We start from the raw sequence: 62,382 nt of genomic DNA on the forward strand, positions 1-62,382 counted from the left end.
ATGACTCCACAGAGATTGCAGCAATGTGAGCTCAACTTTGACTAGACAACAGAAAACATACTCATTTCAAAGAGGTTCCAACCACCCTGTTCACACTGAAGCTTCAGGTAGGACTTGCACCTTCCAGAACACCAGAGGATCGGTCCCAGTAGAGCAGGTTGCCTTAGGTCTGCTGCTCTCAGAGACTTCCTGCCTCTGGTATTGCATTGAGGCTACTACCATCAAGAAACATAGAGGTTAACACTGAGAAACAGAATGACCAAATCATCAATACCTGGTGGAGGGAAGATGCCTCCCATCTTGGAGGACTAGCACCCAATAAAGCCAGGTAGAATCTACCAAGCCTATGTCTCAGAAAAGCAAAAAGGACCATGGTTGTCTCATCCTTTTGGGCAGTTTTCAAAGATAACACTGTCTTTTTTTCTAAGCTTCATTAAATGCTCAGAATAAAATCCAGGGGAAACAATTGATGTCAGTCACTGATGTCTATGCCACAGTACTTAAGTTGTACATAAGAAGAAGCACAAAAATAATACAAGCTCACTGTTTATCTAACTCTGGCCAAGTCAGAAAACAGCTTTGGGATCTCTCAGAAGGCACAGAGCCGACAACCCCAGCCTGCCATAAATGGACACTGAACACATTGACTTTGGCAGCGCTGATTGCTTCATGCTGTCATGTCAATAAACATCCCAATATATGTCAATAAATATCAAAGTGGTGAATGGTCACGTGATGTCAAAGAGAACAGTATTTGCTATAAAGAGACAAGTGAGAAAGTAAAAATAGTCTTGTAAATAGAACACTTCACCCTATGATATGCCCATGAATAAGGAGAATTAGGAAGACTGATAGGGAAGGCTATCCCAGATACTGCCCAGAAGACACTGTACTGTGGCAATGTACAGTTAATGAGAAGGTAATGCTGATGATGTGCTCCCATTACCCTTACTGCTGCTTCGCTGTATACTTCCAAAAACACTCTCACCTTGCCATATGATGTGGAGATTCCTGGCCACTTCTATCCCAAAACACAGTCCTCCTTGGGGATGGAGAGAGATGTGTCTTTGTGCCAGTCTGTGGCTAAAGAGTTAACCTGGGACAGAGCTCCTCTGAGCTCATATCTCCTCTCAGATCCAGCCTCTTTCCCACCTCATGGTCCACAGGCCAACATAGATCAATAAACTTACATTAGGCTGATACAGTAGCTAACACATGGCTCCTGGCATGATGCTGTTACCACAAGAAATTGAGGCCTACCTATACACAGGTATGAAACCGGGGCTCACAGTGCCAATCTCCTTACTCTGGTTGAGATGTGACTAGTCTAACACCCTCCATTCAGTTCCTTGCTTTGAGGAGGAAAGTTTGTTAACAATACCTTCAGGGTAAGAGGGCTGCCTGATATACAGCCAAGAAGGAAACTCCCAGAATGTAGCTGTGGACAGCAACACAACGTCCTCCCAATTTTCTCTTCCTAAGGCTGAACAAACTGTGGTCCTCAACCTCTGCTCAAACATCATGTTTTTCAGTCCCGTGAACATTATGGTAGCCTTGGACTCATTTCAGTATGACAACGTCTTTCTCATACTAGGGAGCCCAAAAATGGATGCAGTACTCCCAATGGACTCACAAGTGTTGTAGAGAGGGAAGAATCCCTCCCTTTGCCCTGCTGGCTGCACTGCTGCCCATACAGCCTTGGATGGAGTTCATATTTGCTGCCAGGACACCTTGCTGACTTCTGTTCATAGGACCACCAGGTTGGAAGCAACCTTGGGAGATCATCTAGTCCAGCCCCCCTGCTATGGCAGAGTCACCTACAGCACACCACCTAGGATTGTGTCCAGATAGCTTTTGAATAGCTCCAGGAAAGGACATTCCACAACCTCTCAGGGCAACCTGTTTCAGTGCTCTTTCACCCTCACAGTAAAGAAGTTTTTCCTCATGTTCAGACAGAACTTCCTGTTTGTGCTCGTAGTCTCTCAGTCTGTCACTGGGCACCACTGAAAAGAGTCTGCTCTTTACACTCTCCCTTCAGATACTTTAACATTGATAAGATCCCCTCTCAGGCTTCTTTTCTCCAGACTGAACAGTCCCAGCTCTCTCAACCTTTCCTCATATGAAAGACGCTTCAGTCCCTTAATCATCTTAGTAGCCCTTTGCTGGACTTGCTCCAGTAGCTCCATGTCTCTCTTGTATTGGGGAGCCCAGAACTGGACACAGTACTCCAGGTGTGGCTCACCAGGGCTGACTAGAGCTGGAGGATTACTTCCCTCAACTTGCTGGCAATGCTCTTCCTAATGCAACTCAGGATACTATTGGCCTTCCTGGCCACAAGGGCACATTGCTGGCTCCTGTCCCACTTGTTATCTGTTACGACCCCCAGGTTCTCTTCTGCAGAGCTGCTTTCTGGTTGATTGGCCTCCAGCCTGTCCTGGTGCCTGAGGTTATTCCTCCCTAGGGGCAGGACTCTGCACTTGCCTTTGCTGAGGTTCCTCTCTGCCCATCTCTCCGGCCCATCAAGGTCCTCCTCAATGCAGCACAGCCCTCTGGTGTATCAGCCCCACTCCTCCTAGTTTTGTAGCATCAGCAAATTTGCTGAGGGTGCACTCTGTCCCTTCATGCAGGTCATTGATGAATAAGTTGAACAATACTGGACCCAGTTTCTCCTCAATATACTGCTCTTACAACAAGGAAGTTGGTCTCTGTCCATTATGTTGTTATTTCAGTGAATTCAGGATGAAAAGGAAGGCAACGCTGTAGTCCAATCTAGCTAGGGGGAATCACGAGTGAAATTCCACCCTTCTCAAAATATCGAAACTGCACATTTGGTAGTAAAACATTTTAAGAGCAACAATGCCCCCTGCCTGTCTCCATCTTGAGGCTGTCTTTGTATTCCTTTGATTTTTCCTGCCTCAAAACAGATTATTTAGGTCTCTCTCTGCTCTCTGACCACATCCAAGACACCGAGCTCCAGGTTTAGATGAGATGGGACTTTCAGGCATAGATTCTGCTTCAACATGGTGTAGAACAAGAATGGCCTCACTGAAGTCATTGAAGTCCCTCTGCTGTGTAGCTAGAACCAGGGCTCAGTAATGGACAAACTAGGCCACTTTCAGAGACTCACATCCTCAGGAGCGTTCAGGAATTCAGCTCCTTCTGATTTTGGTTTAATAAACTAAGCTGATAATTTCATCTTGCATCTCTTTTAACTCCTTCACCTTTGCCAACCTCCCACTGTGCCAGGGAGGATACTATCCAGATCTTCCCACTGACCTAACCAGGGTGTTCAGTATCTTCTAGCTCTGAGCTAAAGAATAGCACATTGTCTCCACTCACTTCTTTCTCCAAGTGGAGAGACATGTCATAGTGTCAAAGGAAGCCTGTTAGGCTGGAAAGTGGACAGACGTTTGTGGAGAGAGGTCATGTGCTGTAACCTGGGTCCCAAGGGAAGTAAGTGCTGTTGCCCGAATACTCATGGCCATAACGCGGGCTAGGAAAGCCTTTCCCCAGAGGAAGAGTGTTGTGACTCCAGAGAGCAATGCAAGAGAGCTGTCAAAACAACTTTCCAGAAAAACAAGAGGCTGGGGTACGATCACAGACATCCCTGAGCTGGAGTAAACTAGGAGCTGGGAACCTCAAACAAGGGGCCAAGAAGCATAGCATGGGAAGAATTTGGGGGCGATGAGTCATAGACTGAGTTCAAACACAAGAACAGGCTATCACGCAGCTACTGAATGTCAGCATTACAGTCCATGTGCGTTTGCTTAGTCCATGCAAATAAGGTCATTTCAGCTACCTCAGCAGTTCTCCATTTTGGCTAACTCAAAGTGATTTGCATATGCCATGAATTAAGATTGTAAACACAGATACCTCCCACCATCACCTGATATGTGGTAGCATATTTCTCTGTGATATCTTGTCCAGTCCATGTGAGCCCTCAACTTCATTAAAAGCTTGATGGGAAGAGGAAACAACCTTTCATTTTAACGAAAAGCACCCAGGGCTGTGGCAAGGTAGCTGAGGAGGTCAAAGAAAGCAGGCTGCCAGTGGGATTATGTTGAACCATGCTGAGGACCCGTCCTAGACCTTCCATCTTGGGCATGCCTTCTCAAAGACCACAGTCTCCCATGTTCCTCTCCTAGGCTGGAGCCTTTGGGGCTTGGAGATGGCTGCTTGACAGAACCGCCTTGTTAGAAGGTTTCGCAACAAGCTCCCTGTGACTGTGTTAAGCAGCCTCTATCATCTGTTTTGACTTTGCTAGATTTGTCTGTGTTCAATATATTTCTCGCAAGGGTCCCAGTTCAGCCCTCATTGACGTCAATGGGAGTCAGTCCATTCTCTTCAGTGAGAGCAAGGGCTGTCCCTTGGTGCTTGCGTCTCAGCTATTTCATTTCAGTGTCGAGCCCCATACACCATCCTATTTCAAATGCTACCTTTTCTGTCCCTTCAACATGGTTTGTGGATCTAATCTTTCTCTCCTTGCCTACTAACAGATCCTGCCCTGCACTCAGTCCATATTCTCCCTGACACAGCATCATTCTCATTTGTTCTACATTATTCGTCTTGAATTTCTGAGCACTTCAGCATTTTATATTCTCAGACTGACCTGCACCAAAGTTTCTGTGACTTAAACATAGACAAAACAACAAAGTTTTTCTGGTTGGCCTTTTTACCTGGGAGATACCCTTCTAAAGCAAGTCATCCACATTGACAGTAAAGAAGGCTTTTACTTTAGTTAATTTTATTTATGCATTAGCTTTCTGTGAGCAGTTCTCATCCTAACTTAAATCTCTGTGGGGGTAATTATCAAAGGGAAAGGCTGGACAGTCACCAGGAGAATGAGCATCTGGTTTCAACATTCCATTTTGTTAGGGATTCCCACTGAGATTTCAGATAAGCCATTTAAATTATTTTATCCCTCCTGTAAAACTGGGAATTGTGCTCCCTTCTCTCCAGGGGTTTTTGAGCAGCTCACGTATGATTTCCACACAGTTCTTCTGAGACCACTATTAACATCTCGTGGGGAATTTTGCATCTCCAAGCCTTTGTGGGTTAGCACCATAGCAGCTTCTAAAACATCTTGAAACTGGATTAAGATGCAAAATATTAGCTGATCGCCCACTAAATAAACCTTTCATCACATCTGGGGACTGCCATAGAAGAGACAGAAGCAGCACACCATGCATTCTTCTAAGCCCTTTCATAGAGCATTTACTCCAGCACTGCTGGAGAGAGGATCCTGCACAAACAGCTGCATGGTGTGACCCCGTACAGCCTTGCTTACATTCCCACATTCATCTTAGAGCCAAACTGTCTGTCTGATTTACATTATCCTAAAGAAGATCTTGAGTTAATGGCACTAAAAATTTTCAGAGAAGGCCCAGCTCATAGAAGAGAGAAAAAGACAAGGAATGAAGGAACGACGGGAACTCTTCTTCCACATTCCATCTGGGATTGGTTGGAGCTGGCTCTAATTATGGTGGTGGAGCCCAACTCTGCTTGTACTTCTGAAGCTGGCACAATATCTTCCGGTGCCAGGGATGCACTCTCAGGCAAAGCAGGAAGTAGATGGGCTAAACACAGCACTCCCACTTCCCTGTGGTAGGCACAGCTTGAAAAAAGGGGATCAGTTTTATCAATAACAGATATTCTGCTGGAAGGAGGGCAGAATTCCTGTGAGCTTCAGCAGTGAGAATGGAATAGGCAAAGTATTCAAACAGCAGTCAACCACGGTTCCAGGGGAACAGTTTCTAGATGTGGCTCTGTGCCAGTCACATGTAATCATGAAGCATTCAGCCTAAGGAACAACCCCACACCATTTAGGATTTAGAAGTGAGGAGGAAAGACAATGCTTCAAAGCTGATGTTGTCCAGGGTACCCCTGCATATGATCTCCCTGAGGAATTGTAGAGCCCCATTAACTCTACAGGGAAGGCTGCTCTAATTAAAGCACTCAGACACAAACTCCAGCTCACAGGCATGGTCACAGGGAATGAAATGTCAAAGCCAAGGCCAGCAAGGGTTATGTTCCCTCAGTGCTTCACCTGCACTGTACTGTCACCTGAGATAAGCAGAGGATGGAGACATGCAGTGACACTACTGTTAGACTACAGAGTAACTTGGAATGTGAGGAAGTGGGAGAAGGAGGGATGGAAAAGGTGAACAAGGGCTGTCAGAGCCTAGCTCAGGTGGAAGATGGGCAGAAATGGCAGTGTATCCACTATTTATGAGGAGCAAAGTGTAACAGAGCACAGCTGGGCCTGCACTACCTTCACCAACACCATAGCCTGACAAGCTCCTAATGAAACCCAACACAGGTTGACTTGGGTTCTCCTGGTGCTCCCATCACCACCTGAGGCCCACATGCGCTGTGAAGCAAGCACTTCCCCAGCATCTCACAGCACCCAAGGCCTCCAGTGCTTCCCTGTTAATTCCCATAGCTCAACTGAGTGGCCCAGGAGTGGGTCCATGCCCTCAACACTTAACCTGCCCTCCCCAGCCCCACCTCATCACACATACCTCCCCACTCTAAGCAGGAGATGGAGTATGCCCACGTCTGTTGTTGGTTTTGGCTCGGCAGTAGCCGGCTGGTTCCAGCAAGAGTGGTATGAATAATTGCCCAATTAACTGGAGGAACTTCCAGATGTGTGTTTGCTTTCATACCCATCCAGCCTCCCTCAATCCCACGTGCCTAACACTGTGGAGAGCAGTGGGGGTGGGAGAGCTAAGGCTCTGCTAGCTAGCACGGCAGCATGGGCCAGGCTAGCCTGCAGCCAGGCTCAACTTCCCCCTCCATCCCTACCTCCCTCCCTCTCTTTAAATGGGGAAATGGTCTTTTTAACGACCCCAGGGAGAAGGAAATTTGCCCTGCCTGCCAAAGCATGGTTATACATGCCAAAAGCCGAGCAAGCAGAGAAGAAAGCTGATCCCATGTTACAATTTTTATCAGGTGCACATACAGTGAACCCTTTTAAGGCAGGTATTTTTTGGTCTTTTTTCCCCCCTTCTCCCATTTATCCTGCACTAAGCAGAGGTTTTAGTATCACCCAGCCTGCTTTCATACTGAGCGACACACTGAAGCATTTCAGGATTGTGGTTCTACCCTGTTGTCAGTGGGATCCAGTGCTAGGATTGCTGCATAACCACTTCACCCTGACTGAAAAAGAGCGTTCTCTCTCTAGAGTCTGAGCGAAGATTTGACCTGAGCATGGAGTGTCTGGAACTCGGTCAACAGAATAAGGCCAGAAGTTTGCTCAGATCCTACAGATGATGTGAGCTTCCCATCATCCCCTGTTCACACAAAAAATGTAAGTGGATTTCATCTCCTTTAACTTTAGCTGTTTGAAAGATCACCATCCAGTCTAACCTGAATATCTACGCTCTAGTAAGTAGAAACACAAGCAGCTATAGAGTGACCCATTTCATCCTAGGTGTCTAAGACAAGTGAGCTGATTCACTTTCAGGAGGCTTCAGTCTCTCTCCACTGCATAGCACAGATGGAGCTTAAGGGACAAAATTACACCAAATGGCAAACTTCTGGACAGCTACCACATGGAGAAATGAATGCCATCCAAAATATGTGCTCTGCCTAGCCATGGCAGAAGTCCGGTAACTCCAGCTTGAGACATTTTCCCAGACTAAAACCTCAGCCTTAGGACCCTTCAGATTGGATGGCCAGAAACTATGTCTGCTAGGGGTGATAACTCTATTTAGAGCTGACATCAGCTTAACATTGTGGACAGTATATGGACTCCTTTCATCTTAGGACTCCTGAGGCCTTACCTTGCAAAGCTTTGATGGCTACCAGCAGACCGTGCCTGGGACTTACGCACCTACACCACCACAACTAGAACATGCACTTTAATACCAGCACATGCATGCATGCATAGGCACTGTTGAAGAAGAAGGTTCATAACACCTGTTTTTCTGCTAGCTGGTAAAGAATGGACCCGAAAAAAAAAAGAGGACAAACTCCTGTGTGATCCTTCTGCATGGTGCACAGAGAGCCTGGCTCACTGCAGACCAAGTAAATCCTCCCTCTAACTAAGCACATTCAAAGAAAATGTGCCCCCAGAGCTGGCAAAATGATTTGGACAATGCTCTCCTTCCTGCATCCTTTGAATCAGGACAACTGGACAGGGCAGACAGACTCCAATACCTTTAAATGATGAAAGATGACATTTTTCTGAGAGATGCTCAACAGCCAATATTAACTTTTCAGTAAACAGCCCAGTGGTCAAAAACACTTTTCCATACTGAATTTCTATACTACACATCTCAGGCTTGAGATTTAAGGTCTCATTTCTCACAGGTCTCTTTTCTACCACTGGAAAAATTACAGCTGCTAGGAATGACTTTTTCCTTGTCGCCTAGATTGCTATTCAGATCAAGCCCACCTACAGCAATGAAGATTCTTTTGTTCCTTTCTTTCCACACCACATTTCCAGATGTGATGAACTAGATGATCTGGATGTTCGCTTCAGGGCATGAACCTGGTTGCTACAGAGCAGGTAACCTGTTGTAATATGTTCTTTTCAGAGGAGTTATTCATGGCTTGCATCCCTGTATACTGCATATCTGGCAGTTTGTGCAGTACTGTATTTGTCCTTCCAGGAGAGGACAGGGCATCGGAGTTCAGGAAGGAGGAAGTGCCATACATATTAGGAAGACAAGGGAGGCCAAGGCTGAGATGCTGGTCAGAGGTACGAGACTCTACAGGACCAAATGACGTAAAAACTGGGGAACTGAATAGACAGTAAGGTCCTACACATCTGTCCTGCACCTTTTGTCTCAGGCTGTTCTGACAGACGTGGGGCAGGGGCACTGAGCCTGACCTCCCACAGTGTTGCAGTCAGAAGGCAGAGAAAGCTTTTGGGCTGTGCAGTATTTTGCAAGGGTGGAACAACTGGTTTCCCCTCTGCAGCTGCCTCCCTCCCCACCACCCCACAGGGCTCTAAGTAGGCCATAAATGTTTTCAGCATGGCACTTGACCAAGCATGCACCATAAATTACAGTCCCGTGCTGATAATAAGTCAGGTAATAGCACCACTTTTTTGTCCTGCCAACTGCACAAAAGGTGGCAGAGGGGAGGGAGGAACGTGGGGGGAGATGCCTATTAGCATCAGGCTGGATTTTACATGGATGGAAATTGTTTATTCAGCTGGAAGTGAGAACGGTCCTTAACCCAAGAATATGTGCTAATGAAAACAGAGTGTGCAGAAGGGGTGGGGGGAACCAGCACAGAATGGCAATTCACACTCTGGTACAGGTGCGAGGGCTGCAAGGGACAGACCCAGGTTAGAGAACCCACCAAGCCTGCTTTTGCTCCGGCTTCTTTTCACACCTTTTAGAAACACTAATTGCAGATTCTGCTTTGCTGTAGGGGAGAATACAAACAGGTCTGAGAGCAGCCAGTGCCATGGACTTTGGTGTACAGTCCACTCACCATGCAGAGCTATGAACCTGCCCTGGCAAGTGGCTTTTGAACCAAGATCAGTGGACTTGGTGCCATTTGGCTGGGAAAGCAGGGAATCCACTCCAGCCATCTGGAGGCGCTCCACTCCATCTAGGCGCTTCACCTTCTAGTTCTTCACTAGAGTAGGTTCAGTTTATTCTTAGGTCTCCAGAAAGCAAAACAATGAGATCACAGCTTGGTTTTGCACTTGCTTGCCCAGCCACCTCCACTGTAAACTCTCCAGGCCCCTTTCTCACTTCTCCCACTCCATCACGCAAGGTGGCAAAAGGTACCTTAGACCTAGAATGCAGGTTAGCCAGCTGCCCAGGCAGAGGCACCCTACAGCTCTGCTAGCGATATAAATGCCAGAAGAACAAAGGCCCAAGTTGCCTGGTTAAAGTCAGTGAGTCCCTTGAGAAGCAGTGCTGCATCTGGGATTGTGCAAAGGAGTACAGGGCCTAAGACAACATCAAAGACAGTGTAGGGCATAAATCAAGCAATATTTATTTATTCATTCAGGTCTGTAGAATGTGCTTCACCAATAGTCCCTGCTTATGCATCCCCAACTCTTTCAATATACCTGCACATCACAATAAACCAAACTCACTCAAAATCACCATGCCAGGAAAAAGTTTGAGAAAATAGACAAGCTATATCTGAGATCCCAAAGGTCAGCAAGCAGGTATTCCACAGATGGAGCCAAATTCCCCAAAGAGGAAATCCCTCTGCAATGAATTCTCTTCCTCTAGATCCTTCAGGAGATGGCAAGAGTGTCCCAAAAGTGCCAACCAGTCAGATGGATCTCTGTATGCCTGATCCTACAAAGGTAATGTGCAACAGCAATACCTGCAGTCAAAGCAAAATGCTTAGATGTGATCACTACATGTTTTGGAATACCTGATGTAATACACTGAGAGCATACTATACATAACACCACACAGCCATGTCCTGGCTCTCTCATGAAGTGGATTTAGAGCCATCGAAAAAGAAAGCTGCTAAACCACTCCTAACAAATCCTCTGTGCATGCCAGTATCAAAAGCTAACCCCTCCCATGGAGCTCACAGTATCAAAAGATGACCACCTAACCTTCAGGAGGGAAGGCAGGAAGCAGCATAGATGGAGAGGGAAGGGGCAAAGAAACAGCAAAGGCAGCTGCAATCTGTCCAAATGACCAGGAAACTGTATCCACAGAGCGCTTGCTTGGGCCCACAGAGAAATGGGTGGCTGCTTTTGTGACAGTGCCCCCCTGATTTCTCATTGAAACATGCACTGTCCCAATTTGGGCACATTAAAAGCCTCACCCTCACTGCCAGGAAGAACATCAGCAGCACACCCAGGGGGAGAGAGCCAGGTCTGATTGCTGCAGATGGAAGAGAAGATGATTCATACAGCAAGCTTCCCCTTAAGACAGTGGCATTTTTGCTTAATTAACCCATGGTAATTCCCAGTTTTACCCACAGGAGGTCACACTTTGCCAGGCTTATCAGCCTTCAATGCAAGCAGCTCCTGTGCAAGCAGCATTGCAACGGGACCAGCATAGCCACAGTTTTCCTAAAACCCACCCCAGGGTTTGGCTTAAGCACCTTCTGTGCACACTGGCCTTTCCTGCTGATACTCGGTCCACTCTCCTAGCCACCCTGAGAGTGCTAGCCTCCTCTTCAAAGCTGCTATACACCCATACAGTTTTTCTCTGTGAAAGCCTATTCCACCAACTCAGCCATTCCTTGCTTTCTTTTCCTTTCTTGCTTTCATTTCCTTTCTCAATTCAGCTTTCCAGTCCTTCCATTGCCCCTGCCAAATAGACTCCATTATATCCATTATCTAGACCATAACTCTAGCCTGGTTTCATCATACAATGAGACATATACATGCACTGGAGGAATTTCTGTTACAGTATGTCTCAGGAAAATGAATGGCCAGGAAGAATAGTGTCCCCATGCAGAGAAAAGATTCAGTGTAAGCTCACCTGTTACTAGTCTTCAAAGAATACACAGAGAGACCATCCTCAAGACACAAACCCATAGGAAACCAGGCTTCACTGGACTTCATACTTGTGAAACTTATTTTATGCTGCATAAAAGTTCTCCAACACGGAGAGTTGTTGACTGCCAGCCCTATGGACAAAATCTTTAATTTATCCCTAGAAAGCCTTTGCATACTTATTGTCTTCATTGCCTACAGGGTCACCAGGTCTTACTCTTGACTTTGAGTCACTGCAGAGTTCAGTAGTTAGAGCCTGAGCATTCCTTGACTTCTATAAAACTCCAGGAATGCACACCCTTCTCCAGAAACAAAAGTAGATGCCCTCAAATATGTGTTATTCACACTCCACTATCTGCCACTTCCTCAAATTCTACCAGCTGACTGACAGGCTGCTCTTATTTTTCATCCTGATATCACACATGCCTCCTCACAAGCATCTCTACCCCGATCTGAGAGATTTCTATGGATTGACCTTATCTCTGCACGAGACTCAGTATCCTTAAATACTATCATCTATGACACGTGGGTTACTGGGATGGTAAAAACTCTCAGGTAATGGAGAGACTCAGCTGTCACCATTATTCTTCTTAGCTATCCCAATAACACATCACTGAGTATCAGTACAGGAATTTGGAGAGAACCTTCAGTTATTTCTAGTTTCTGAACACTGAACACAATACTTTGACATTTCACTCTTCAGCAAAGAAACCCCTAAATTCCAATACATTTCCCTGTGCCTTAGTTTGCTTCTCTAAAGTCTGTCAGTCCCTAATTTTATTTGCACCATGTGCACACCTTTTTCCCTGCCTCAGTTTCCCTTGTGAAACATAAGCATACCAGCAGTTTCTACCTCAGAGGGGTACCATGAGCCTAAATACATACAGCAAAGGATCAAGGTGCTACAGTAAAGGGATGTTATGAACACTGAACATTGCTGGAAGCTTTTCTTCCCCTTAATAAAATCATATGGAATTTTGTCTATACACCTCTGCTTTCACACCTCTTCATCTACTTTCATCCTCTTCTAAACCTGCTTTCCTTGCTAACTCTTTAATTTCATTTGGTGTAGGACAGATTTTCTTTCCAGGTAAGCACCCTCTAAGACTCTTCAGAACTGAATACAAGCAAATATCAAATTATATATTTGTTGCCACATCTGCTTTGTCACAGAACTTACGTTTGGATAAACGAATGATTTCTCAGTCCAATTTCTAGAAATGGCTCTATCATGTGCTTCAGAGTGACATGAGTTTGTCACTCTCCACAGCAGCATTCTGCCAGTCACAAGGAAGCCCTGAAGAAGTGATTAACATATCTGCTTTCAACCAATGATGAGTTAAGTCATTCCTTGAAAACACCAGGACTGTCACTATCTTTTAAAGCACTAGCCACTGTCAGAGACAAGATACCCAGCACTCTGCTCCATCCCCACATTGCCTGGGACCCTATCTACCATTTCTTCCTGGCAGGAAGGACAGCATTATCTTCTACCTTACTTCTGTTCACTACCCAGTACCTTTAAGATACATATGAGAAGGAACCCTCACTTAAGACACCCACCTTCCCCTTTAAAATCCAACCACAATGACAATTTTTGCCGTTTATGTATTTTTACCTAATTATATAATTTATGTATTGTGTTATGTTTCATTACCATGTCTTATGCTCTCTTCGTGGTCCTTTATGGCTTCTTTTAGATTGTAAACACTCTGGGTAAAGGATTTGTTATCTGTTTGGCAAGAGCCTGCCTTACTAAGTTGTGTACATTTACAACGCCATATAAAAGATTACTGCTTTATTAGTCACTTAAGCATTCCTAGTTAATAATCTTTAATGTGGCAGTTATTTATGTAGTCGTAAACAGAACACTGTTGCCAAGTCAAGTCAAATAAACACTATGGAAGTCCTTCATATTTAAAATGAACTGATTTCTGTTCCAGCCATTTCGGGCTTTACAGAAAAACAAGCACTTCGTTACTAGGCACTAAGCCACTCAGACCTTGAAGCGTCCCTAAAATAACGTTTATACCTAATATTTGCACCAAGCTTTCCATCTGAGGACACCAAAGTCTACTGCAAGGCTGGCAAATAGCACTCTCCAATTTACAGATGAGGAAGGAAAGTTCCCCCCACCATGACGCCCCTCCGCCGAGCCCCCACGGCGCCCCTCGACAGCTCGCAGCTCCCCTCACTCCCCCCCACCTCCCGCCCCCCTCACAGCTCCCCTCGCGGGCCTGGCGCATCACGCCACGCACCCCCGCCCCCCCACCAGCGACGCCCACCCCCCCCCCCCGGGCTCTGCAGCACCCACGCCCGCTGCCCGCACAGGGCACGGCTCAGGGCAGCCCCACCCGCCCCCCTTGCCAGTGCCGGCCCAGCCGGCCCAGCCCCACGCCCAGAGCAAACACCCGCAACGCGCCCGCACCGCCCCCTCCCCTCCCCCCCAGCCATGCCCATCGGGCGCGTGCGCACGCCGTTCCCGCCACCGACCTCGCGTTTTGCGCATGCGCAGAGCCCCGTCTGCCCCCTCCCTCCCCCCCCCCGCTGGGGCACGAGCCGGCGGCGGCGCGCGTGCGCGGGAGCGCGCGGGCCTGACAGGAGCCGCGGGAGCGCGGCGGGGTAAGGGCGGCGGCGGCGGCGGCGGAGCGAAGTGGGGTGGGAGGAGGTTCGGGCGGCCCGGAGGCTCCGGGGGAGCGCGCTCCACGGTGGTGGTGGGCATCGAGGTCGGCCGGGGGGCGCGGCCGGCCGGCCGGCGGAGGGGCGCGCAGGAGGCGGCGGGCGGCTCTGCTGGGGCCGCGGCTCGCTGGGCGCTGCGAGGCCGCGGAGCGACGCGGGCTCCCGCGGCCACGCCGAAGGGAGCGGGCGCGGTGGCCGCGGCCGGCGCCGGCGGTGAGCGGGGCTGTGCTCGGGGGTACAGCCCGGGAGCGCGCAGCAGCCCCCCGCGGGCAGCGCCTTCGCGTCGGCGAGCGGTTCTGTCCTGAGAGTGCGCCCGTGTGTTAGTCGCGAGCAGAGTGCTTCAGCGGCTCTTAGTACGCGGCTGTTATTTCTGCCCTGCAAGTGATTATTCTTCCAGTGGTAGAATGTTAAAAAATGAAGTAAAATTTTGCACATATCAGCCTGGAAGAGTTAGCTCCTGCTTAGTACTTGAACTGTGCTAATAGGTTAGCTGATGATGCTTGCTATGCTTTTCCTGCAAAATACCCGTAGTTACATCAGCACAACACTGGCCTAATTTATGCAGCGCTACAGTAAAAAGATTGGGTTTGGATCCTTAGCGTGCTTTTATAGGTGTTTTAATGCCCATCGTAAATTATAGGTGGCAAACAGTGTGGTTCATCTCTTTCTGAAAGGGTTTCTTTTTCTGTTGTAACGATTATATTCTTCACTTATGTGCCATCAAGTTTGCTGAAAAACTGACTTTAAGAGACTTTAGCCTTTTAATTTATTCTAGTGTGTCTAGACTTCAGAAAGTATTTAAATGGCCTGTACGTGCTTTTTAATGTTAACGTGCAGGTTAATACTCTTCTTTTTTTTTTTTCCTACAAAACATTTCAGGTCCTAGACATAATGTGAAGATGAATCCTATGATTCCTGGTAGTGCTGATCTAAGTAAGCAGAGTTTACACTTGTTCTGCCAGCTATTACTGTTTAATGGGACAGTGTATATTCACATTCCAAAGTTTTGTTTTGCAGCTTCTCCCTTGAGTATTTTAAGACTTCTATTGGGAAAGTAAAATTATCTTACCAGTTTTCTTAATGTTAGTCTTTATTTAGGAATTGTTATTTGAAATATGTGTACAGCAGCTACTTAAGTAAAAGAATGTTATTGGTGGCCAGAATGTTATTTAATTTAATATCAGATTTAGGGTGCCTGCTATAATTTACCAAGATGGTCCTCAGCCTTTCTGGGCCTTCCAACAAGTGAGTAAACAACTGAGTGCATTTAACAAATTTAGTTACTCTAACCCCAGGCAGTGTCAGAAGGCATCAAGAGAACTTTCGATATTGTGGGTACCAGCTTGGATTCTGACCAGATAATGTATAACAGATGAGGGGAGAAATAAGTGGTTCGATATGGAACTATATTATTTTCAAACCTTGTATTTTGAGGCTCAATTCCTAGAGCCATCCAAAAGTTTTTCTGAATTACAGGTAATCTCAACAGGACTGTCAAAGTATCCATGTCTATGCAGAGCACAGAAATACATGGTTCATGTTTGGGGCTCTGGAGTTCCCAGTTGTGAGGGTTTGCTTCTTTGTGCAATCACTAGTAGTTGGACAGAAATCTGTTGCAACAGTTTTCTAAGAGAGCTACTTTTCAGGGACAGCGCTGATAACTTAAGTTCAGGTGTTCCAGCAGCATTTTATATTAGCTGCTTGTTGCTTCCAAGCAATACATGATACTCTTGTCCTTTGTAATTTGCAAAATGGCAGTAGATAGTGTTGCACAATAACTGACTCTTTGGAATCTTTGTACTGAATGCCTTTTATATCATTAATATTTGAAAATTTGCAGGTGTTTTTGTTGCCAGAACTTGAACACTTTCTGCTTCCCTTTATGCTGTTAATAATTAAAATGCTACCAAGTAAATGTTTGTAAAAGCTATCTGTGGACCCCTCCTGGAGATAAGTCTCTGCTCCTCCCAATCCTCTCCTCTTTTTACAGCCTTGATTTTCTCCGCTTGGTTGTCTATGTTCCTTCATTCTTTTAATTTGAAACCTCGAGACAGTCTCTCTCTCCCCTGTTTACCTTTGTCATTTGGTTTGTAAAGTAAACTGAAAAATGCTACTCGTACACTGGAATTAATGTATGCGTAAATTCAAGGCAGACAAACAAGCAAGTAGAGTAAACCAATGCATACCGCTCATGTCTCTCACTATCTCCAAAGCCAAGGTTACTGCAGTCTGATAATACTACCATGGCATTTGCTTAAATCATAAGTGCCTTTGCTTCAGCACTGAAGCTGGAATTAGGGACTAGCAAATTATTGGCGGCGGACCATAGAATTAGTTCTTGCTATTCTTCTAGCTCTTTAGAATACATTCTGCCTGACCTGCTAGGTTGGAGAGGCCATTAAAACTGCTTATGTAAGGTTATATGGATGCATACTGAGAAGCAGACAGGCATATTTTAGCATTTGAAAGAGAGAAATTGTGTTAGTGATCCAAAAGAAAAATAGCTATTTATTCTTCATCTCTATATAGCCTTGAATTGTGACTGAGATCTAAAGAACTAACATTTTCTTTAAATGTCTGGCATAATTATTTGAGCATGCCTTTATTGTCAAGTTTAACTGGAATATTCTGGTAGATTTTGCATAGTGTCTTGCAGAGGGGGGGGAGGGGGTTGTTTTGTAGTGTTTAGAGTTTATGTAAGCAATGCTGGTCTTTAGCCATTCAGTCCTTTTGTACTTGTCCAGGCAATCACGCGACCTTTCTGATATAAAAATAGACATAGTTAATTGCACTATATTAATGATTGACTTGCTTGCATTCCGTGTGTATTGATGGGAGTAAACGCTGGTGATGTTTAACTGCGAAATCAACTGCTTTAAATTGTCTAAGCAACCAAGTATCTCATGTGTTCTCCTCTTGTTTAAGCTGCTGGGATAAATGTTTCTCCTCGTTATTTTGTGCCAATACAGCTACCTGGGCTTTAAAACATTCTCTCAACGGCCACCTGTTATTGATACCCGCTCAACAAACTAAGAATAAATTTCATAAACTGTCTGTATCTGTATTAATGAGCATACTTCTGTGTGCTTAGTGCACATGCGGCTATGTTGTGTCAGCAAATAGGTATAACTTCTGTGTAGCTACATCAATACTGGATTAATTTGTGAAGAGTTTTTCAGGGGAAAAACATCTTGCAGAAGAAAGAACTCTTAAGTGCATGAACTTGCTGTAGTGATTTTATTTCACAATGAAGTAGAACTTTGTTGTCTCCAAATCTGCCAGGCTGAATATCATTTGTTTAGAACAAAAACCAACATTCATCAGATTGGTTATTACTTTAAGCTTTTTTTTTTCCTACTAGGACACGGGACTGGTTTATTGACCACCACCAAGTTAGCTGATCTAAGCTTGTAGTCCACTGTATATCTCAGAATATAGATGTTTTTGTTTCAAAACTAGGAATCTAATATATAAAAAGAGAAGTATTGCAAGCTGCAGAACCAGTGTTTTGAAGTCCTTCACCTATGCAGAAAATACTTCTCTCAAACAGTACTAGGAAAAACAATACTCTCCAGAGGTTGCCTGTTCAGTGTAGAATTTTGTTGTTTCTATAATTTCATAGACAAAACACTTTGTAACATTGAGTGAGAACTGTTGAGAAAAAACAAGCAATAGACTTTAGTGAGAACACTGGCTAAAAGTATTTATGACAAAGGTGCCACGAACTGTAATTCCACCTTTGGTTTTAGAGACTGAAATGATTTGTTTGTATTGTAAGCATTTAATAACATTAATGGTTAATTGACTGTTCCTCTCTGTTGTGAGGACGTTTGTCCCCTTGTTCTTTATGCTGCAAATGGTTGGAAGCCACACAGCACAGCCACTATCTTAAGGGTATGGAGGTATACTGCACAGCTAATGCTCTCTGCTGCCTTGGTTTTAAGTCTTTTTTTTCCCCCTTTCTTCTCTCTCTTCCCCTCCATCAACAAACCCTGCAGTCTGTTGTAACACAAGTGCGTAACTCATAAGATCTGCATGATGATGAGTTCCAAGGTAAGGATTAAAAAAGCACTTCAGTGTGATTTTTGTTTTGTTTTGGTTTTTTGGTAATATATCTTCACTATATACAGAAATTATTTGTTTTTCCTTGAGGAAACAGGATTCCTGTAGTCCTGCTGCTGTGTGTCTCGACATGCCTCTAGGCCTGCGCCTCTAGCTTTCACTTTGAATCCATTGGCCTGTGTAGCAATATCCAACAGAGGAGTCAGCGTTTCAGGCATGTTGTTCCCTTAAGTTTACTTGAAATCACACATGGATAAAGATCACTATCCACCATGAATCCTTTCTTTGCGTATCATGTATTCTGGCTCTTTAACTATCTTAATGACTGTCTAATGGAACTAGTCTTCCCAATGTTTTTCCCCAAACTTTGATGTTAAAAACCATCAACAATCCATCTGTTATAAATGCCATTTTATTTAAAATCATAATTGAGATAAAGCGTGACTAGTTTAGGATTCTACATTGTTAACTTTCTCAGCATAAAATGCTTTTTCTGTACTGTTTTTTGTCCCAGAGGAGGCTACCAACAGAAAAAAGTATTTTTGATTATGGATTTCTAAGTGAAATACTCTTTGCATACATGTTTTATTTACCTTACCATTCATTGCTGCTCCTTGCCTTTGGAAAGGCTACGGAAATAACTATCAAAATGAAGCAATATAATGCTCAAGATTTCTGAAATGCCATTGCTGGCATTCTTCCTGAATTAGGAGAATTAGATCCTCCTTTAATTGTAAGATGCACTTGGAAGTGCTTGGCATTAGTGTCTGAGCCTTATTCAGTGTGTTGTTGTTTCAGGAGGGAGATTCTCTATTATTAGAGATAGTAGATTATTGAAGCTTTTCTGAGCAATCTTGGGAAAAGGGAGAAACCTGCAGGATTTTACTGAGGTGAAGAAAATAAATATCTTTATAAAATTACAGCTTTATTTTTGACACTTTCTTATGTTCACGTGACTGTAAGTCAGCTTTTGTTTTCCAGAGAAAAACCTCTACCTTTGACACTCAGTGCAGAGAATAATAAAATAGCCTGAGATAATACAATTTTCCTACTTCTCCTTTTTCAGCTGCCTGCTGAAGTTATGGAGACAGAAAAATTTAACCTGGCATGAACAGTGATAACTGCTGGTATGAATACAAGGTACCTTACCACTTGTTTACCACAAAGGGAAGGAATACATACACGCAATTTCCGTAGGCTTGCTGACTGATTTAGAACTTTTGTGCTAATTATCCCAGGGTTACTGCTTTGTCTGCCCACTATCTAACTTAGGTATTCCTTAAGCACTCTGGGATTGACAGATTAAGGTTTTCTATATCCATATATTGCCCTGGGAGGTCTTAGAACAAATTAAACATGCCCTATCAATTAATTTAGCAGAAGAATTAAATTGACTTAAGTCTCTATACTGTTTGCACTGCTTTGATTACTTAAAAAAAAAAAAAGACAAAATCACATAACATCTGGTGACATCAGAAATCGAATTTGGCTCGCTTCTTTAACAGACTTTGAATGGCACAATTCATATTTTGAAACTATTAGAAGAGAGAATGCACAAGGTTCATTAATCTGGATACCCTTTTGAGGCATATGAGCATTGTAAAGAATCTGAATTTGACCATTAGTTTTAAGAAATTTAATATGTTCGTATATACGAGAGGGCAAATTGAGAATATGATGAGCTAATCTTGCTTGTATGTCATTTGAACAACGAAGGCTTTCTTGCGGCCTGCAGACAAGGTCCCTAATCCTACGTGGCCTCCTGGTGAACGTAGGGCTCAATTCTACAAGATACTGTTTTAGGGAACAGGAAGATAAAAAAAAAAAAAAAAAAAAAAAAAAAAAAAAAGAAATGAACCCAGTTACAACATGGTATAGATCATGACTGGCAGATTTTTCGAGTTGTCTGAAGGAAAAAATATATATGGAACTTTGCAAAAGGGTGGGTTCATCTCCATAGAGCAGGTGGAATATTCCTCTGTCAGCATGATACCAACCAATACAGAGTCGAATGACAAGAGACTCCAGTTAGCTATGGAGCCCAAGTGTTCAAGTAGATTGTGGTTGCACAGGTGCATCACTGTGTGAAGACTGACTGTGTGAAGAATAGAAACTTAATGCTTCATAGAGGAAAATCCTGGTCACACTGTTGTGATATTCAGTCACAAAAACTAATGATGGTTTTTTTTATGCTAAAAGGTCCATAAATCTGAAATCTGTGAAATGCTTCTTGTCAAGTGTTCCTTTTAATAGCTTAGGCATGACTTTTTGTAGGATCTGAGAGTGTATCTTCTACTTATAAAATCTGTTTGTGTTTCCACTAATGCTGTCAGCTGCTGTCCTAGACATAATGAAACTCTAAACAAGTAAGAAATAAAACACGATTACATGAACTTCTGCAGAGATAGTTTGGGTAGGAGGAAGAGAAGTAAATCTTCATTCCACATAGACAAACGTAGATATTATGTCTGACAGGAGAACATTTCAAAGTATGGATGTTTAAAGATGTTTTTCTGTCATTAAATCTTTATTATCGATAAAGACCTAAAGCTTATGGACATCAGATTGACAGTTAACTTTCAATGCAAGAGAACAGAAAAGTGACTTGTTTTATTGCTTATGGATTTGCTGTCATATGATAGAGCTTTCCACAAGTAGTTATGCTATATCCCTTTGGTTGTACATAAGATTATGCTCATAAATTTGTAAGAATATAAACTGAGACATTCAGAAAAGAGAGAGGGCTAAAAATGAAGGCTGAAGATTACATATTTAGTGTTAAATTTTTACCCAAGCCAGAGTTTGCTACTGGAGACTTCTGTTTTTGATTACTTGCATTTTCAAAATGAAGGGAAGAAGAGCACAGTGTGAGAGAATTTTTTCATTCTTACAACTTGCAGGAAATCAGGGGAAACACAAGCAATATCATAGGAAGAATATTGATTTGATTGTTCTATTTTTTTTTTTTTTTTAATTTCCCCAAAGAAAATTATGAATTGTCACTTTGGAGCGTTAAAACTAGGTGGACGATACTGCTGGCAGTTGTTTTGAATGGAATGAAATGTTTGGAGAAGAAATGGACCAGACCACTTAAGTATTTTCCATTTTTCAGTCTATGCTTAAATATTATAAATACTATAAAATAAAATATGGGCTTAGAATTTCTTATATATCAAACTTAATAGAAACTCTGAGAAAAGATTGTTATAAGTTCCTGACCCCAACTTATTTGGCTCATTATAGAATTGGCTGAGCGTAGAATGTGAATATCTGCTGCTCTTGCATTCCATTTTTGGAGCAGGAAGACTTAACTTTTCCACTTTCAGTACTGTTCTTTTCAACCAATTCACATAAAGAAAATCTTTCTAAACCTTCAAGAAGAAAATTAATTTGCATCTTCAGCGTTGTGTTTGTGTATGCGTCTGAGCATAAACTTCTACCCGTTCAGTGGCTGAACTTCGTCATCAGACATGCCTTTTTAGAATGGCACAGCTTTGGTTCTGAAATTCGTTGCTTATGTATTCCTGACATTAGTAGATAAAGAAATTATGGCAGTGTCCATCTATCTCATTAGCATTTATTGGTGGGATTGCAGGTATTAATTCTTGTTTCTTGGCTGAGAAATTGAATACGTTATGGAAAAAGTATGCTGTTGTGCATTTCTTCACAATTCTTGTCATAGTAGCTGTTGGATTTTTTTTTTTTTTTAGTGCAATGTGTAAAATCTGTTGCTGCAATACAATTTTCTTTAAAAAGAAAAATGAAATTCTCTCATTTTTATTAATTATTCCTCCTTTTTGTTATGATACAGGCAGGACAAATGCTCCTGATCTATACCTTTGATAAAATTTACTGTTCTGTATCTTCCTACAATGTTTCTCTCTTCAGCCTTCTTTCTCCCCTTTCATAATAGCAATTTCTTTTCTTTTTTTCATAAAAGATTTTTTTTCAGGCCTTTATCTTTATTTTTTTAATTAATTTTTTATTTCTACAGTATCTTTCCATGATCATTGTATCAACACTTACTGAGCCACAGAAGTGTTTGTGTCAGCTCAGGACATCGAATAGGAATGAGAGGATGATGCTTTCTGTTAAAGCATTTGCAGATATGAGGTATATAGATTCTCTTAAGTATGAGTTACTGCCAGTTATCTAAGCACTGAAGAACTAAATAGTTCGTTTTGTTTTTGAACTTTTGACTCTAATTAATTGCATGATAGATTCACAGTTAATTAAAAGACTATATTTAAGAGGGCAATAGTACTTTCCTGGGAATATAAGCACAGGGTTCTAAGGCAAGTTTTCTATCAGTCCTTCATATACAACTACAACATCTCAAGAGAAATCATCTAAATGCTTGAAATGGTTTGCCCTGTATCAGTCTTTATCAGTTATTCACCGAAGTGAGAGGTGAATACTTACTTTGGTTCAATAGGTTTCTAGACTTTGTCCCAAAGAAACGTAGAAAAACTGTGGGAAACAAAATAACTAATCCCTTACTGTTATTGATAAACTAGTAGTAGAACGTTATCCAGAGCTGTATTCCTGAAGCTGACCTGGAGTCCAGCTGTTGCTGTGCACAATGCCTGGAGCGATTTATAAAGCAATCGAACTGCATTTAACCTCATTAAGGCAATTCATCGAACTCTTGTGTACTCTACTGAAAGGGATCATCATGCTGAAATATGTCAACATCATTGAGATTGCTCTCCTGCACAAGATGAGCTGGTTGCATTCAGTTGGTTATAGTGCTCAATGGTGTGCTTGAGTTTAGCTCTGACGCAGTCTTGCTAAGTGAATTGCACCACGGGTCGTAACTGAAGCTGTAAAGGTAATAAAGTATGTTCCTGGTTTGTAGCAGAGGGAGGGGAACACAGTGCTATGAAATACTATTTTCAGATCTATATAGCAGAGACATCAGGGCATGCTCCTATGAATCTAGATTCAGAGAAAACTGCAGGATGCACTGAAGTATTGAGGAAGAAAAGAGTAACTGTCTATTAGCTGTCTCTTTCTGCAGTATTATGATGTCTTTACATTGCTTTTTTTTTTTTTTTTTTAAATCAGATTCTTTGGTTTATAAAGCAGATATCTCGGACATGATTCAGTATTCTCCAAGGATGTGAAATCATCTGCTCAGAGTTTTAGGTTTAGTTTTCTTTTATTGAGGTGAGGGCTGATAGCCGGTAATCTTTGAGGAAGCAGTTTTTGATTATTTGCGTGTGTGCCTTCAGCACACGTGAGCTCAAGTCCACTTTTATAACCTGGTCGTACTTTTTCTCTTGCTACAACACTACTTCCGCATGTAAACAATAAACGATACGCGGCAGCTTTGAGAGGTTAGTAATAGTCTTTATTTGTAGGGCAAGAAAAGAAAACATTTGCTTTCTGTTGGCACGCTGTAAAAATGCATACCAAAAGTTCAGTGATCAGTGTCTACCTGTATTTCTACAGTACATATCTAAGTATCTTAATAAGTTATTTTAATAGTTAATAAGCTAAATTAAGTATCTTAATAAGCTATTAACCTGTTGTCAAACTTTCAGAAGGTAGTTGCAAGGATACTTGAATATGGAACAAGTTTATCATGACTAAAAACTGTATTTTGAGTTTTAAGGGGACTATTTTATGTTTTTTAACAGCAGTATCAAATCACATAAACTTCTTAGGCTTTAGTCAAAATTGGAATCTATTTTTGAAAAGTTTATAATGTAGTTATTTCCTTACTGTGGATGTGTGTACTCTGGATTTGGAAGAAATAATTGTACTCTGGAATAGATGTAATTCAGATATTTCAATTTGATAATTCCTAGATTTTTGAAAGCAAAAACTGATTATCTTAATGAACTGTACTAAAAATTGATTATTTCTGTGATTGAAATGTTGAATTATTTTCTTCAATGAAGCTAATTTATGATTCGGGTTTCTTTTTTTTCTTCTCTCTTGTACGGATGTATTTTTGGATACTTTCAAGTTTTTTCTTCACAAGCAGTCTATGACTTCTGGTTGTCATACTCTGCTTCACTGCTGTGTTTTGCACAGATTCAGCATAGTTCTCAGACATCTTCTGAAAGTAGCCCAAACGACAATGGAAAGACCTAAAGAGAATGGAATGGAAAATGTGGCTGCACTAGCAAGCTAAATATTCCCTAAACTCTTTCAGTTGCTGACTTGAAAACATGCCAGTGTCAGTTGCCTTGGTCATTGCCTGGTTTGAATTTTAATGATTATTTGTTTGCTTCATAGTTTAAACTTAACCTTGAAAAAAATCTGATGCATATTTTGTAGCTATTTTTGACATATTTTCAACATATATTTTGTAGTTCTAATTCTCTCTTTTGGGGGGGTTGGAGTTTGGGATTTTTTTTGTTTCCTTTTTTTGTTTTCTTTTATTTTTTCTTTTACAATCCCTTTATACTTATGTTCTCACAGCACAGGTACTTTAAAACATTTCAGTTCTATGTAATTCAGATACTGATCCATCTTGCTAGAGGTTATGTGCCAAAATATGGTGCTAAATCCTCCATCAGCAGGAGGGAAGGAGACTTGTTGCAATGAGGAGGTAGAAATGAGTTTCAGTGCCTCTCCTGAACCGTACCTTTGTGCAAACAGTTTGTTCTGAAGTGTGGTTTGTTTGATTGTTTTTCTCTTCTGGCTGTGTCATGTCCCCTTCATCTCCTCTTCATACGGGAGAGCTGAGTAGTCTAGATGAGGGTGGGAGTTCTGGTGGACATGCACCCCTATGCAGCCATCCATCTCTTTCTTTGCTCCATAACTGGCATGCCAACCTCCAGGCCTTCCAAACGTGATAAGCAGTACTGTCTGCTTGCTCCCCTATGATAAGAGAGGTTGGTGGAGACAGGCCGTTTGCTGCTGAACCTGAGAAAGCCTTTGTTGCCCTCCATCTCCTGTCCCCGTCAGCTCAAAGTAAATGTTACTATTTATGTGATTGCCAGAAGAGAAAGAAATTTATGGAAAGAGGGGTGAAGAAAGATAAAGAAGTAGGAGGAGGAGGAGACATAGGCTAGCCGGGACTTTCCTGAAGTTTCTTAGGCTCTTCTCCTCTGGCAAGTAAATACTCCCAGTTCGAGAGCTGCTGGCTTAAAGTAGCTGTCTGGCCCAGTATGAGTGGTTATGCATCATTACGCTGAAGCACACTAATTCTGTTGGTTTTGCAGGTACATTTAAGAGCTGGTCATGCTCTGGCAGCCTTGGCAATGCCTCTTTCTTTGCTGTCATCTGTTCTTGTAGCACCTAGAGCTTTGAATAGCCTAAGCAGCCAGACCCACCTGTGCACTCAGCAGGTTTTCCAAGTCAAAGTGTAAGCTCTAATCCAAAATTCTTGTAGCCTAATTTCCTTACCGTAGCCACTGGCTTTGGTAAGCTGGCTAATTCATTAATTTCTAGAATCAGCAGTAATTTCCAGGGGGAAAGATAACTCACGTAACCTCTAAATATGCCTCTGATTCTGAATGAGAGCTAAAATTATGTGGAAGAGAGAGAAGAAAGTTTACAGGAAAAAAGACATCCAAGGGCTGCAATGGGCTAGCATCCTACCATGATTGTCTCTGCGTATCCTGAGGAGATGCTCTCAGTTCAAACTGAGAGGCATCTTTTTCAAAATATCATAAGAAATCCTACTCCCACAATTAAGGTGGGAACAACATGTTGCCTTCTTTAATTACAGGCTGAGAATTAATTTCAGACATTGAAGTATACAAGAAAAATGTTTACCATTTCTCTATTGTTCTTACATGTTACAAAGACAACCCAAAAGGCATCTTTTTAATACAAAAATATGAAATATATGAAAGTGAAGATCTGTCTTTAAGCCTTTGCTGTAAGGCACCTCTGTGTTGCTGCCAAGCTTTTAAAAGAAGAGATAAAATTTAAATTTTACCATATGGTTTCAAAATGCCCAGATTAATATTTAGCCAGCATCTAAAACTATCTGGATTAAATGTATTGTTGTCCAAGCTAATACTAACTGTATGTTTGTGCAACTCTGCCTACTTGAGACAAAATGTTTGTTTTATTTTCCCAGTAGCAAAGTAGGGAGAAAGAGTCATCCGCCTTGGTTTAAAAAAAAAGTGCCATACTTGGAAGTGTCAAGGTTCACTGCATCACCTGAGATGTGATGTTGTGTGAGTGACAACTGAAGCTTTTTGGAAACGCTATAATTGTTTCTGTTACTTTAACCTTTGAACAAAACAGCTTGATGGGGCTGTTGTATGTGATAGGGATTGTTTACTTTTGCGGCATCAATAGCCATGCGCGTTCCTAGCTTTAACCCAGCACTAAAGATACATTGATGAAGGTTGCAGCACTGGGCAATCCAGTTGTTTGTCCCCTTCTAGTTTTGCACCAACTTGATTAAACTAATAGAAGTTTGGGTAACAGTGTTGCAGTCATGCTGTGTTTGCTAGGACACATGTACTTTGACATGGGATTCAGCTAATAAATTGTGTAAACATGTCATTTGGGAAATTAAGAGACTAGGACCTGGTACTTCAACTCTTGTTCCTACTGCACTGGACTGCATGTTTAAAATCCTCTAATGTTGATGAGAGCAGGCCCTCTAGAGGCTGATTTGATCGTAGACTTCCATGCAAGTTCAGAACCACAAGTATAGTGCGGTATGTGAGAAAATGAGGAAGCGGTTTCCTAAGGGTGTTTTAAGCTGATCCAATCCTGTACTGTCATCAGAAAGGCTGGTGCTGCCTAGCAGTCGTCGTTTTGCTGACACTAGCATTGATCTGTACATCTCACTGATGCAGCAGAAAAGAAAAATTGTACCACATCAGCAAACTGATCTCTGTGGCTGTGTGACCACAAGAGGAAATTCACTTCCTGTTGCGATGTCCAGAGGAACTACATCTGGCTTGCCATTGGTAAACTACTTCGGTATGAGTTCTTGACGAGTATGTAATGAAAACAGAAATAAAGTTTGTGGTTCTGTCTTTGGGTTTTTTAAAGGCATGCCTCTAACATTTTTTGCTTTGGAAAACAGTCTTGGCAGTGCAGGAAAAAGCTGAATGTATGTGTTTGTAAAGATTATCTGTTCTTTAAATATCTGATTATTTATTTTTCCTTCCCCTCTTGCAGGAGAAGCTGCGAGTCATTTAATGACTAGATAAGGTCTCCATGCTCATGATTTTTCTCATATGCTTTTCCTGGAGCCATGGATGAATACAACCGCTTTGTGGATTGGGAGAAAATGGATGTTACTGTCCAGAGCCAAGACCCAAAGGAGCTAACTTGCACAGAATTCCAGGAGCTCAAACAGCTGGCCCGGCAGGGCTACTGGGCCAAGAACCACTCGTTGAGAGCTAAAGTGTACCACAAACTAATTAACAATATCCCATGCCGCACAGTGACTCCAGATGCAAATGTGTACCGGGACATTGTTGTGAAGATCATTGGAAAACGTAACAGTGTCTCCCTTCCGCTGCCAGAGTTTGTGGATGACAGCCTGGTTCCTACATACTGCTTGAATGCAGAAGGCATTGGGGCAGTCAGGAAGATAATACTGTGCATTGCAAACCAGTTCCCAGACATATCATTTTGTCCAGCGCTGCCCTCTGTGACAGCTTTGCTCCTCCACTACAGCAAAGATGAGGCAGAGTGCTTCGAAAAGGTTTGTCGCATCCTTGCTTGCAATGATCCATCTAAGCGACTCATTGATCAGACGTTCTTAGCTTTTGAATCCTCCTGCATGACCTTTGGTGACCTGGTTAACAAGTACTGTCAGGCAGCACATAAGCTAATGGTGGCAGTGTCTGAGGATGTTTTGGAAGTATACTCTGACTGGCAACGTTGGCTCTTTGGAGAACTGCCCATGGTATACATTGTGCGGGTCTTTGATGTGTTTCTGGTGGAGGGCTACAAGGTTCTTTATCGTGTTGCACTGGCTCTTCTGAAATTCTTTCACAAAGTCAGAGCTGGGCAGCCCATGGAGTCCGACAGCGTACAGCAGGATATTCGATCTTTTGTGAGAGACATTGCCAAGTCAGTGTCCCCAGAGAGGCTTTTGGAAAAAGCTTTTGCTATCCGGCTTTTCTCACGGAAGGAGATCCAGCTCCTGCAGATGGCCAATGAGAAAGCTTTACAACAGAAGGGCATCACGGTCAAACAGAAAAGGTAGGGCTCTCCCAAATCCTACAGGGTAGTCTCTTTGAGTCATCTCCAAGAAAATAAGATCATGAGTTGGGATGAGTGCGCATCATTGTTGCGATGAGTACCCAGTCAGTTCTGGGTGATTGGTGGGGAAGGGGAAGAGTTCTGCTGATGTGTGCTGGTATCTCCTCTGATTCTTTTGCTCTGTCGACTTGATTAGAAGAAGTCAGGAGCCCCAATATTACGTGTTGGTGGGATCGTAGCTAGAAGTGTAACTTAACTGTTATGACACAGGATAAATGAAGCAGCATCTCATAGCTTACTTGGTAATGAATTTGTAACTACTTTTTATAGGTACCTGTTCACTGCAAGAATTGCATCACAAAACTGTCATTCACAAGCTGTTTTTAAGCTTGAAAGCATTTTAGTAAGAGTGGAAAAACACCATAACTTGGAAGAGTAATGCCTAAATAAATGTGAAAGTAATTCTTAAATATGAGACTGCTTGTAGAAAACTTCAATTTCATGCTGTCCAATATTCTAAATTTAACAGTTTCTTTACTGTAAGTAGGCAAACACTGTCCTGGAGTGTGGACATAGCTCAGGAGCTATTTCAGTAGAGTAAGGAAGAAATAAGCAAGTCTTATTTACAGGTTACTTTTGAAAGTCGCTTGACTGAAAGCCTCCCAAAAATCAATGATATAAAAATTATATATAATTACAGATAGGGGCTGGTTTACTTGTGACAAACAGGTACATATACTAATATAAATAATGATTTTGGAAGATCCCTGAAACAGAAGAGTAGGGATATTGAGGGACAAAAGATGATTGTATAACCAGGATTTCTTTTCAGATAGGGGGAGGAAAATTCAACCATGAAACTAGTGACATTGTGGTCTAGTGTGGTAGTAAAATATATAATAGTAAAAGCTATGTTTGGCTTTTAGTAAATAGTAAAAGCTACATGGCTAAGAGACTTCCCCATGTGTATAGAAAAGACAGCAATGTATTAATCTAAAGATGAGTATCTTGCAAAGTCCAAATGTATGTGCAGTTAAATACTGGAATTGTAGTCACATTTTATTTCTTTTGAGATCTTCTATGACAACAGAAAACTTCTCCCAATATTTTTGAAATCATTTTTGAAAGTTCAGAAGTTTTGCTAGCTGTCCTGGTCTCTGAAAGGAAGATATCTTCTAGAAGGCTGCTGGGGTCAGTAAGTGTGATACCTGGAACTTAGCAATTTCAAGGGACTTTTTTTTTTTTCTCTAAATTTGTAAAAATCAAAGGATCTCGGCCAATGATGTGTTAAGACCTCACAGCCAATTAAGTTGCTGAGTTAGTCACAGTAGTTTGACAGACATCCCAAGGGTATTGAAGTATAAACTTGTCATAATTTGACCTATTAAGTAACATGAATGTTAGCTGAAACTTGTACATGTACAATGTTGTCCACCAAGTTCTTGCTCTTTCCTCGCTGCTTATTTTTGGAATCACAATTTAGTTTGATTTGCTTGTATTTTACCCTGCTTGTTCAGGGTAAAAGACACAGTTTTGTCAGTCTTAAATACTCACTGCTGTCTGCATCGAGATCCAAACTTGTATGTCAGGCGTGAGCTTTCTCTGATGCTCAACAGAAAGCTAATTCCATTGCCCATGTGTGTGTGGCCTATGAAAAAAGATGAATAATTTCCCAGATACCTCTGACCAGGTAGCAAAAAGGGAAAAAAAAAAAAAAAAAAAAAGTTAAGGAGGGAATATTTCAACATATCTTTTCTCTCTCTTTTTTTTTTCCTCCCCTTTTTCTTGGTGATTCAAATCAAACCTTACTCTGTTTCTCTCCAGGCTCCTCTCATTCACTTTGTTGCGGATGTAGGAAATCACTGATCTTTTCGTGTCTTTTTTTTGTCTTTCTCCTTATACGTTCTCCTTCTGTCAATTCCATACCCACTGCACCCCTCGCGTTTGCAGTGTTGCATCTCCTAAAAGGTAGGTTAAAACACTTGAATCTGTGCACTTTGTTCATTCTTTTTCTGTCTTTGCTTGGCTGATTATTTTTTCCAAGGCTGTGATTATTTCTAATGCTGGGGCAACAGAAGCAGGACAGCAATTGTAGCATCCAATTGCTGTGTAACTATCTCTTGAATATGTTCTTGCAAAGTTAGTTCAAAGCACCTGCAAAGTTGTAAAATAAGGGTTCATGGATGGGCCCAGCTAGTCAGCAGAGTACTTTCATATAATAATATAGGCCTATTTTTTCCAGAATGGAAAAGCTTAGTGTTAGTGATAGGATTTAGGTCTGCCGTTCACTGGGGGGAAAAAGGCATTCTTTTTCTGGAAATATCTCACGTAACATGTAAAGTTCAGAGAACTATTAGGTGCTGGCCCACATCCAGACCTGGTATGTGCTGTTGCAATGGCTGAAACAAACATGCTCTTTTTTTTTTTTTTCCTGTACACACTTTTTGTAGTTATTTGCAAAGATACTGGACTGAACCCAATTTGGCACACTTCTAAAAATGGCTTGCCTCTGTTTATACAAGATTACATTTGTATTTGCATAGGTAGGGTTTTTTAAGAGGAAAGAGGACAGACTTTTTTCTTCTGTGTAGCAAAGGTCAATTACTCAGCTATAGAGCATTAATGGTTAATGAAGTCATTCATCAAGTTGTGGTCTGAAAAGCAAATCTTAAAGAACAAAAACCAGTGGACTGTGATACTTGATAAGCAGAGGACCTAGAAAGAAGAAACAACACTGGCCTGTGAGTATTGATCATCACAGATGTGTGAGTCTAAATTCCAATGCCTTTGAGACAATCTTTCAGCTTTGTTGCAGGTGCCCTGAGTTAACTTTAGTGAGAGATGCACACTAACAATTGTACTAACTTATCAAAATTTTGAATTAATTTTCTCATGTTTTAATGTGCAAAAGATCTCCTTGAGCAACTTATGAAACAATATGTTTTATATCATGTTCAGTATGCTAAGGATTTTACTTCCAATAAATTATCTGGCTGTTAATTCCAGCTAGTCAAATCTTCAAAGTTCATGTATTACTTTACCCTTGTTACCAGATTTTGAAAGCAGCAGAAAGCCTTGAATGTTAAGTAGCACACAGTTTGGGTTTGATGGGACTGATGTAGATACAGGATGTCTGTTGACACTGGTCTGAGCACAAAATCAGGTTTCAGGTTAAAACACCTACAGCTGTGATTTAGAATTGAGAAACATGTGACTTCTGCCATGCATTTGTGTCCTAACTCAAATTATAATGGATTTTAAAGCTTATGCAGAGCCTGTAAGAACTGATCCGAAACAAAGATAAGCAAAAAAGTCATTCAGAGATTTGTATCTTGAAGTATATTTGTTAATTTTCTTGTGATACATACAAAGCACATCCACTGCAACAGCTGATACCGTATGCCAAAGTTGGCTTTATCATCAGGATCTTTGAGGTTTCCTGTATCTGTAAAAACAATATTCCTACTAAAATAGCCAATAAGCTGTTGTTAAATATCTAAATTGTGCTGCTTTCTAATACAGTAATAAAGATTTCCCTTCGGCATAAAAACAATTGAATGTGTGTTTTCAACATCAGCCATCAATAGAAAATGCAGATCCCAGTGAGCTAACATGAAGAATTAAGAAAATCCTAATGGAGGATAAAATCTTAATTAAATTTATGCAATTCTAGTGGCAGTTTTGCTCAGTGGACAATGTAAGGCAGTGCTAATCCAAATTCAGTAGTCTTTCAAACTACAAATTTTTGTGACATGACCCTGAGAGACTCCTGGTGGTGTTGAAGGCTAATCTTCATTTCCAGCAACCAAGAACTCTTTTACTTGCTCAATTTGTGCACTGATCATTACCACTCGTTTACTATGTTGAAAGTCAGCTGCCCCATTGAAGTAGATGGCTTTCAATAAGAAATAAAGCCAAAAATGAGAGATGACTTTAGGTTGGCTATTTGTAACTCTAATTGCAAATTCCTGAAAACAGCGAAACCTGTTTCCTAACAAAAATCAAAGAGTTTGGATTTGAGGGGACTGATGTAGGTGCTGGTTGGCTGTTGACACTGGTTTCAACACAGGATCACATTTCAGTATTAAACACCTCCAGCTGTGATTTATGACTGGAAATAATAGATCATTTTATTTCTAATCCTCCAGTCAAGCTACAGTCTAGGTTTTACTGACAGAATTATGATGTTAAATATAAAATGATTCACAATAATTCTCAAGAGACAAGAATTTCATCCCTTGAATAGTTTTCCTTTTAAATGGCCAGTGTGAGGCTAAGCGTTTTTTAGTAAACCAGAAAGATGTGTTTGTAAATATTGATAACCTACCATCCTGTAAAGGTTGTAGGCAGGCCCACGGTGCTAAAAGAGAAGTTTAAATAGGTTGCTGCTGAAACACAGGGTTAGAGTAAGGTTTTATTAGGAAAAAGTCCTTACCACAGCAGTTTGGAGGAGGAACAGAGACCAAAAAAAAGAAAAAAAGAAAAAAAAAAAAGAAAGAAAAAAGGTACACTGAAGTTGAGAGCCTTTTGAGAGCAAGTACTTAATTTTAGTACTTCAATAAATCTACGTAAGCGTGAAAAAAGTACTGATATAAAATGCAAATGATGATCCTGAGACTTGTTTGTTTAAGGTTTAGCAAGTATGTTTAAAGCTGTTTTAATAATATTTGTTACTAACTTTTAGCTTATCTATCCCTTTTTTTTTCCTTCAGAAATCCACTGTAATAAACTAGTTAAAAGCCTTGGATATGTTTTTTTTAATCACTCAAATGTGAGACAAATCTAATTTCTGATGAACTAAAACCAAGGAATTGTTTCTCAGATCTGTTCCATAGCTCTGCCAGTCTTTAGCTGCAAACCAGATAAGATAGGAAGGGCTGAGCCCTAGAGTAAGATTCAAGAGATGCAGGTAAAAGTCTTGCCTCAGACGTTTTCAGACCAGTTGATCTCTGCTGTGCCTCAGTTTCCTGTTTAAAATAGCATCAATAATGTCATAGTCACAGTAACACTCTTAAGTTTTAAAACCTGTTTAATAGTTATAGCCTGCTCAAATGTTATGTGTCCATATAGGTTCCTTGCTAAGTAGATAGTTCAGGGCAGCAGTGCAAATAGTGATCTTGTTCATATTGCTACAGGAAGCCTAGTGATTTTAGTTTTTGAGTGACCTAGGGAGTCACCTCACTAGAAATGCTGATGCTAAGGCACCTATGATGAATTTCAGGAAGCATTTCCCAATTTCTCCTAGCAAGCACTGCTTAAAAGAGTAATATAAGCAAGAAAAAGTTAAAAATATATAGTATTGCTTGTTTTGGGGAGCAAGCTAAGCTATTCTGATGTATGCAGATGTACGATATTGAGGTAGTCTTTATGTTCCATGAAGCTGAGAGGGAAACAAGTGCAGATCTGCCTGAAAAATAATTACTTGGCAAATACTTGCATCTTTTCCACAAACTGAACCCTTGTATGGCATGCAAAGCAGACTATCCAAAGATTGGCTCAACTAACTGCTACTCAGTAACTTCATATCTTGTGTAAGTTCATGTTGTGTTTCCACCATGTATTTGGCTGTGACACTTGCATTTTAGAAGGCTTTAACATCAGTCATGGGTGCAATAACACTTGCTTAATCTCCAGGCACTGAGTTTGTCTGTGTTTAAACTGAGAAATGAACGTTGCTGAAGATGTTTTAATTGTAATTTTTTCACTTTCAAGAATTTAAAAGTTATGAATCAGACTGAGGGGTGATAGTGCTTTCCAGTGCAAGTCTCTAGGTCTCTAGCATCCTCTTATTCAAGTTTTGTCTGTAACTATGAGTCTGGAAAATTCTTTGGTTCTTAATGAAAGCAGGAATCATGAGTAATGACACGATTCCAAGACCTTCAGATATGTGGCTTGGAATACAGTTGTGTAACATGGTAATATTCTGATTTCTGAGAGATTGCCAAGGCGGGACCTCGGGGTGGAGGGGCTGTTCATATCTTAGCTGCTTCTGTTCACTGTGCTTGAATGCTGTCACCAATGGGACTGTCACAAATGGCAATGATAATTTAATCTATTCAAGGTCATGGTCATCCTAGCTGGCTTACCATTATGTCCTCTCTATATACAAGCACAGGCTAGTGTTGCCATACTGAGGTATTGCCCTAGCTATTTCAGTAAAGCCACTAACTCTCAAGAATTCTATTAGACTCCAGTAATTTATTTTATTCTCTAAGTAATGGCCTTATAATTCCATTTGAAGAATGACATATCTTCTGGGGCCTTTTGATGTTCAGCTCTCTCTTTGCATGTTACTACCTAGTAGCCAGAAACTGTTGTTTCTGTTGTTTCTGTTAAGCTATTGTTTCTAAATGTTTTGTATTGTATTTCTCAGGCAGAACGTGCACTTAGCAGTTCATGCTGAGAACTTCAAGTCTGAAATAGTCAGTGTGAAAGAGATGCGAGATATCTGGTCCTGGATCCCAGAACGCTTTGCACTTTGCCAGCCCCTCTTGCTTTTCACAACCTTGGAACACGGCTGTAGCCTAAGCAGGTAATTACAGTTTTCTCTGCACCTCTTGTAGGATTAAAAAAGACTGCTTACTGGATTGACGTGCAAGTCATGCCTGGCCAAAAATTTATCTGAAAGATAGTGATGGAATGCAAATGTGACAAATTCCTATCAACTTCAGCATTTGACTAGGATACTTCATATGCCATTATGTGAAAAGCCACTTTAAACTGTCCAAAACCTATTGGAAAAATCAAACTTGCGTCAATACACAGAATATACCACTGTTGTGAGACTGATTTGTTCCCTGTTTGTTGTGAATGACTTCACTCAGTGGCTGTACTGTAGACTCTCTTGATGGATAAGTCTGAATGTCGTTATCTGAAAAAAGGGAACTGGAATTTGGAGATTCCTCTGCATTTTACTCTCTTTATGAATCTGATCACCGTTGTTATTAAAATGGGATAAAGTAGGGGGGTTTCCTCACACTTGACAAACTGGAATTGTTTAGCTCCTAATAATGATTTTGGTATCTGAAATTCTGTTTCTGAGGTGGGAGGTTATCTGCTGTCCTGTCTGTGAGGAAAAGCAAGCAAGGGGAATGAACCATACTTCTTTTTTTATGAAAGCAGAAGTCTTTTCAGACATAGCCATCAGTCCACAGGGTACAATTTCCCATACCTATCTAATGCAGAATGCTGTTAAAGGCAGCTGTCCATCTATTCGTTACACAGAGGCATAAACGGCTGTACAGAGAACCAAGTAGGAAAGGACTGCTTGATAATTTTTGTTTGCAGTCACTACTATTGTTTACAATGGACAGTTGAAGGTACTGGCAGAAATATGCTCAATCTTGAGAATTTTTTTTCCGTGACATCAGTCAAGGGAGTAGATGGTGCCCGACATTAAAGGCAAAATGCAGGAAAAGCAGGTGATGATAGTAGTGGGATGCTCACTTAACTGTACTCTGCATTACAGGTTCTATTCTCACAGTGAAGGACATGAACCAACTCTTCTCCTCATCAAGACTACAGCAAAAGAGGTGAGTGAGGTAAAAGGTGACTGATGAAATTGTTTTAGGTAATTATGTAACACTGAGTTGCAGCACACAACAATTTATAATAAAATGGAGAAGTAAGGGATGGGGAATTTACTGCTTTTTTTTTTTTTTTCCATAACATATGCTTTAAATCCTACTATTTGGTTATGGGACTATACTTAGGTAAATCTTAGGTAAATCTTGCAAACTACATCTTGGCCAGTTACTCTTCCTCCTTTAAGTAACGTGAGCTGATGGACTGAAACACTCATAGAGCTCTTGGACAGACTCTTTCTCACAGGAACAGGAGGGAGAGGCTGTGGAATTGTGGAAAGAAGCTCATGATGCGTAGAAGATATTTTCCTCCAGGACACGAGGAGAGAAAGTAGCAGATATTAAATAATATGAATAATATCGTGCATCACACACCATAATGTGAAAACAAAAGCTTTAGCTACACCTCATGGTTGTTTAAAAGAAGTGTAACATAAGTAAGCTTCCTAGAATCACAAATGAACTGCATACAAGTGTCTCATCTAATGAGAGGTTTTTTCAACTCTAAATATTTTGCATATAATTTTAAGCTATTAATGCAGTCTATAAGCTCGTATTTCTGCGTATGTTCCTGCAGGATGGCTACCCATGAAGCAAGTGCCTTTCCTCTCTCTACCCAATGCTAACACTAAGGGCACAGTTTCATAGAGTTCAAGCCTTCATTGGCATGTCAGTGCCTGATAAAATATCTACAAGGCATTATCTAAAGGGAAGAGGAAAGCATATAAGGCATTATTTTTCTTCTCATCCTGGAGCATGTCACAAAATACAGCTTTCAAAGTGCTACTAGATTTTTACAGTGCAGTTGTAGTTCTTGCACCTCAGAAAAAGAAAAGGCAGAAAAATTTTTTTATTTTATTTTTTTTGAACTAAGGGGCACTTTCATCCATTATTCCAATATTTATCATTACATTTTAGAAAAAAAAAAAAGAACTTGCCTTCTGTATTTTTTGGATAATATCAGATCAAATGTAATTTCGCTTACTTTCTCCGTAACAAAACCAGTCCTTAGGAATTTTTGCCTAGGAGCTTTGCTTGTAATGCTAATAGAGGCTTAACAGCAAATGTACCTTAGAACAATTCTGAAAAACCTGTTTTAATCATATTTTTTGAAAAAAGAATTGCAGGATTGCTTTTATCTTATTCTTAGAGCTGTATTGTTTGGTCTGTCTCTGCTTGGCAGTGATGCTTATTGCTGGCAATGAGATATAATTCTCGTGCAAATAAAGAAGCCCACAGAAAAGCTCAGTGCTGTAAGGTTTTGTTTTTCTTTACTGGAAATTACTGCACATTGAAACACATGCTGTTCTGAATATGTTGCTTTTGGTACCTGTACTAGCTGGGCATTGATTAGGCCAAGCTAGTTTTAATCTGCGATTTGATATGGAGAGAGAGACCAAGGCCAACATTTGCAAGCAGAAAATGCTCAGCTAGCAGTGCTAATCTTGTAACTTGTGACAATGCTGCTGCTTTGAATGCAAAATGAAGAAGTGGAAGTCAGGCTTTACAGATTCAGAGTGATTTGTATTTTGGTCGCTGGGATTATGTTGGGCTGCTTCTCTTCTGAGGCCTGCGAGATGTAAAATCATTTTTGAAATTCTTAGGATTTGAAGGGTATTCCCCAGTGGATTAAAGCAGTTTAAATCTATCTTTAGGTATAAGTACTTGTGCTGCTTTAATCCACTGATCTAGAGATTTTGGAAATCAAGCTAAATAAAACTGTTCTGGACTCTGAAATGTTGGTACCATTTGTTTTAACATACTTTCTGTAGCGGAAAGCCTCCTAACATTGCTGTTTGTAATAGGTCTGTGGTGCTTATCTGTCAACTGATTGGAGTGAGCGCAGACGAGGAGGGAACAAGCTGAGTTTCTTTGGGACAGGGGAGTGCTTTGTGTTTAGGGTGAGTAAAATTTGATTGTCACTACCCTAATATTGAGGCACAACCACTGTTACTGATGTGAGTAACTCACACCTGCGTTATACTTAGCTGGATTATATGCTCTTCTAGTTTTACAGTCTGCTGAACTCTTAATTAAATTTGGAGGGAAGAATTTGCTTTTCAGTTCTGGGGTGAGCCTTTTTTCATCCAGAAGAGTGAAACATTTTCTTACAAGCAAGGTAACCCAGAAACCACTGCATCATTTCTTTCAGCCACCTAGAAGGCAAAAGCATAAAGGAAGTAAAATCTACCATAAAAGACAGTTTGGTCCAATCTTTACAGCTAATAGTGTGGATGGAGTCTGAGGGGCTTTAATGCCATTTCTAAAGGAGATCTCTCAGCACAGTGAATATTCACTCACTAAATTTTTACTCTTTTCCTTACTTATATAGCTACAGCCTGAAGTAGAACGCTACGAGTGGGTGATAATAAAACACCCAGAACTAGCCATGAGTGTGTCTGAGCCAGAAAATCATGCTGCACAGGCTTCCAGTACTCTTTCCTCCAGTAGTGCACCATCAGATCGTCTTTCTCCCTTCTTATCTGCTCGTCACTTCAACCTGCCTTCCAAAACAGCCTCCATGTTCATGGCTGGCAGCAGTGAATGCATCATTATAGGTAAGTCAGTATTAGAATCTAGACGTATCTCCCACCTGCTCTTCCTGTATTCTACAGTAGGTGAGAGATTCATCTGTATTTACCACATGTATGTTCAATATTGCTACAGTCATAGCAAGAAAACTGGCTAAGACCTGGTATTACCCAACAAAAAATTTCTATTAAAAACTTACACATCAAACACTTTAGAATAAGAGCTTCAGTATAACTCATAACTGTAAGCATAGCTGTACTCTCATCCTGCCTAATTTTTGGTGAGAAATAATTCTTTTCATCCTGCCTAATTTTTGGTGAGAAATAATTCTGGAAGAACAACTTACTTTGCAGGGATTTTTTTGAATCACAGGGTAAACTATAACACAGACATTCATTCTTCTGGAACTGTATTGGATCTGATGCTGCTGACTAGGGCAAAAGCTTGCTTAGTAAAGTAGTCACCTAAATGGGATTTACAGACAACAGATATGAAACTGTAGTTACCCTTGACACTTCCTAGGAGAGCAACTAGACCAGTGATTTTGGCTGTAACAACAGGTGCCTGCTGATTTCAACTTAGCAGCACGTGCTCTAGCCCACCATCAGCCTGACTGCTCCAGTATCAGCTAGGCTGGTGAAAGCTAGAGCACATATGTGACTGAATTGTAAGTCACTGATAATGATGCGTAAAGATTTTTTCAGAGATCTTTATTAAAAGCAGCAATAAGAGGAACAGGCTTGGGTAGTAGGTATGTAGAAATTAGTGTTGTATACAATTTCATCTGTAAACCAGAATTTCTACCCTTTTGATTCTTTAGGTGTTTTCTACAGCTATTCTTACACAGTTGCCTTATAAGCAGCCAGGGAATCTTTGTTTTCCTAAAACATTTCTATCTGTCTAAATTTATTTCACTTCACTGCATTCTCTAACTCTAAGCTCTGTGAATCTTGGCATAGATCCACAGATAATCAAACTGCTGTTAACTCTGTGATGTGCTTTTTAATGATTTAGAAGACCAAGCCAGTGCTGTTACTGATATGTCTCATTCTTCTTCCAACTTTGAATTGTTTGCAAAATTCCATGAGTTTTTCTTTACTGGAGTGAAAAATATGTGATTGGTAGCTGGATCCTCTCACACTGAAAAACAAGTCTTAAAGTTGAGCATTTGAATCAGGCTTCTTGGTCTTATTGACTTGCAGTAATTTATAAAATTATTTCCTGTTCTGATGGTTTCATTTAAAAGCTATGTATCTGAGCATATTTTCTTTATACCTAAAGACAGTAAGTAACTATCATAAAGCTTCCATTTTCTTCCCATGGGAAAGCACTTAAGCTATTTTCTTGTATAGTAGAGTTACACATTTTAAGAAATACAAAGACAGCCTAACACTTGTCTTTGTCCTTTTGCAGGAGGTGGTGATGGCCAGGCTCTCTACCTTGATGCAGATCTGAACCATGGAAGAACAAGTCACTGCAATACTTTCAATAATCAGCCATTGTGCTCTGAAAGTTTCCAGATCTCTGTCCTAGAGGTGTGGGGCTTCAGGGACACCATGAATTGTTGACATGACTCTTGTCAAACGATCAGTTTTTCAGATATCTTAGAATTACCAAGACAAATTGTAATGCAGGAGCCAAGTTAGAATATAATTTTCACTGGGCTCAGTATTGTTTAGTAATTACTAAGCAGCACACTTGAATGCAGGGCTGTTTACTGTTTTAAGACAGGTCAGGGATGAAATAGTGTTCTCTGATTAACTCCTTTTCTCTTTACCTCTAGAGATCTGGATTCAGGTCTTGATGTTAGGTAAAAAATGGAACTATATAATGATTTCAAACCATCCTAAATGGATACAAATCCATATCATAGGATAGTTTTGCAGTTCAATGCAATGCAGGTCTTCAGAGGCACAGACCTTGCTGAGGTGTACTGTAGAGCTGTGTGCCCCTGGCACCAGTATTTGGCTTGAGCCAGTGATACCAAATTTCCACTCACAGGAACGTTGAAGATCCCAGATTTGTCATAGGGCACTAGTTTATAAAATCATTGCACTACTGTAAATAGACTTTGTACAAACAAATCATAAGTTATTATCAGAACCTTTTCATGAGTAAGGTATGAAAGCATTCAGTTCACAAAAGAAACCATAATTGCTAGTTACCCTTCTCCTTGCACCTGAACCCTTAGCACATTCCGATTGCATCTGTCTGAGGAGTTTGCCTTTGAGAAGAAGGCATCCAGACTAGATAAGGATATCTCAGAGGGTTAATTTTGTTTACATTCCTATTCCATATCAGTATAATGACTTCAAACTGATTCATGTTTTGGGCAGCTGAAACCCAGTAGCTCAGACACTTCCCTTTCTTCATCTTTCCTGGAAGATGAAATGGAGCTTTAAATGTGAGAATAATGACTATGTTGATATCAGTAAGTCAGCCATTGAGAGAACTAGCTACGGGGATGCAGAAAATTATGCACTGACCACAAATAAATGGAGAGAGGTGGAAGGGGAACCTTCTGAGTAATATTGTTCTGGGAGAGGGGTAGTTTTTCCAGAAGAACTCTAGGTGACACCTTTTTCCACATTGTGAGTCTTCGCAGTGATGAGAGTCCTGAAAAAGGTAATACTCCTGCCTACAGTATTCTTCTAGTAGAGCTTGAATGAGGCTAAGAGGTTGTTTCTCATTCCTGAGAATTTGTGCAGTTCTCTTCTGTAAGCATGCTTTGTGGTCTGTGGTAACTGGATGTGATTTCCCAGTATCTGTGTCTAAAACTTGTTGTGTCTGGCTGTGGAACTTCTCTCGCATGAAGCATGTGTACATAAACATCCAGTCGACAGTCCAGAGCATACCACTGAAAACTCCCAACACTTCAGTGAATGGCTTGCTAGTAAGATGATTTGCTACTATAGGTGAAATGAGGGGAAAGAGGAAATGCTGGTTTTTTTCAGCAGGTCAATTGCACTAGAGTGGGGAAATGCTATTTTCACTTAAACATGAATTTTCACTTAAACATGAATTTTATAGATAGAGGAGTTTTTGAATTGTGGTGATAAAAATCTCAGGCTGCACAGGATCACATTAATATTCAGTAGTCACAGGTGAGTTTAATTGATAACTTGTTCAGCTTGCCAGCAAAGAAAATGTGTCGTGGTAGAATGTTGCCTCTTAGAAAGCATATGAACAAACTTGGAATTTCTTCTTAAGGTGCCATTCTGAAAAAAAAAAATCCAAACTAACTCCTTGAAATATTAGACCATATATACAAAATTTTAAGATGTGTTCTGCACTGTTTATATGTGCAATCAGATCATTTTGCATCATCTGAAAGGCAGCACTGGCCTCCTTTTTTTTTCCTGTTTGCCACTCAGTGAGTCCAGCTGTTGAATCACTTACTGCTTGCTTTTGTCATAGGTTTACCGTAAGTTTTTAATTGACTAGAGGGTTGATATAATTCAGTTGTACTAATGAGTATCAACAGGAAGCTACTTCCACAGTCATATCTTGTTTCTGCAAATACACTGCCTGATGCTGTCTTCTATTACCTTTTCCAAAGCTAGCTGTTTCACTTTTGGTATTTGCTAGTACCCCATGAGCTCCCTCAGATGAAATCACTCCAAATGTATGCCATCTAGTAGTCTCTCTTAAATGTAGTGGGATCTCTCACATAAAGTTTTTTCCATATCTCCTCTCTTTGGAGCTTGTCTCTAAGTGGCCTTGCAAAAAAAAAAAAAAAAAAAAAAAAGAAAGAAAAAAAAGGAAAAAAAATAGCATTGACTTTCAGCTTGTTAAATTGTCAGACTTCCTAGAGCTATGTGCTGGCAGGATTTGTGGGACTTTAGTATTACACTTAAATAAAATTAATTGCTTTTGTTTGCAAAAATCTTTCCTGCAGGTGGCAGGGATGTTGTGGTATTCTCTGTCCCCATCCTTGCAGAACGCAGTTATGTCAGCAAAACTTGAATACTTGCACCATTTCTTCTCAAGTCATATATGAAAAATCCTGTTCCTTTCTCTTCTCTGTTCTTAGTACACAGAAATTTGGGTGCTTGATCTCAGAAATCATTCATAGTTGGTCACAAATTCATCTTAGCATATTAGTCTGAGAATTCAAGGAGATCAGTGAGATTTAGACATCTGAGGCTCTTGGACCTCTTTGAGGAGTCAGTCATAGGCCTTTCTCCAAATTTTGTTGTCAGATGAATACAGCATCTGATCACACTGGCAGTGAAGATCCACAAAGAACCCCTTTTAGCTAGCTTTTCTGGATGGCCAACTACAATCTTTTTGCACAGGACTAAGGGACTAAGGGTAAATCTTTTTTTTTTTTTTTTTTTTTTTTTTTTTGATTCTTAAAGGAACATGTTGTATTTGGTGGCAGCACTTGGTGGTTGGTAGTGTTCAACACAGTTGGTCTCTATCTGGGCACTTGCAATTGCAAGGGAGGGTTCTGGAGCAAACACTGCCCCACTATAACAATTTGAGCTATGACCTATATGAGTTTTAAATCAGTACAGGGCTACACTGTTTCAAACAGGTAAATGGGGAAATAGTTGATCCTCCTTCTATTGACAATTCCATTCATATTAGTCTTAAGAGATATAGCAATGCTTTTAGTTTGCTGTAGCACTATCCTCGTGCAGCTATCCTGGAAGAATAGTGTAGTTTGCATGTTCTAAGTCTGAATAGTCTAAATAACCAAGAAGCTGCAGTAATTTAGCAAGAGGAATTACACAAAGCTGTGTCATTCTCATATGTTCCTTTGTTCAGTAAAAATGAGTGTTCCTTTTCATGTGCAAATTTTCATGAATAATTCTTTTGTGGTATTGAGACAGCTTAGAGTAACAGCATTGTGACTTGATTTCCTTTCCAGTAGCAAAGAGGCGTTTTCTATCTGTGTAGATAAAGGTTGTTGTTAACCAGTTATATGTTTATCACGGTTCATGTATCAAGCCAACAGTTTGTGTGTTACATGGAGAACTCTGGAAATGGAGACAACAGAATAGTTTATAAGACAGCTGCAATGTGCATTTTATTAAAGTTAAAATTATTGGAAGTATCCCACCTGTGAAGTACTTAGATTGCCTTATAACTTTGAACTCCCTCTTCTTTGTAGTCCTGCTGGTAGTAATGACAGTGAGTCCTAGTATCATTTGAATAGCTCTTTGGTGTGAAGCCAGAGAGCTGAAGGCTGAGCATCACCTACTGTATTTCTGGAAGAGCATATTTGCTTTCCTGGGAATCTGTTTTTGCTTTGTAATAGCCTCTTAGATGGGCAGGGAAGATGGAAGAGGCTAGAATCGCATGGTGTGAGAAATCTGACCTTATTTTAAATAGCAGTTAAGTTATTTCCAGGGCACAGGAACTATTTCTGGCTGTAGGCCAAAGTGGCCAGGTTTTTATCAGTAGACCTAAAACCTATAAATTCCTACAAATCATGCACTTTGAAATGTTATCTTTTCTGATGAAACAAATTAAAGGGAGGGGGAGGAAAAACTTCTATTTTCTCTGTGTTGAGAAAACAGAAGGCAAATTGGGAGTTAGGGGGGATCCTATTCTTTAAAGAGTTTAACTTAATGCCAATGGAAATCTGTGTTTTGCCATAAAGAGGTGGCACTCACATATCAATAATTTGTTGTTTTGTGCGTGTGCATTGAAATTGTGTACATTGTTCTTCAAAATCTCTCCTTTTTTCCATGGGGTCTGAGTTTAACCTGCCTGCTGACTATACAGTGGCCATGGCAATGCTTCAGCAAGTGGGGACCAAGAACAGCTATGGCACTGGAGGAGCTCAGCTGCTGCAACCAACACCTGGAATCAGTTTGATGGGCAGCTCAGAAGCTTAGACACCCAGCTGTTAACATGTGAGATGTCTTTTTACCAGCCCTGTCTTTCTGATGAGTTTTGTACTAAACTATTCATAGTCAATATGAATGTGCAGATTATTTAGTGGTGTCTGTCTTCAGATGAGTGGTGGTGTGGTGCTGAACTGATTTTCTGCTGTTCAATTGGGATTGCTGCACTACAATGATGCTATTTTTGTCACTATATAGCATCTTGGATTGTATTAAATGATGTTTGACTGTGAAGGCTCCTGACTTTGTCCTTCAGCAAAACCGTGGAGTTTTTCCATCTTGCAGACCTCATAACAAATGACACACACAAACTGAGAAATAAATCTTCATGCATGTGTTTTTTCATATGAACTTTTCTCTAGAATAAAAACTGGAGCAGTGATTAAGCAGTTTCTGTACGCTTTATGAGATCTCACAAGGTTTCCACTGAGATCAGGTGCTAAACTGAGTAAGTTTAGACCAGTGGATTCAGAAATGAGGTTCTAAGCAGTCTTCCTGTTGGTAGGGCTGGAGAGTGGGTTTTGCCCTGGCCTAATCTGTGTTTAAAAACAAGCTCTAGAGGTTGATTTTTTGATCAACAGTTGTGTTTCTTAGATGAGGCTTAATGGTGCTGTTGCATCCTTTACATTATATGTTAATATGATCCCTGCTTCCACTGCAGTTCTGCAGTCACTTTGTTGCACAGCTGTCACTAGAGACCATACCTTCCTTGTGCCAGCACACGTGTGGCACTTGACAGCAGGAAGTGCACCAAATCAAGGAATTACTGTTCAAAAACACTTCTCTCCTGGCCCTGGCCCTGGATTGGCTTTAACCTGAATTTCCTCCCTGGCCTTGTTCCTGATAACAACACTGATCCTTTTTGTTGTGGCTCAGAGGAGTGTTCCTAGCAGTAGTACTACTAGTTTAAACAATTTTTTCATGTTGCTTATGCCTGTTCTTCAGCCTGAAACTCTTTAAGTTTCTGTAAGTCACCTTGGTACAGCTGGAAGATAAGATAATTATGCAAGCAAAATATCTTTGGAAACGTCTCACAGGCAATGACCATTGAAGTAGAAAAGGCTCAGTTTTGAGTTTCCAGAGAAATTCTACTAAAAGGCTCAGGCAGGTAATAAAAAAAAAAATTTTTTTACACACCTCATACATAAAATGGTGGCCTCCCGTGCTACTTTACATGTCATTTCTGAGAGCAAAGCTATGGTCTAGCATGATGCAAGCTGGAAAAGAGGTTGTGATGAGTTTGCAGAAGCAGTTCACAAACTAATTTCATGGCAGCTGTCCTCAGCAATGTCAGAGAAATTTGGTTTGCTGTAAAGAAAGCCTACAGCCACTAGAGGTTACTCTTCAACTAATCATCAAATAAGAGGAACCAATTTTCTCCTTCGATTACAAATACAACCATTTTTACAAGCCCAAAGTCTTTAAATTTAGTAAGAAGATGTTATTAGAAATGGCACTTTTTTCCCCTCTCTCCCTAAAGACATATTAGGAGTAGGGAAAAGGGTATGAAAGTAGTCCTCCTCCTAAAAAACGTAATTTTGAAAATTGACCCTTCCATTAAGTAAGCTATTTAATTTAATTTGAAAAACTATAAGCCATAATTTTAAAGCTCCTTTAGGAGAGAAGCACTATTAAAGTAATGAAGGTACGTAGTAGCTGGAAAATGTAGTTGAGAGACTGTAAGAAACTCAGCTATGCCAGCCACTGGTTTTGAACTTTACAGCTACTCTTAGGTATGTGATTTAAGACCTGAAAGGAAAATTCTGTACTTGATTGCATCAAGTGATGAGAGCTTTTTGTTCTGCCCAGAAGGGCTTGATGATGTGGGAAGCTGAGTGATGTCTCATAGGAGTGAATGGTAGTTCATAATGACGTTGGAGGAATCTTAACTCCTGGGAATGAAAAGCTATCCCTTGTCTTGCAGTGGTGCTGCAATCTGAGAATAGACTATGACACGTCCTAAGTTGTGGCCCTCTCCTCCCCTCTCCCACCAGATTTTCTATGCACTGTTGGGTAAAGACAACACTGGTACCTGCCTCATTGGGAGAAGTTTTGCTATGAGCTGAAGGGACAAGACTACTGATAGAGAGTAAATGTAAAGGCTTTCCTGCTTTAAAAAGACCACGTTGGGTGTTTTCAGCCCTGCTTTGAGTCTTCTTCCCAAGCATCACTTTGTGGGTTGTATCTCCTCTGAATAAGCAGTTGGAAGGAGTGTGACTGCTTTGTTACTTGTTTCCTCCTAATGTCTTAGACTGGTTCTAACTCTTGGTTTTCAGATCACACAATGGCTGTTTAGTGGAACTGATTACACAAAGCAGGAATCAAGACTTTAGCTGAGCAATATTTTAAAGCATTCAGCCCCTGTCTTACTAACTCAGTGCTGGTTTCTGTTGTGCAAACGCAGATAAGGATTAGGAGTGTCTACACTGTCCTTCAACTTAGATACACATCTCCCTGTTGCTGACACAGGTTCAGTTCTTTGTCAGTTCATTGCTTGATTGGTGATTCACCTTCCTTTTCAGTGGCCAAATCATTTTCTAAAGTTAATGTCTGTGTTCTCCATCTGCTACTGAATAGCAGGATTTCTAACTGGTCTTGTTACCTCTCTTCTCACAGTCACAAGGGGAAGGAACCAGCTTTGCAAACATGTAGGGCAGATAGTAAGGCCACTATGCCAATGATTGGCTAGCCTTGTCCTCCCAGCCTATGTAAAGTCTGATCCTCCATACTACAAACAACTGAGAGTCTAAATCTCTGACCTGCGACTGTTCCAGACCAACTAGCACCAGTGTTGGTTTGACCAGCTCAGAAGGGCAAGCTGGCTGTTGCTGGTGCTCCTCTCCTTGCTGTGTCTAGGGCACGGTGTATTTCTCAGATGTTTCTACTCATGCTGTGAAATCCTGCTTCCTTAAATGTCTGTGAGTTAATGTGAAGACCTACTTTTGCCCCCTCATTTTGAGAAGCACCTTGCTGTGCTGTATAAACTGCCTCAAACAGTCATTCTCTTTCAGGAACTGGTAAATACAGCCTTCTGTCACAATATTACCTTCTGCAAGGATCTAAATATGTTGTGCTTTAGGAGCTCTGAATTCAAGCCCAACAAAGACCACAAATAGAAACAGTTTGTGCTCTCAGTATGAATCCTTTAGAGTATCAGCTTGTCTAGCTTTGTTCAAGAGAGATTCAGGAGTGAAACTTCTAGAGTTTGGCACTTTAAGGGCTGTTTGCTGGACTGGATAGTGGCATACATCCAAGGTAATATTTGTCCCTGGACAAATATTCTTGAATGCTGAAGCATATGTGCTGGTCAGAGATGGAGTCCTCTGCAGTGAGAGGTGCCTCTTGCCTGCTTGAGTAGCACAAGGTCAGGAGCTATGCGAGGCAGGGAGAAATCTCTATGAGGCATGGTGTCTCACAGCTCAATTTGTGGCATTTGGCTGATTCTGAGACAGTTGAGGTGCTGGGACATGTATTCATCTGTCCTTTCTCTTATCATACCAGCCGCAAGAGCTCCTTCGTATGCCAACTGTCTCCATGGGTGATTCAGCAAGCAGCAGACACCCTCTCTTCACAGACAATATCTAAAGATTCCCCTTGAGAACTAGGGAGCAGGAATCCAAGCTTCCTCACTGCCTCCACAATCAAACCAGTACAGAAGGTTTTCTCATGGCCAGCTCCACCCAAATTTGACAGAAGAGCATCCACAAAGTCTCCAAGATATTGAGTTTCTCAACGTAAACTCATTAACTCTGGAGAGGGCAGCTTAGTTTCAAGGACTGCAAGAGTGTTCAGTCTTACTCTCAGCATTTCTGAGGGTGCAGGTTTTCTTGAAACATCTTCCTTCCTTAAATGGCAGTATCAAAATTGTGTATAGATTTTTGAAATTGCAGAAGTGGAAACTACAGGGGGAATAACTGAGTGGCAGAGGAAATTAGATTAACATGTGCTGGACACTGCCTTAGAAGAGGGGGATGTATGGGCATGTATAGAGGTTTCCAAAGAAAAGTCAAAACAGTTCTTATTCCAGGAAGTCTGCCTAGCTTATATTTAACCCTCAGACAGTTCCAAAGCTGCTTCCACCTCAGGAGACTAGAACTTCACTCTAAAATGCCAGCCTGCGCTTGAGAGGGCAGAGGTACTGCTCCTTTGGCCAGTGGGAAAACATGTTCAGGTGAGCCCTTTCCCTGGCCACAATGACTTCCAGCCAGGGCCTGCCCTGACTCCTGAGCTGTCCTAAGGAGCTGTATGGGAAGAAGACAGTGTGGAGCAACCCAGAATAAAAAGGAAGTGGAGGATGTTTGCACATAAGCCAGTGTAAACAAGTTCCAAGCAAGAGCCTTTTGCCTGAATTGTGTCTTATGACCTCTCTGCAGTGATCCATCTCTTGCACAGCCAGAACCTACTTGCAGGGGCTGGATCTGTGTTTCTTTGTACACAAGACAAGGGTACACTCCCAGGGCCACCAATACTAGCCAGTTCCTGTCCTGCTTTTAGACTAGTTTTAAGGCAAAGGATGTGTTTAAGGGCTTAATGTTTAATCAGCATCCTATTAGCTAGAGGAACTTACAGAGGTTAAGCAAGACTAGAAGCATACTGCACAAGATCCTGTCACCTTCCAACCTCTATGTGCATGCAGCCTACAAACAGAGGCCTGGCCAATAGTATGAACTTTTCAAAAGCCTGTGGATGAGAAATGTTTGCTCAAGCTGGCAAAAGGCACGTAACGAAGAACAACCTTGAAGGCAAAGAATGAAATTGTGCTGTGAGCACAAGAAAGAGGGAGAATTAGAAATTTCTAAATTTCTGGGTAGTGTATCTGGAGTGGTGTACTGCTCTTGGCAAAGCAGGAGCAGACTTCTTCAGCAGGAAGCCTGAGAAGAGCAAAGTTCTCCTATTGCTTTAGAGCATGGCCTGAATGGCAGTAAACACCGCCACGGGAATGCCTCTTTCCCGGCATGATCATGCAGACTTCTGTGGGGATGAGCAAACAACACTTCTGTTCCTCCTGCGACTGCAGGTAGGCTTCTCTGGCCTTTATCTAATATAATGTGGGACTGCACAGTTTCCTCTTCCAGGCCAAGCTGAGGGTTACAGTCTCTTAGGCATCATCTGAGATAGTCCAGGAGGTCCTACTTTAAAACTGGAGCCAGCCAAAGGTCACGTTAATGTCCTCAGAGCAACAGTTTTGCCACTGGCCTGAAACAACCTCCAGTGTTTTCTCTGAAGGGCTGTATCTTGAATTAATCTTCCTCACCACTGCTGATTTTCCTTCACAGTCTCCTGTTGAGCTACAAAATATTAAGATACAAAACATTCAAATAACCAAAAACATATAGAGGACTTATAAACTGCTCCATTGTGGTCTGCATCTGCGATCTCTGCATCTGCCATGCAGTATTTCAGGAAGGACCTGAATTGGCTCAGTGGAGTTGAGAGTCCATGTGTGTCCCTACAAATCACAGTCACCAACTTGTACTGGAGGGGAAAGGCAGAGCACTGACCTGCTACTCTGCTCCGGCAAATTTCTCTCTGGGCGCATCTCCGAGATCTCTGGCATTGCTCTGAGATCGCTCCTTATCTCCCTGCACCTCAGGGAGTGGCTGGTGAGGGAAGCATGGGGAAAGCAGGAGGCACCAGCTTGCAATGCTGCAACCTTTATCACTTCTGAGGTGTTCCTGAGCCTGCTGTTGTGGCAAATCGAGCTCTCGGCATGTGCGTCTCTCTCTGGTTGTTTTGTTCTGCCTGCCATTTTCCTCCAAACCACCGTAGGAGCTGCCTACACATTTCAGGCTGGCTTTCTCTACTAACAGACCAGAAAACTGAGATGGTTCTATCAGCATGGCAACGCTCTATATTTCCTCTTCCTTTTATAGGTCTCTCTCTTTCTTTCCTTTCCCAAACTCTCTGCTCCAAAGAAGATAAAAAATTTCTCTACCAATTTCTCTCTATTGCTTGCTGAAACAAATGCATGATAGTTCTATCCTTAAGGACCACCAGAGCCAAAAATTTCTTGCCCCTAACTACAGATGTGTCATGCCACCTTACAGGGAGAGTGATACACGACTGGATTTAGAGGTAAATTCTTGATAAGCTTCCTTACCATCTGCTAAGCAGCTTGTCACAGAGGTTGCCCCAACTCCCAACAGCACTGCTATCTCTCAAATAGGGCTCAGTGGGCATTGAGGACTGCCCTGAGCTCTGCTTCACGCAGAGCATCAGTCTGCCTTCCTGCCTTCATTATCCACTCCAGCCAAGCCCTAGCAAAGAACTTCTCACCAGCTTCTCCTGCCAGGCGTTGCTGAATGGATGGCAAATAGACCAACTGCTTCTCTGCTGCAGGCTCTGCAAGGTAACAGGACCTCCCCAATGCATTACATCTTTTCAGTAAACTTGAAAATTGGGAAAGCTGTTTGGCCACAAGGATGGCTAGAGCCCTAGGACAGAGAAATAGCTCTGTGTGTGTGCATGTGTGTATAGCATCTGTGTATCAGCAAATATTACTAATATGTATGTAGCTATACAGACATTCTTTAATAATGAGCTATTCCTGAACCCAAGCCACCCCATGTGATCCTGACTGTGTCAGCTGATGGGAAAAAATCTCTTTATGGAAGAAACCATGTACTCTTAATATAGGCCCAGGATTGTGCACATTTTCCCCCTGCTCCTCTGTATTTAGTCAGCGCAGAACCATCTGCATTCTAGGGACGTGGCAAGAGAAGATTATTTAGGGTCCCAGAGATGGAGATGGAAGAGGGATCAAACTCAAACTTGGCTTGAGATGTTTGAAACATGGCTCTCTGACAATTCACCATGCTGACCTTAGTTAACGGGCTTGAATTTAGTCACAGCCCGGTGTTGGTTGGAACTGCTCCTCCAAGGTGCATACCAGGGAATATCTGTCCACATTTCCCACCCAGAGTACAGGAGAGCTGACATGAGGGTGAACTCGACAGGAGAATGGGTTCCTGGCAGTGCCATCTAAAAGTACCAGTCCCTCAGCCATTGCCTCCTGTCCCCAAACAAGCAGTGGTCCCCACTGAGGTGCACACTCACCCTCAAAAGCTGAACGTCTCATGGTGGTTGATGAGGGAAACTCACACAGTTGCTGCATGATGGCTCGTAGGTGGTAACTAACAGCCTCCTTCTCCATGACAACAATCACCACTGTCTGATGATGCCTTTCTTCATGTGATGGAGAAACCTGCTGAAGGGCACCTGCGGGTCTCTAACCTGCCCTGAGCATGACCGGGGTAGAGCACGTTGCCTAGACAACAGAAACTGCACACACCACCAAGGGGCCCTGGGCTTGTCCCTGGTGGACTCTATTTTCTCACCAGAGAATTAAAAGTAATGTTATTTCCTTATCCCTCAAAAGAAGAGGCAGGGCTGATTTTATTCCCACTCTAGAGCTCTTTGGTTTTATAAAACCTCCAATAAGCCCCATGAAGTGTGGTTAGAAAGCACAATGTTTCATTACCTGGGTTGTCCTCTAGGCTTCCATACGGTGGCTGTCGTGACCAGCCACAGTATTACTTTAGGCTTTCTGAAATCAGGCCAGTGTATTTCAAAAGCTGACAGTATCACTGAAATAATTAAAAAAAAAAAAAAAAAAAAAAAAAAAGAGAGAGAGAGAGAGAGAGAAAGAAAGAAAAAAGGAGAGAGAGAGAGGGAGATCTTCTTTTTATCTGTTTCACATACATTGCCATTTAATTCCTGCCATGTACCTACAAGCCACGGTAAAATGTGGAACTGATTGTTTTCATGTATGCCTCCAAAATTTCCACCAAGTCCCCTCTAACTCTTTTCTTTCTCTAGCTAAATATCCCTGTGTGATCCTTTGCGATTAGTGAATGCTCTTGCCATTTTCATCCACATCCACTGAAGCTGGCTGTTGCAGCTAGGTCTCTTTCAAAACCAGGTGGTTAATGTAGGAATGCCTTTCATCCCTGAGCAAAGACCCCAAATTCCAGATTTCCATATAGTCCTGCAGCGGGTTATGCCTGCTGAGCCAGAAATATGTAAGTCCAGCTCCTGATAGACAGCCATTGTGAAATGCACTGGGCTGTAGCAAAGGACTGGGCTTTGGAAATACTGAGGTCAGCCCTAACCCAGATGGGTTGCTTCGGTGGCATTAATCCAGCACATCCCCTGTGCTGCGGGACCCCTTGAATAGACACATCAGGATTTCTCACAGCAAACATTGTCTTTTGGGGTATTTCACCAGCAAACCGTTGAGGGCAGTGCTATCTCCTCCTGTGGACAGTGGCTGGTGCAGCTGGCCCGACCTTGCCTGAGGTTTGAGGGGCACCTGTAGTACAAATCCATAATGAAAATAAGAACAAAACATTGCTCCAGGGGAAACCAACCCACTCACTAATATGCAGAGTTCTTCACGCTGAACCCTTCTACATTTTTGCAGGTTTCTTTGCAGTCTTTTCTCTAACTGCTAAGCAGCAGAGCAAGCTGATAAACATCTTTGAAGGGACGTGATATGAGTTAAGCTTCCTCCAAAGAATATATTTGATGCCTGATTATTTATAGCCAGTGGAGCTAAGGATGAGTATGGGAGGAGGAAACCCTAGTGCGGGAAGAGGTAGAGGGTTTTGGAAGCACAAACATTTGAAAAATGTCATCTGCCAATGTCTGTGTCCTCCAACAGCAGACAGTTCAGCTCCCCCAGTTAGCCACTTGCTCTTCACGATTCAAACCTCACTTAGCCCAGAAGCGGTTCACAACAAGGGCCGAGTGAGCTCCAGCCTGGCTAACCAGCTGTCACGTGGTGAGGACTGGGGCCTCATCTCCAGAGCTGGATGGTGAGAGTGTACCCTGGACCCAAAGCCGGCCAAGGCCTGCCCTCTGCACTCAAATCCATGGGGTCTTGAGGGAGCAGTAGCCAACCCACCCGGAGTCCCCATCTCCAACCTGCCTCTGGGATCTAGGAGGAAGGGTGGCTTTTAAGTCAGTTTTTAGAATATGTTTTCAGGGGATGGGTGCAACCATGGCTGAAAACATTAGTGCTTTCTCTCTGGAAATTTAGGGAAGGCGTTATGTTGAGCTCGACCTTGTGAAATCATTAACAGGAGACTCTGAAAGATGAGTCCACACCATGTCAGGAAGTGAATTTTGCACAATATTTCTTTTCCTGATCATTTTTTTTCACGGCACAAGAGGAACAGAAACTCTTCACTCCCACTGGCGAGGCCAGGCATTTCCCGCATCTCCCCACATTGTTTTCTTTCGCATTTCTATTTATGCCAGTGTGTTTGGAAAACACACCTTAAACCCCCCCATTCACCTCTGCTGCCAGCAAGCCAACACAGTCGCTGAGGTGCTGCACAGCTGCCTGTCCCCGTGCAAGCGGCACGCCAAAAATACTCCGGCAAGAAACACTGCCAGCAAGCAGCTGCTCTCAGATCGAAGCAGTGGATGCTGGCGCCGGGGGGCAGCCTGTCCGTGGGCACAGAGCTCCCGCTGCATGGGCAAAACAGCTCCGGCAAAGGCCAAGGCTGTCCAGGGAGGGCAGCCGGGCAGCTCAGATAAGCAGAGGCGGGCTTCCTCCCTTAGATTAACTAACCGTCCTCTTGGTATCGCTCTAATGTTTTGCATCTGGCATTGGAGGTGAAGAACTGCCTGCAAATGAGATCGGAGAGGCAGGAAAGAGAAATCTGGCTTTTAAAATGGAAAAGATGTGTTCCATCATGATCCCGTGTTCCCTCACCAGACCCTACACGTGTTGTCAAAAAAGCCTGGAATTAGCTGGAGTGAAGCCCCCTGACATGGCTCCTCAGCACTGCTGGTCCTCAGCACCTTCCCTCCAGGGACGCAGCCGTGAGAACCAGCCTGGGGTGGGCAAATAGCTGAGGCTCCTGTTGAGCAGCAAACTGGAAAAAATGGAAAAAATGGAAATAATGGAGCGAGATGGAAACCGCATTCCTCTCCATTCCTGTTTTTCTTCACTCAGCAAAGCAACAACCAGACGTTGTTTCATTTGGCTGACTCAAAGCATTTTGTTTTAGGTGCTCCTAGGAAATGAGGATGTGGCTGGGAGAGCTGCTGGAGGAGCTGGTGGCCTGGCTTTTTATACAAGAGCTCAGCAATCTGGACATTGCTTCAGCTTGGCTGTGCTGCCTGCTGTCACTGGAGGGGAATCGGGCTCTCCCATGAGACATGCAAGACAGTCATGCCCCCTTGCCAGTTCAATGGAGGCTTAGGTGTTTCAGACAGCATGGGGCAGGAGCCTGAGGCCCCCAAAGCCTCTAGCCCAACACACTGTGCGCTCACAGCTGGTAAATGCATGTTAACATCCATCCTCTGTCTGATCCAGAGTAAATATTTCACTCCTAAAAGAGTAGCTACACCCCAGTGCTGTTGATCGTGCAGGGATGTAGCAGAGCTTCCAAGTGTCCCGCTGCAGCTCTCCCGCTTGGTACAACAGCCTCAAGCTTTAGCAGAAGTGCAAGAGGCACCAAAGAGGTGGCCTGGGCATCTCCAGAGACAAGCTGGGCTGCTGCCCAGGAGGGAAAAACACGGGTCTTGGTCACCTCTGCCATGAGTAACACTTTTGGCATAGAGTCACCAGGAAAGACAAGACCAGTGGTACTAGAGCATGGATAAATCAGCTCCTGAAAAGTATTTCCAGGTGAAACTGGTCAAATCAGCTTATGCATACAAAAAGTTTGGGAACAGTCTAAGCATGTTTTGGCAAATTTCTTCACACAGACAGAAATACATGTAGTAATCAAGCCCTGTTGAGATGTGTGCGCAAGAGGAAGATTGGACACATGAGCCATGTCTTACAAGCCCCTAGAGGAGATCTTTGCAGAGTCCCTCCCGTATCTTCCAGCTGGCTGTCACCAAGCTGCCACAGGCACTCACACCAGGCTCGACCTCAAAAAGGAGTCGAGCACATCCTTACGCAGAAAGAGCTTGGAGGAGAGACCCAGCACAGCCTGACAGCGGGATGGGGGCAGCAGGCAGAAGAGCTGATGCCTCACCTGATGCCTCCAAGGACAGCCTGGGAGCACTGTCGGGACCACAGCACCAGTACCTCGCTGCTCTCTGAGGCTGGTGGAGCCAGAAAGCAAAACTGCCAGGTTGGGAATGCCCTCACCACGTGGAAGGTGCAGGAGGGAAAGTGCCAGAGAGATTGGATTGAATTTGCTAATTGCTACTTCTGAAATTTAATGTGAAGAACCGAGAGAGGCAGAGGAAAAGAGAAGACTACTGCCCTCATCAAACCCGAAGTGGGATGACGGCAATTTTTTCTGGCAGCATCGCTTCACTGTAAGGGCTGCCGGCAGCTCTGCAGAAAAACGATGTGTCCTGCCAGCAAGCCAAGATCTTATTTTCCTACCATCTGTGCTTGCCAATTCCACAGACCGAGGGAGAGCTGGCAGCACAGAGTGAAGGACCTGTGTGTGGAGGGGGAGGCTGAAGCCACAGCACGTCCCCGGCCAAGTACCAACACACAAACTCAGGGCAGGCCAGCAGCTTCCTGAGATGCATGCAAAAAAGGGCTCTGGGAGAAGCACCAAGCCAGTGCCCAGCTTCTTTGCCAGGCCAGGCAGCTCTCGCTCAGCTCTGGAGACTGCCAGGAGAGAGTCAGCACAGCAATTCCTTGTCCATGCAGCAGAATGCCTCAGGCCTCACCTTTCCCTGTAGAAATCATTCCTCATTTTCTGCCCAGAGCAGACCATGGCACTGAGCAACAACTCAAAGTTGAGGAGCTTCTTCACTGGCACCCCGTGACCTTAGTGTCTCCCCATTCTCAGCAGCCAGCACCCACCAACAAAATCTTCCTCTCTGGAAAACAAGACAGTGTCTTGGGCTTTGCATCACCAGCTGTGGCATCTGCCACCCATCCTGCACTTGGGGCACTCTTCGCCCACCTGCCCATAGCACTTCATGTTCCCTGGGCTGCTCCTGAGGGAGATCCAGGGCCACCAGCTCCCAGATGGGAAAGCAGACATCTGCCAGCACATGAATCCCAGCCACTTCCCATCTCTGCTGACCTGGGCTTGCTCTTGGGCCCTCTCGTGTGAGGATGAGGCCTGCAGTCACTGTGGGGATGGTTAACAAATACCACCTGCTCCCTGCAAGCTTTTGGCATGAAAATTCTGCAGTTATTGCCATGGAAGCTCTGCTGTCAGACAAAACCTACGTTTGGCACTTAGGCTGCTCTGGGTTTCTCTGCAGGGGAGCACAGTCCTACGCGCAGTTTAAAGCCACTGAGCATCCCTCTTGCTAGATTTGCCAGGAGCTTTCCTCTGCCAGACGAAGGGATCAAGGACAAGATCTACTGCAAGGAGATAACTCTTCCCTGCACTGATACATGTGTACAAGGCTTTACACACTGAACTGTTGATTATCATTAATTAAAAAGAGCTGTATCTGCCAGCTTCTAGCCCACAGGAGGCAAGGAGCTTGGATTCACTTCTTACCAAGATTAGTCTCTTCAGAAGTGTCTCTCCTGGCCCCGTCAGCACAGCTGGGCTTAAGGGAGACAACAGTTCTGCTGTCCTGCTTGCCCACCTCCCCCCTGGGAATGCTGGAGGTCTCCCCCATGCCGTAGGGAGCTGTTAAAATTACTGTGTTTCCTAACCCTAATGATGATGATGCGCTAAGCAGGCAGACAGTAAGGTCAAGCTACCAGGTCTCTACAGCTTTGTCTTCATCGGAAAGGACATCTTGAAGGCAGGATGCAGGTGCTGGCAGCGTGGAGACAACCTGACACCACTCCTTTGGCACTCAAAGCCTCCTGACAGCAGTCATCTCCCACCCAGGCCTTTCTCTAACAGAGTTTGTTGGCCCAGCAGCCTGAAGGTTAGGAAAATGCTCCTGAACTGAGGCTTGGCTTGCTGATGAAGGAGAAAGAGCATGGACCGTTGTTGAAGCCCGGTAGAGCCAGGCACTGAGAGCAGAGCCAGGCTGAGCTGCACAGGGTGGCACAGATCAGGGTCCAGGACTAATGCCATAGACACTGCAATAACCAGGTGCTAAATAAGCATGATGCCCAAACACGAGGGCTTACAGCAGTGGACATCCGAGGAGAGCAAAGGCAGGCTTAGCACTGGGAAAAATCACATCACAGGCTTCCCCAAAACATTGGTGAAATTCCTGTAACCTCATGAGAAAACCACCCAAACCCCAAGAAATTTGTGCCATTCTGATGTTTCCATTTGGTGGTAAAAATTAGTTGTTTGTGCTGTGTTGGACTGAAACAAGGATTGTCCAACCAAGCAACACAAGCAGTGCCACACAACTTCCACAAGTAACTATGGTAACTCAGAGCAAATATGTGCTATTTTCAAACCATGCGCAGAAATTCCTCATGGAAAGTCCTAGCTGATCTCAAATGCAGTCCAGATACAGGTAATCTGCTGAGGAAAAGTAGGTAAAAAAGAGCTAGCGGCTCAGCACTTGGCCGTGTCCGCACGTCCTCTCACCGCCAGAGACCCACCTGCAAGGGCATGGGCAATCCTGGACCATCTTGTTGCTCCATGACTATCCTGCGCATCTCCTGCTCCCCAACAGCCAAGGTACACATCCCACGAGTACTAAAACGCCTACATCCCCCTCTAAAACATACCACAGGAGAAAGGTGGGAAGACCGCAAACATCTCTGAAAGGTCCCTGCAATAGCATGGGCTTTATGAGAAGAAATTCCTGAATGATCCTCTGACTCCTTCAGCAACAAGACAGGCGAGATCGGCCCCCGCTAGTCCAAGCCGGTGGAGGAGACACCCTACGAGCACGGCCTGGCAGCGGTGCGCACAGTGCCCATCCGGCCCGCCCGAGGCCGGGTGTGTGAGGAAAGCAGCAGGAGGAACCGTGCGCGCTGGGTTGTTACGGCACCAGCCAGCTTCTCCGTGGCAGCTAATAGTTAACTGCAATGGGAAGAGGCTACATTTCAGTGCAGGAGGCAAGCTCAGGGATAACCACTGCCGGCCGTAACGCAGTGGGCGTTATTGCCAGGCGCAGGGAGCCCGCGCTCCTCCCGCACCAGGGTAGGGGGTGATGCGCCTGGGGCTGTCGTCACTGCAAACTGCAGAATTGCCCCTGCTCACAGGCTCACATGATGCCCGTGGCCTGCTTGAACCCACCTTGTGTCTGTAGCATGCCAAGACGCTGCTGAATCCCCCCACCACCACCACCACATCCCTCCTGTCGGGTTTGATGGAGGCAATAAATACTACAGAGTGCTCTCGCAGGGCCGCAGGCCCCAGCGTGGCATCTGGGCCAGCAAGGACAGGCAGCTGGCACAGAGGGTGGACACAACACATTTCTGACACAGAGAAAAGAGTGAGATGACTTGCGTGAAACAATCACTCCTTACAAGGGGAAATTAAGGAGTTTCCTTTTTTCTTCCATGCTGTCATGATCATGAAAATCCTCACATCAGAGCTGCCAGCACGGAGGTACTTAGGGCAAGCAAGTGCCTAGCTGCCAGGAGGAGAGATGGGGAAGGTGCAGGCTTTTGCCAGTGACTCGGAGACATTCAGGTTCTTTTCCACCAACCTGCAGCATGACCTTGATCAGGTCCCTTTGCCTCATGTAAGTTGTGAAGGTCAACCATGCTCCCTACACAGGCTTTACCACAGCCGGGCGGACATCTCCCAGAGAGAGCATCACTTTCTAGCGACCATCAGGAGAGCTGGCCTCCTCATCCAGGGAGCCCAGCTAGTGCTGCCTCTGGAGCCTCTCTGCAGCTGAGAGGTTCATCTCCCCAAGAAGGTTCCTACGTAGCAGAGGTACACACAGGCTCAGATGTCCTGCTCCACCCGGCCCCTGCCATATGGCATTTTCAGATAACCCAAGATCCTGACCTCCCCATTTTCAGAAGAGGATATCACTCCAGAGCCACAGGGAATGTGGAAGAGTCAGACAATTAGCCTTCAAAAGCAGGCCCTTGTGAAGAGGCCGGAGGAATGGCCAGCTGTCTCGTCTGAGCCCCATGACTCTAGCCATGTGATTTTGGTGAGACGCCGCAGGGGGCACCGAAAGAGGAAATGCTCTGGCCCAGTTTGCACTATTTTTGGCGAGCGTTTGCTGCCAAGTGCAGAGTGACGGGCCCTGCAGTCACTGGTGCTTTCCCTGGTCGCCTCCCATCCCACTACCCCCATGCTGCTGGTGCAGCCTCAGCTCCGCTGGCCCCTGCAGACCCTCTCTCCTGGCTCTGACTCTGCCGAGCACCTGCCCACAGCCAGTGTGACCTGAGTCCTGCTCAGAGGAGAGTCACTATAGGGTCCTAGAAGGCACAGAGCATTTTTTAACATATTAATACCAAATTACCTATTGCCTAAGAAAGAAGCACTGGGTAACCGCCAGAGCACTTTCAGAGCATCGTCCAGGCCTGCAGCCAGGGCCAGTGCCTCCTTATCAGGTCACACTAACCCCGCAGGAGGTGCAGGATGAACTCAGTTGGCTTCCCAGGTCCCTTCCAGCCCTGCTTTTCTATTACAGGAACGTGGAGGAGGCAGAAGCTGTCTGTGCTGTTTATAAACAAGAGTTTGCTACACATACAGATCCCAGGGAAATCACTGCTGACTCGGGCTAAGCACTACCCTATGGTTGCTGCTTAGCAGTCAATGTACAAAGTCATTGCAATCAAGAGCCAAGCATCACCACTCCCCTCTTACAGGCTGGCCTGGAGTTGAAATGTAGGTCTACAGCAGCCCCGCCAGCCCTACTGGGGCCAGGCCTGGGGGAGGATGCAGAAGTGGGGTCGATGGCCCAGCAGTGGCTGGTGAGACTGCCCCCAATGCAGCCCCATGCTGCCAAGCCCTTGCGCCAGGATCTGTTGGCATCTGGCCTTGCACTTCACCACGTGCACCTCCCCAGAAGGACCTGCCTAGAGCCAGATGGGAGTCAGGGCAGCGATGCAGCCCTGCACGCTACGTCACTCGCCCGCATGTCATGTCTGCAGAAGGATTGGTACGCATTCCTGGGGAGGTGAGGAAGGCATCTCTGGGCAGCCACTGCACGACCACTCAAAAGCAGCTCCCAAAAAGCGTGGTGGTTGCCCAGAGGCTGCATCTGCTGGCAAGCCAGCCTCAGCCCACTGCTCTCCCAGCTCCTCCCTGGGAAGCACACTGATAACCTGAAATCGCCCTTTGACTGCATTTTGCAGGCAGGAATGAGCCAGGGAGTGTGTGCAAAGTTCTGCACATCAGGGAAGGGAAAGGGGGGGCGGTTTCCAGGGTCCCAGCAGCCATCCCAGCCCTGGGTGCAAGCACCTGAGCTCTGCTCCCTTTGAAGGGTGCCGATCATCCGAGCTGGAAAGGACTTGGCACATTTCTCTCTCTTTGGGATATTGCCAGCCAGTTCCTAAGGCGGCAGGGTTTGCTAGCTAAGGACACCATTCACCACATCCGCGCCACGTTAATCCCTCCCTCCCAGCACCCGCGTCTTCCCTGTGCTTCGCCAGCAGGCGCCTTTCTTCCAGCACTGGGTGTGCAGCCAGTGAAAGGAGCAGCAACCTCTGCTCCGGCCCTTTCCTCGGCCGTGCAGATCCAGGCCTCCGCGCTGCAGCTGGGAAGAGCTTTTCCCGTTCCCCAAAAGCACCGCTCAGCGCGGCAGATGCGAGGCTCACGTCTGCACGCTGGGGAGCCTGTGCTTGCCATCCCACCAACCCTGCCCGGTCTGAAAATGTCTTCTCCTCCTCTGCCCCATGTAGGTTTTGTGCTTTTTCATGTCCTCCTCAGCTCTACCCATCGTGACAGCAGCTGGGGAAACCGGTGGGGCTCAGCAGGCAGGAGCACTGCTGGTGGGACATCCCATCATCAGCCATGGGTGGTCGTGGGCGGCCGTGCAGTGCATCCCACCACGCAGGGTGAGCAGAGGAGAATGGGGCTCCTGCAACCCAGGCACTGCTGGGAAGGTGCTCCCATTGCAGCGCCCAGGCCTTCGCCCCGTGTATACACAAAATAGCACCATATTTGCACTTGAATGTGTGAAGGCAACTCCAGTGGCCCTGAGGAGGTATCATCCCCCCTCCCCGCCTGGCACCAGGAGGAATCGGCGTTGGAGGGGACTGCAAAAGCTGCTGTGCAAGGTTCAGTGGTGCAGCACCCTTCGCAGGGCTCTCACCGCAGCCTGCTGCCTGCTCCTCTCTTGGGATCCTGCTCACAGCTCTTGGATGGCCCTGGAGGCAGGAGGCACCAGCGCAGGGGACTGCATGGCCTTGCCCTCGCCCCCTTCAATCCAGCACGGCCCTGCAGTGGGCGTTCGGGGAGCTTGTGCTGCTGCAAAGACAGAAGGAGGCCTTCATGTCTAGGCCTAGCAGCAAGACTCCAAACTTCCTCCTGCCTGGGCACATTTTTCAGGGAGCTTGAAGCAAATGAAGAGGAACCAGTCTGACCTGTGGCCAGCACAACTGGCTTTGGGAGAAAACTCGAATAGCTGAGGTAGAAGTGGCACATCCTGTTCTGGAGCAGCCCTACTTCTTCTGGCATGGCCCTGGAGCCCATGGCCCCATGTGGCTCTTCTCCCCACCATACTGGCACTTTTGCAGCTGAAATGACCTCTTGGTGAAGAAAGGTGCCAGAAGAAGAGGGGAAAGGTATCAAAAAAGTGGGGTTTCTCTTTCTAGGGGCAACCTGGGCTACTGTGAGAGGGGCTGTCATGGTCCCATGGCCCAACGCCCTTGTCAACCTGCCGTAACGCATCCACGCACATTCCCGTAGCCCCAGGAGGCCTCAGAAAGAGCAAGTCTCCCCTGCAACCTCCACCTGAAGGGACCAGATGGGCAAAGGGCCAGAGAGGAGAAGAGGGCACAGAGCGGCCTCGGGTTGCACCAGCCAGCAGGCTGCATCTCCCTACTCCCTACCGGCTGCAGTGTTCCTTAGCCACTGCGTCCAGCTGCTCCACAGCCCTGGGTCCCACCTCCAGGTGCCCAGATCTAATCCAGGTGCAGAGAGACAAACTGGTGAGTCCCAAAGGAGAAAAACCACTGTGTTTCCCCTCTCCCAGGCTGCCCAGCGCATCCTTCCTCATTCATGCCTGAGCCACACTCATTGCCCCTTTGGGTTGTTTAATGAACCTCCCCATGCATCGTTCTCTGCAGGGGAGAGGTCTCCAGCAACCCGGG

General features: G+C 43.5%; 1 protein-coding gene across 3 annotated transcripts; it reads left to right on the forward strand.

The window, feature by feature from the left end:
• Window positions 1–14,032: 14,032 nt before the first annotated feature.
• Window positions 14,033–44,677, forward strand: TBC1D24 (TBC1 domain family member 24). 3 transcript variants are annotated; one of them, XM_062588489.1, is made up of 8 exons: window positions 14,033–14,059; window positions 27,284–28,318; window positions 30,269–30,286; window positions 34,692–34,850; window positions 35,787–35,850; window positions 37,707–37,802; window positions 38,234–38,459; window positions 39,847–44,677. In XM_062588489.1, the coding sequence occupies exons 2-8, from the start codon at window positions 27,360–27,362 to the stop codon at window positions 39,999–40,001; spliced, it is 1,677 nt and encodes a 558-aa protein (XP_062444473.1). In that variant the 5' UTR covers window positions 14,033–14,059; window positions 27,284–27,359; the 3' UTR covers window positions 40,002–44,677. The 3 variants fall into 3 exon arrangements, with proteins under 3 accessions (XP_062444473.1, XP_062444477.1, XP_062444474.1); XM_062588490.1 differs by lacking the exon at window positions 14,033–14,059 and adding an exon at window positions 21,244–21,272; XM_062588493.1 differs by lacking the exon at window positions 30,269–30,286.
• Window positions 44,678–62,382: the final 17,705 nt, after the last annotated feature.

This window comes from Rhea pennata, chromosome 15 (genome assembly GCF_028389875.1).
Source record: "Rhea pennata isolate bPtePen1 chromosome 15, bPtePen1.pri, whole genome shotgun sequence".
In the NCBI taxonomy this organism is placed as follows: Eukaryota; Metazoa; Chordata; class Aves; order Rheiformes; family Rheidae; genus Rhea; species Rhea pennata.

Coding starts and splice junctions, on each gene's coding strand:
- TBC1D24 (XM_062588489.1), top strand. CDS start 27,360: ATGGATGAATACAACCGCTTTGTGGATTGGGAGAAAATGGATGTTACT. Junction 34,851..35,786: donor CACGGCTGTAGCCTAAGCAG/GTAATTACAGTT, acceptor TCTGCATTACAG/GTTCTATTCTCACAGTGAAG. Junction 35,851..37,706: donor TCAAGACTACAGCAAAAGAG/GTGAGTGAGGTA, acceptor TGTTTGTAATAG/GTCTGTGGTGCTTATCTGTC.